This window comes from Adiantum capillus-veneris, chromosome 12, assembly GCF_014529385.1.
Source record: "Adiantum capillus-veneris isolate H3 chromosome 12, ASM1452938v2, whole genome shotgun sequence".
Classification (NCBI taxonomy): domain Eukaryota; kingdom Viridiplantae; phylum Streptophyta; class Polypodiopsida; order Polypodiales; family Pteridaceae; genus Adiantum; species Adiantum capillus-veneris.
In genome coordinates this window covers 40,268,951-40,341,039 of record NC_140942.1, presented here as the reverse complement: position 1 = coordinate 40,341,039, position 72,089 = coordinate 40,268,951, and positions in this window count along the sequence as shown.

Genomic DNA, 72,089 nt, shown 5'->3' with positions numbered 1-72,089 from the left:
CCTCGAAGCTGTGCGGTTTCCTCTACTGCTTTGTCTTATTGAGGCTTCATGGATGCCTCTATCGTTTCCTGCTAGTTGGTGGTAGATGGTGTGGCCTCTGTTTCTTGCACCTTTGATTGCTCAAAACTTGTTGCTTCCTTTGGTTCAGGTCTTGCTGCTCTTTCTGGTTCTTGCTCTTTTGCTTTGCCTTGCTCGGAAGTAGTTGCTGCTTGTTGTTCATATCCTACTGCCTCTTGCGGTTCAGGCTCCTTTATCTTGGTTTGCTTGCCCTTTGTGGGTTTATCTATCGATGATGGTGGAGTCTTGGCATGGGGTGGTCGTGGTTCCGTAGCAGGTGACGATGGTCTGGGAGACATCTCACTTTGTTCGTGTTGAGCCTCACTTTGTTGTGTCGCTTCAGCTTTTTTTTCTTGCTCGGATGCATCTTCTCTAGCTTTTCTCTCAGCTTCTTGAGCTTCTTTTAGATTTAATGCTTCCGCTTCCGCGTACATTCTTTCCAAAAAATCCTTTGGGTCTTCATCTTCTTTCCATGCAGGTTTCTTTGTTCTCGGCCCCTTTAACTCTTTTGGTACCCACTTTCTAGGGTCCTCACCTGCAGCTTGGCGGCTTCTTTCGTAGGTTTTTTTTTCCCTTTCAAACCTCGCCTTTTTTTGCTGAGACTCTTCTTGATGTGCGGCCACTGCTTTTCTTTTCATCTCTTGAATGTGGGCTCTTCTTTCCTCATTGTCTGAGCTTTCATTGCTATGTGCTTCAGGAGAGCTCTCTGTGATTTCTTCATCAGATTTGTAAGCTCTTTTTGTGGACCTTGTGGCTCGAGGGGATGGCTGTGTAGACACATTCCATGTGTTCTGATTTGGGGCTGGCGGAAAATTTTCTACCATGCCGATAGCATGGTATGCTATTCTTTTGAGTACCTCTGGTGCTCCCAGATAGGTTATTTTTCCCTATTTCTTTGTACCCTTCAATGTGGATAACACATACTGTGCGTGATCAATGGGTTGCCCGGTTGTCGACTTCAACACTTGTGTGAAGGTAGTTACAACTGCATGATTGGGTGCCGTATATCTTGGTGGTCTCTTTGCTATAAGAAAGTGGAAGTGCTGGTTCTTCCACTTATTTCTGGATGAGATCAGCAAAATGTTGCCGCAACAGTCTCCTTGGTGAAGGTACCTGCTATTTTTTTGTCTCTAGCTCTCGTGGTCATCTCTTCTGTCGGCAACTTGAGAGCTTCAGCCACTATTTCTTTCGTAATTACCACTTCTAACTTGCACCCTTGCTGGTCAGTAATCTGGGTTGTTCCATCTTCCTTTATTGTGGACAAAATCTCATAGGCTTTCTGAAAATCTACACCACATGGCTCTTGTTTGTAAAATTCTCTGAGTCCAAGCCTTCTGTTAGCTTCTTTTGTTTCGGTCTTTGCCACGACATCATAGACCTCTTTTTGTAGAAGTTGTAGTTGTATATGATGGTCTTCTTCACTTTTAAATCTACCTGTGAAAACAATTGTGTTCTCCTCCAACTGTTCTTTAGATAGATAGCAGCTCTTGTAGCTTCTCTTTTTGAGTGACCCTCTTCTTGGCGTTCTCTGCAGCTTGCATGGCTCCTGTTAAGTGCACAGAGTGCCAAAGTTAGAAAATTTGGTAGATTTTGCTCTATGCCCTTCAGTCTGAATTGCTGACAAATTGAGTCCAATGTGCTTCAAATCAGTTTCTAAACATGCAGAGATGCATAAAAACATGTAAAGATCAAAATCATCAGCAAGGCAAAAATTTGCAACAAAAGTAAATAATCGCGATTATTTACAGCTGATGATTTTTTTCAACTTTTTGCAATTTTGGCATCATAGGCTTGAAATACATATCAATTAGATACTCTGAGTGAAGTGTGGGATCATTTGAGTGCACATGGTGAGAATGGTGCTAGTGTTAGGCTTTCAGTCTCTGAAATAATAGATAAAGGAATTTTGACATTTTGAGCTCCAAATTTGTTCAAACTTGGTTAATGGGCTTAGGACATCATGTGCTTTGATCCCATGAAAACAAAGTTGCAATTTCCCCCATCTTGGCAAAAAAGTAAATAATTGCAAGATTATTAACTTTTTCATCAAAATGAACTTTTTTTTGTGCAAATTGGTTCTAGGCAAGATGTAGACCCTGTGTATGTGATATGAGGTGATTTGGATCAAAAAATGTTATAACTCAGAAATTGGTTTGAAAGGACTTCTTTGCGTTTTTTGACAATTTTCCAAGTTATCATTGATCAATTTGGCTCATACTTGAAATGTGACATGTAATAGGTGTGCACAAATGATAGGTGAGGTGATGGTATCATTCTCAAGCCAAAATATTGCAAAAGTAAATAATCGCGATTATTTACTTCAGTCAACTTTTTCTTGCAAAACTTGAGAATTTTGACCTAAACATATTCTATACACCTAAAACAAGTCCTAAATTGAATTTGGTAAATTTTTGTGTTACCGGCATCACTTCTTGCTTTGTCAACTCTGAAATCACGGATTTTTTGTGACTATATGGCCTGTGGAGTTGGTTAGTCACTTTTGAGGCTACGGACTTGTCCGCTACATAGTCCTAAAGCAACTCATCCAATTTTGGCCCCTTTGGAGTCAGTTTGACCTCGTATTTCAAATTTGACCCTTTGTAGCCTTCGAGCTGCTCTCTACTTTTTGAGGGTTTGGCTTGATTGATTTTAAGAAACCAACTATATACATTGTGTATAGACCCAGTCTATTATCTGTCTGTGGAGTCATAATCCAATTCTGTCATCTTCCAAAAACCTAGCTTCTCTACTTGGGACCCCCCTCGACCCCCGTCGAATGGTCAACTGTTGATCTAGAAGTGTTCTATCATCTAGGGGCATGCTACAGTTCAAGTCTTGTTTGATTTGGTTGAGCTGACAGGCCGCTATGGTCAATTTTTGGTCGTAGGTCTTCGTGCACTGCTCGAACTCTAGGGTTTTTTCCTGGGGTTTAGACTAGCTATTGGCCATACAAAATGGATCATTGATAAGTATAGAACTTACCCCTCATGTCTTGTGTGAGCCGTCGCTGTAAACAGGCGACTGTGGACTCCAGAAAATGCATGCGAAGAAGGTCAAAAATCTCCCTCTCCAAAGGCCACAAGTGGAAATGAGGTGATTTTACCTTACCTTGCGTATCTATACTCGGACTTCTCGAACCATTTTTTCCCAAATTCCCCTATTAGTCCTACTAGGCCGTGAAATTTATGTTAGACTCAAAAAATTTCCCAATCTGATTCTTGTAGCTCATTCTGCAAGAATTTTACAAAAGTAGGTATGACCACTTAATTTAGGCTTCCCGCTTCCATCTACCAATTTGATTGAAATTTTTTGTGTCTGTCTGCCTTGTCCTTCTAATCATCAACGTGTCTTCAGTTTGTCCTATTATTAATTTTTGACCTGTTTATTGAAAAACTAAAAAAAAAGCACAGAAAAAGCAAAGTGAAAATTCAATAATTAAGAAAATCCATTTAGAAACACAGGTTTATCGTTTTTCGTTGGATTCCTCCATTTTTAAGTCCCAATATCAAGAAAAATGATGAAAAATACCAAAATGGACTAATTTTTGATGATTTTCTCATAGTATATACACTATTTACACTCATCAGGGAGATGTTATCAGTTAAATTTCCCTTGTTAGGGCAGTTAGCCCAAAGACTATTTTTTAAAAGCTGAAAGGAGATCTATGCCACGTAAACCAAAAGGCGCAAATAGGATCGCGACATTTCATCCTCTTTCTTTCTCTCTCACCCGACGCTCAATTTCATTGATGATTTATAAGGGCATTATTAGGTAATTCTGTAAAAAATCACATGTTGATATCAAACTTTTTCCTCCCTCTTCAACATTGCCCCTAATTACTTAGTTCCCTTCCACCCCTCCTAGATGGCGTACTCTGGGATGACTGTGTGTATGGGTTCAAGAATCGTGTCTATGCATGGCCTTGGTTGGCTCTACCATTCTTTGAAGATCAATGCAATTAAAACCATTATGATGTGCAAGAGTTGGGTCTTGAGTAGTTAACTCAAGGGTTTCTGATGTCGAGGTTTTCTGATGATGTCTTCCAAAGAGCAAATCTTGTAGCTTGTGTGTTGTTTGCTTGATTGTACCATCATGATGCTTTGTCATGCTGATTCCCTGAGCTATTGGTGTCAATAATGACTATTGTCGAGCTTTTACCCGCCATTGATATTTTGGTTTGCTTTGTGCAGAATGGTGTGGTTGAGTCTTTTGAGACTTAACTCTCCATTGCTTGATCGGTTTTACAGTTTGCGAAGAAGATAAATGCTCATTTTTCTTCCAAATCCATTTTGTGTTAGGTTCCTTGCTCAGAGATGCTCTTCTTTGTGTTTTGAACCTTGGAACCGTCTTTGGTACAGTAGGTGATGCTTTGGACACCCAAATTTGAATCGGCTTATCCTTAAGCTGTGCTTTTGGTACCCAAATTTGTCTGAGTCCTTGCATGCTACTTGTAGCATTTGCTTGTCAAAAGGATGGAGAAGATTGATTGCTTCGTGGTTTGCTCTGCTGGTAACCTCCTTTCCATTCCTCTTTGCTTGGTCCAATTGGAACGATGAGTTGTCCACCTTTAGGTGATAGCTTGAGCTGATTGGTATCCCAATCTGGTACTGCTTTGTAAGTCAGCATCCATGGGATTCCAAGAATCATTGTCTCATTCATGTGTTCATCTGGTACGCATACAAACTAATGAGGACAGGAACATCCGTGTACTATCACATTTAAGCTGACTACTCCCAATGTTGGTGTTGGGTTCTTGTTGCATCCTTTGATAATTGCTATTCCTGCTGTTAAAACTTGACTCGTGGCTTTCTTGTAGGTGGAATAACTGACTGTATTTACTCAAGCTCCTGTGTCAAACAATGCATTTGTGCTATGATTGTTCAGTTGTACTTTGATCCGAAGGTCCATTCCATCTAACCATTCATCATCTGTTGACACTGCATCTTTTTGCAATTCCCATTGTCGATCATCTAGTTCCATAGTGTTGATGGGAATAGGTATTTGTTGATTCTTAAGAGCAGCTTTCCTTTTGAGTACTCAAATCCGAGCTTCCTCTTGGGCTTTATCAATAACTTGCTATCATTTTATCTTTCTTTGCTTAGTTGCATGCATCCTTGCTAGCAATTCATTGGTTAGTGGCAAATTGTACTTCTTTAAACGACATCCACTAATTCAATTGGCAATTGCTTCACCATCTAGGGTGGACAACTTAACTACTCCACTTGGAGATACATCTTCAATGATAAACGATCCGTTTCCCTTTTTCTTAAACTTGGGAATGTGTTGTTTAAGAGAATATATTAAAACTAAGTCCCCCTTTTTGAAGATTTTTGTAATTATATGGGAATCAAAAAACTTTTTTTTTCGCTTTTGTGCATAGATGTGGGCTACAATAGTTAGCCTTTGCTCATCTAGCTTTTCTAAATCTTCAAGTCTCTCTGACAATTCATGTCCAGTCCACTCAAGATCCTTAGCTACCTCTAGTGTTGGCAATAGAAATTATACTGGCAGTATGGCATCAAGACCATAAACAAGGTTAAAGGGTGTAGCGTTTAAAGCTGTTTTGAATGAAACTCGATAAGACCATAGATCAACATAGATATTCATTTCCCAGCTGTCCTTCCTGAACTAACCACTTTTGTCAATACCGAGCTAAGAATTTTATTCCTATGCTCAGCTTGTCCCCTTGCTTATGGGTGATAGGGAGCTAATTTGTATTGGATGACCATAAATTCATTAAGGAGATACTCAATTACCTTATTGAGGAAATGAGTTCCCCTATCACTAACAATTTCTATTGGTAGTCCATATCTTGTAAACACATACTCATATAAAAATGCGGCAATGGTTATGGCATCATTCTTTTGAGTTGCTTTAGCCTCGGTCCACTTTGTCAAATAGTCCGTAGCTACAATGATATATGGATCTTGGGTTCTATAAGCAGGTGGCTGTATTGGCCCCATAAAATCTATACCTCATTTTGCGAAAGCTTTAGCCCCCATCAGTGGTGTTAAGGGCATGCTATCTACACGGGTTGGCATTTTTGCTTGTTGACAAGCATCACACGTCCGTAACATATTCCTTGGCATCTGCAAAGAGTGTTGACCATCATATGCCTGCCATTAAGATTGCTCTCGCTGTGGTCTCACTAGAAAAGTGACCTCCAGCTAATCCAGCATGTGCTTGTGCTATAATGGGAATATATTCGTCTTCATTTGCATAAAGACGTAGATGTTGATCCTTATCTCTCTGATACAATTGGTTCCAATAAGATCATAATCTCTTGCTTCAGTTTCAATTGCTCTTTGACGGTGTTTACTCATATCCTCAGGAAATGTTTGGCTCGACAAAAAAGTAACTAGATAGTTACTCTACTTAAGAACAGGTGACATTTGGAACAATGTTACATGAGGTATGGGTGTTTGTTTTTGACATTGAGGACAATCTTTCACAAAAGAATGAACATCCCTCCTCATAGTTGGCCAAAATACCCCAAGTCTCAAGATCCGCCGCATAGTTTGATCTTCCACAAAGTGAAGTCCTACTATAATAACATGTGCTTGACTTAGGTATTGGGTTTTCTCCTCAAGATTAATGCACAACAGCAATATTCCATCTCGATTTCTTTTGTATAGCCTACCAGCTAGTAATTGATACATAACCGATTGCTCAATTAATTTGATTGTAATAGGAAGTGGTGTTTGCGAATCCACTTGAGCTATGGTCATCAATGATACCATTTTTTGTGACCATCGAGGTATCATTTCAACGGAGAATAGATAGGCATCTGGTAGATCATGATCTACTCCTTTCGGTGGTTCTCCTGAAACAACCCTCGACAAATGATCTGCTCTTTGATGAGTAGTGCCCTTTTTTACAACTACAATGTAATCAAATTCCATAAGAATGATGAACCATCTCACTATTCTTTCTGTGTTGCATGGCTTGTTAACCAAGTACAATAAGGCTTGGTGGTCCACAAAGAATACAAATTTGTTTGCTAATAGGTAATGTCTATACTTTTTTACGGCATAGATCATTCCTAATCCTTCCCTTTCGACGGTGGTATAATTCTTTTCTGCCATGTTCAATTGTCGGCTAGCATAAGAAATAGGAAAATCAATTTTCTCATCTTTTGGTTGAGCTAGTATACACCCGATGGCAAAATTGGAAGCATCTACATGTATTTGGAATATCTTATTCCAAGATGGTGCTTTCAATATTGGACCTGAAGTGAGAGCTTGCTTAAGCTTCATAAATGATTCTTCACACTCATCAGTCCATTCAAAGTGTGTAATCAAGCTATACATGGGTTTTTCAATTATAGAGTACATGCAAATGAATCGTCTGTAATATCCACAATGTCCCATGAAGGTTTGAACCCCCTTAACTGTTGTTGGTCTAGGCAAATCAGAAATAACATGAATTTTATCCATATCAGTAGCTATGCAATTTTTAGACACTATATGTCCAAGAATTTTTTCTTGTCTACCCATGAATGTGCACTTTTTAGCATTTAAGCAAATCCTATAAATTCTACATTTTTCGAATACCTTTTGAGGTGTTCAAAATGATAAGCTCGCATTGATGAATGTATGCACAGATCATCCATATAGACTTCCAAAAAATTCCTAAGATATTATTTAAAAGCATGGCTCATCAATCTTTGAAAGGTGGCAGGAGCATTAGTTAATCCAAAAGGCATAACCCGATAGGCAAAAATACCCCATTCTGTTGCAAAGGCAGTTTTATGCTGATCTTTTGGGTCAACCAAAAGTTGATTGTATCCCGAAAAGCTATCCAAAAAGCTATAAGCTTCTTTACCTGCAGCTCGTTCTAGAACATGCTCAGTGATTGAAAGAGGAAAGTTGTCTCTAATGCTAGCTTCATTCACTTTCTTGAGGTTGACACACACTCATAATTTTTCATTTTTCTTGGGTACTACCACAATTGGAGACACCCAATCTGTGTGTTCAATTTCATAAATGAGTTCGGCCTCGTTTAGCTTTTCAATCTTTTCTTTGATCTTCCTGGAAAATGTCTTATGTCACGTCATTTGCAATGTAGGTTGGTCTAGGCTCTTCTCCTGGTTCCGCCAGATCTATCTTTCTTGCATTTCTAGGCCCCTCGTAGGACTCACCTTGTTTTTGTAGTTCTCTGACAGGTTGTTCGGCTATGATTTTCCAATCTTGGAGAGTATATTTCTTGTAATGGGATGGAACGCTCATTACATCTGTATCATCCTCTTTTGTGGTTTCTATTTCAATCGTATATACATATATCTTTTAGAGCTTTTTTCAACTCTTGATATTTCTTTTTTTTGTTCAACTCATGTCATGGTTGAATCCTTGTACTGGTTTTTAGGTTTTACTTGAGTTTCCTTTCTTGTGTTTCTCACTGTTTTCGTCATTTCATGTTCTTCATTTAAAGAATATCTACTAGTGATTTTGTCCTTGACACAATCATGTGCATCTATCTGCATCAGGAACTGTGTTCTACTGGAGACTACTGGCATAGGTCTAGCTTTCAAGTTTCTTGTGTCTCTTTTTCATCCATACCATTTCTGTCTTTTTGGTTTCTCGTTTGGAAAGTCAAAAAACTTTTCCTCCCCTCCTTTCATGAGCAGTTTAGCTCTCACATGTTCTTTTTCTAACCCCGAATCATCTGAGGTAGCTGAATGTTCTTCTAACCCGTTTGCTGCATCATAGTAAAGGTCTGAAAAGACTTTTTGGGCTTTCATCAAGTCCTTGGATTCCGAAATTTTGTCTTCAATGTAAAAGGTTGAGATCCTTTGGATGGAAATTATGTCATAGCCATCCTCATTACAAAATTAATTAGTCATAGACGTGTTTACACATACATCCATTGTTGCTAAGATTTAAGTCCAGTCAAATGGCTCAAAAAAATGCTCTGGAAAGGGTTCAGGTACATAGGCTTCGTCTGTGCAATCCCTTTTTAAGATACATTCTTCTTGTCTTAAGCTTCCATTTTCTAAAGCTCCACACATCCAAATAGGAGTGTCTTTGTTCAACCAAGATGGAGGCTTAGTTTCATCCGAAGAGACTGAATCGAATTCTTGTATGGGAGTTTTCATGAAATCTCTATAAGTGTGATCTTTAAGATCAACCCTTGTTATTGATCCCACTTGCTTCAAGTACAGATAATTGTTCCCCCAATCTTGGATGAGTTGTACTTGTTGCATGAAAGGTCGTCCCAATATGATTTCGTAATTGAGTTTCTTTCCAAAGTCTACTATGGCAAAAGTGTGTTGATATTCAATCCCACAGGAATTAACTATCACTTTTTCAAGCAGTCCTAAAGGTCTTTCGATATGTCCATCAACCAATTGCAATTTCATTCGAGTTTGTCTAATGGCTGGTTGTCCCTAAGATTCCCACACTGCTTTCGTGGCTATGGCTATGCCTGCCCCACTATCCAGTATTTCCATGGTTTCTATATCATTATATCTCACTGGAAGGGTAGTGTTTCCTTCTTCCCTTTCATAGTATTCTCCAACTTTGTTCATTGGAATAGATCTAATCTCTTTGTTATCCATTTCATTTTTCAAAATTTCCAATTTTTTTGCGATTAGTCCTATTATTCCCACCTTCTCTAAAGTTTTCTGTACATCATTCCATAAATATGGTCTGATTTTTAACAGTTCTTCTAAAGTAAGAGTGCATTGGATGTGTGTAGACATGATTGAATGGATGTTGTCTACCTCTAGAGTTTGTTTCGCTCTTTTTACTTGAGTGGTTTTACACACCGTGGATTCATCTTCATTGTCTCCCAAGTAAGAGGGTAATGTTTTCAAGGTCAATGGTTTATACATTCCTGAAGCTTCAGATCCGCAATCCCCATACAAGGATTGTACATCCATGTCCATATCAGGAGGTAAGTTGTCTAACCAAAATTCCTCTATTGGAGTTGACTTCAGAGTTAAGCTACCATCATTAATCTCTCTATATTTTTCCCATAAGTGTTCTGGCCAGTCTTCTTCCACGAATGGAATTACGTCTAAGGCATCTTCGATGTCCGGCACTATAAGTTCTGGATCTTTTGTTTCAAGGTGGGGTTCTACCACCACTTTGAATTTTTCTTTATTGTTTCTACCACAAGCTTTTGCCATAGTCTCGAGCTTGGGTTTTTGTTCTTTCAGCATCTCTTGCATGATTCTTACCAAATTTTGATAAGCTTCAAGCTTGTCTGCTTCCATGTCCGGAGAAGAATACTTTTTCCATTTGTTTTCCATGTTTTGGCTTGCTTTAAGTCCCGCTTGGTAAGCTTCCAAGGCTGCATTAATAGGCTAAAAAATTTTGTCTACCAAAATTGATCCTCCAGATTTCACGGTGGTTTCTTTGATTTTGCTTTCAGTTTCTTTCACTTTTTCTTGGAATAACTTTTTTGCTTTCTCCTCGATTTCAACCCTTTGTTTCTGTTTTCTCATCTCATACCTTTTGTTTCTGCTTCTCTTGGTCTTTTGAGAGAAATTTTTTGTGTTTTCTAAATTATCAGAGGAATTATTTTTCTTTTTCTTAGCCTGGGATCTGATGATTACCTTGATTGGAACAATCGATCTACTCTCAGATGAGCTACTAGGTATCACTTGGACTACGTTCACTACTGTTTTACCCTTGTTTAAAGGATTTTTTGGACAACCTTCAGGGAAGTGTCCCTCCTTTTTGCAACATTGTATGCAATAAGCTTCAACTGGCTTGAGGTTCTTGTCAAGCTCTGGGCATTAATTCTTCCAATGATCATTTTCACCACAGTTATGATAGTTTCCAATTCTTGGCTTAATCACGGGTCTTACCATAGGAGGTCCAACACCTTGATTAGTTACATAATACATTGGTGCAAGCCTGGTGTAGCATAAGTCACAGGTTCTTCCAATAGTGGTGGATGTGAATTATACCAATCTCCTTCTACCATTAATGTAGATGGGCTAGGCTCAGCATAGGGTGGAACAGGCACTAGTGTTTGTTCATCTATGACGCCCTCTGGATACATGTACTTTATAGGCTCTGCATTATGTCCCAGATATGGAGGTTGTTGACCCAACACGGGTTGAGGTCTTTCCATACCCATCGGTGGTCTCTGAGTTGGGGCCATATTAGGCTGATATCTATACATGGATTGTCCTTGTGGACTCATAGGCACGTATTGAACATTCCCATCATACTTTGGTCGATAATAGCACTCATTGGTCTCATGGTTGGTACCCTCGATTGCACACCATTTTTGCGGCCTAATTGGTTGTCCATGTTGAGGTATCCCTTGTCCTGGTCCCCTCACAGGTGATTTTTGCATGTTATTCATCATGTCATTCATCCTCTTGAGCATGTCTTCTATGGCTGAAAGCAGTGCAGCAGCAACCGTTCCACTTGTACTGGTTTGGTGTGTTAGCAGCAAGCTAACACGAACACATTTTTCGGAGTTCTCTTTGTAAAACATTTATTATTTTGATAAATCGGGATTATTATAACTCTTAATTTCTCGGATAAACTCTGTAATTAATGAGCCGGGGCTACAAGCTTTTAGATTGTATCAGCCAGTCATTACCCAGCTTTGGTAGAACTCTAGATTATTAGTTTTGACCACCCAAAAACCTTGGCTAAGTTAAAACCAATTTTTGTAAGTTTTGGATAAGAAATACACAACATGAGCTAACGACACTCACTCCTCTCCTTCTCGTGCTTCCTACTCCCTCTTCGGTTGTCACATTGCAATTGCGTTTGTTGCATTGCAACCTCATGTAAGAGCTCAACGCATTGACGTAAGCAGTTTACAGTATTTCGTAGCTTTTGGCGTCGCTGACCCGCGGCCTAATTTCATCATAGCTAGGAATTTATACTTTTAAATCAAAAACTAAGCGTAGGCGGGGTATTGGGACATCATTGCTAAGCATTTAGATGCATTCTGGGTCGAAAACGACTAGGTAAAAAATGCACTGCTGTTAATAATCGCGATTTTGGAACTTGACCTAAAATGGGGTTTGAGACCATAAGCATGTGTGCTTAGGTATTATAAACTTGTCCTAGAAGTTTTGCTACATTTGGATGTCATTTGATGCTATAAAGGATGTGATTTGTTTATCGATAAGCAATTGGCTTTTAGTGATTTCAATCACTTGACTGTAGCTTGAGTTAGATGCGAGTTGATAATTGTTTTCCGAGAGATTGACAACCACTTGTAGCCTCTATGCACTAGTCGAGTCAGCTTCGTCCCATGGTTGGACAAATTAATAGTGGTTCTCGCTAATACTGCAATAAGATAGGATGGTGAGGTTAGACATGCGTCCCACATTTGGCACCGCTATCGGGGTTCGAAGAGGCCTAAACTAGGAAAAACACGAGCGTCTTGTGTAGTTGTCCTTTAAGTTCCTCTAGGTTTGCCTAGAGTTCAAAACTTTCTTTTAGAAATCGCATAGCTTAAGATTGTCGTCTTTTGCTGTGTAGAGGTAGCTTGGAAGTAATTGTACTTGCTGAGTGCCTTTAGGATTGTAGGATTGTAGAATTAGAGTAGGATTTTGAGAATGATTGGTAGACGAGACAAGTCTTAAGATCACTGCTCAGAAAAACATAAAACACAAGAAAACGAGTGTTTGTGGACACTTTCCACAACCCCATTGCATGAGAATCTAGGAGTAGGGTAAGTAGGATCCGAGGTGGATTTCAAAACATTGCTCTCTCTGAAAGAATCAAGTGTGAGTTGTTATTGGAAGTTGCAGAATTTTAGCTCTATGGCTAGAAATAGCTCGAAAAGACTCAAAACGACTCAGTCTAACTGGAGAGTAAGCTTGAGAGTTGTCTGAACCAGTTGGTAAGCTCAAAGACACTTCAAGGTAAAAAAATTTAAAAGTTGGTCAAAACTCAGATTATTTACTTTTTCTTGACATTTTAGGCCAAATTAAGTTTTGACTCGATTCATAGGCTTAAAATAGCTCATATAAGGACTGTCTTTGAAAAAATTGCAAAGAAGTGTTCATTTCAAGCCTAAAGTTAATAATCGTGATTATTAACTTTCTGCTTTAAATTGACCAAGGTTCATACCATTGACTCATTGCATGTGTACAAACAACTTTTGTAAAGGCCCAAGAGATTTGGATCACTAAACTGACAAAAAATTGGGTAGAAACTAAAGTTTGTACTGACTTTTTGAATCTTGAGTGTGAATTGGGGAAAAATTTCTCCAAACTTGTTGAAAATTGATTCATAGGCTTATATTGATGTGATAAACATGTGTACATGCTTAGTTGACCAAAAGGATGCAAAAATTTATCAGTAGTAAATAATCGCGATTATTTACATCTGTTCCATTTTTCAACTTTTTTGATCAAGTCATCATACCACTAGTTTTAACATGTTATAATAAGTCCACAAACCAAATTTGGTTATATTTGGATTACTGGATTGAAAATTGTGAGTAAAATTGCAAAGTTAGTCTGCTGTCAGATAATTGATGACCATTTGACCAAAAATTGTCCAAACTTGATCGAACTTGGCTAGTAACCTTAACTAAAGGTGCTTAATAGATCTGTGTCAAAGTTGGGGCAAAAACTTGCAAAAATATAGCTGAAGTAAATAACCGCGATTATTTACATTTGCTTCAAAACTTGATGATTTTGCAAATTTGAGTATACCACAAGGTCAAGCATATCAAGTAGACCTCACAAATCAATTTTGGTGAAATTTGGATCCCAAAAGTGAAACTTAAGCCAAATTCTCAAAATCAGAGTCTACGAACACAAAACAGTTGATAAACTTGATCAGAATTTGTCCAAACTTGTTGAAACTTGTCCAGGGACTCTAACAAGTTGTATACTTGCCAAACCAATCCAAAAAATGTAAAAAACTGACAAAAGTAAATAATTGCGTAATTTACTTCTGCTATCCAGAGACATCAATTTTGACTTTTGAGCTTATGCAGTGTTAGACCAACATAATATAAAGCCACAGGGCAATTTTGGTTTCAATCGGATCAAAATTGGTACATGTTCACTCAATTTTTTCCAGGTTGCAGATCAAACCTTTGATTTTTGCTAAGTCGAATTTGAAAGTCAAATTTTGACTCCCATAGCTCGATTTGAAGTAATACACAGAGACCAATCACGAGAGTAGCAAAAATTCTACTGTCCTTATAGAAGAATAGCTCACTTGATCAAATTTGTACAGGAATCAGGTTGCAAACGAGGAATCAGTGGCTTGACAGAAAGTTACAATCTAATCAAGTGGAAATTGACGACAAGTCAATCCAAAGGTGAGTACTCTATCCAAGGCTTCATAAGTCTATATGAACCTTAGATCTGGTCATGTACTAGGAAATCAGGGCATGCTCGGAGAAACCTTCAGTAGAGTATCCACCGAAGAAAGCGTAAAGCAAGGCAATTTCTTGCACACAATTCCTGAAGAAGTCTTTCAGATTCAACATCCGAAATGTCTTCTTACTCAACTCACTCGAAAACTGAACCAATAGTGCGCTATAAGCATATACTATCTTTTTACAAGACTAGCCATCATGGAGCCCAGGTTTACTTGGACCCTAATGAGGAGTATGCTATTCGCATTGATGACCATGGTATTGAGTTTGAAGAAGAGATTAGGGCAAACAAACAAGGAAAAATGTACATGGATCGAAACGGAACTCAGTATTTACAAGTCAAAAACCCTGACGTGATAGACAAATGGGGTTTAGAAGTAAACACCATAATCCCAGATATGTCAGCAAAAGAAGGTCCACCAACTTTACAATTCAAGGGATACGATCAAGTAGACCTGAAGACTTTGAAACGGCTTAGTACGGATAATCCTAGGATTGGAGTCTATTGTTGGGAAGATAGAAACATAAAAGATCTTTTGTGGACTTCTCATGCCAAACCAGGACAGCTAACGTCCATGAAGATCATCTATATCTTCAAGATCAAAGATAAGGGATCAACGGACCTACCAACCTACCTGTTTAGGGATTGTTATAACAACAACTTTGTTATGATGACTCCTGAGGAGGTAGAACAAACCAAATACCAAGGGTATTCCATACGAGAGTGGACATTAGGACAAGGACCAAAAACAATTCCAAGAGATGAACACCATGAGAGATCATTTGAGAGTAATGTGAAGAAACCAGAAACCACCTCATCACGTAGAAAACCGGGTGACACTAAGGCCAGTCCAGGGCTACATGAGTCACTATTTCCAACAGACTGGTTTGAAGCACTCGGAACATGACCAACTACCAGGATACCTGGAGTTGAACCAAACAGACGCGTCAGACCAGCTGATTTTCAGAAATGGGTCAGAAAATACAGTGGATCAAAGGATCCATATGACCTCTTAGCAAGCTTTAAGTAAGTGCTAAGATCAGAGCGTATATTCGACTTCCGTACTCAATTCGAAGGGTTTGGAATGACATTAGAAGGAAAAGCATTGATATGGTTCCAAAACATTCCACCAAGGTCAATCATGGACTTGAACACATTAGCTCAAGGATTTGTAGCTGCTTGTTCCAAAACAGGGATCAAACATAATACGGTAGCTCAAATCTACAACTTTAAACAGAAACATGGTGAGTCTGTTAGGGATTGTGCATCTCGAATGAAACAATACATTGCCAGATGCCCAGAGCTGGAGATACCTACAGAAGAACAACTTGTATCTTTGTTTCTAGAGGAACTGCTAAACAAAGAACTTCATGCTATACTCTATAGTAAAAAGCATACAACCCTAGAAGTGTCTGTGTCAAATGCTATTGACTTAGGAGACAATTGCAAAATTTTCAACGAAGAAGATGTCCCTAAGGATAACCAAAGTGAGAAAACAACATCCACTAAACCAGCACAAGTGGGAACGGCTACTACATCACCACTCTCAGCCATAGAAGGTGTTGAGCCAGCAGAGGATCACACCCGCATTTTTTCTCACACCCATCATTTTGTAACCATTGATTGTAATAAATGTCTTTCCGACATTAATTTTGATTTGAGCCATTCATTAAGTAACGGGACTCAATTGAGTTTCCAGCCTGTAATCCCGACTTAATTTCACCTGCTGATGTAAATAATTAGAGATGTTCTCACCTCCAAGGCTCAGGTATATAAGCCAAAGTTTTGTAACCTAAGAGGGGGGAATTATTAATCAAAGTGAGTTTTGAGCGCCGTGACTGTGTTTGAGAGAGAGAGAGAGAGAGAGAGAGAGAGAGAGAGAGAGAGAGTCTTATCTCCTTGCTACGCGAGCTACGGGGCCGCCATTGGAGAAGCGACACCGCCATTGCGTTAGCAACGGTGAGAGCTACGCACAAATACCAAGAGTGCGCGCTATCGGCTTCTACGTGTGGTAAGATTCTACGAGCTTCGGTGTGAGTTTTCTTCCAGCTCGTGTGTCGGAATAGAGCGTGCAGCATATCTATAGAACCACAACGAGTAGAGCTACACATTAGTACCATCGGGGTCAAGTTTCGGTCACCTGTATTTTTTGGCCTGTCTTCATACGCGTTTACCGCACGGAGTGGTTATAGGTTGATTTTGCAGTTCAAGTCTTTAGGGTGTTGTTCTTACCTAGTGCATAGACTTCCCCTTGAGTTTGAGATCGATTCAATGATTCTAGATCCTGTTTCGTATAGCATTCGTTCGTAGTACGGATTTCAGTCACTTGCGTGTTTTAGAACTTAGATTTGATTTCCTTAGTAGTGATTGTCATTAGAAGGTCGAGTAGGTGATTTGACACCCACCTAGTTGTTTCCATGCGCCTGCGGGTCAAGCTTCGTCCTCGTCTGACAAATTCTGTTGTTGGTTGAGTTCTCGCTATTTAGCTTCCGCTAGCGGCGTAACCGCCTTAACATTTGGCGCCGTTGCCGGGGACGAGAGCCCTAAGTAGGTGACCTTAGACTAATCCTACGAGGTGAGTCGTATAAACTACTTTGTATACTTTAGTTAGAAAAGATCTAGGAGTGGTGGACTCCGAAGGTCTCGAGAGATACTAGGAAGTGGGGTATTCCTGGGTCTTCCGTGTTGACAGTATTTTTAGTCTAGCTTATATTAGATTGTTTTTGATGGTGTTTAAGTGGTTGTTGACATAAAAAGCATTTGCTACTCCTTGTGCGGTAGTAAATCTCTTTATATTTTCAATTGCAAAAAAATCCATTTTATGATTAGAAGTAGCTTAGGTAGGGCCTGATTTGATCCTGATCTAGAGCTATCAATTGGTGTTCTATTCGCTTGATGTGTTTGATTGCATGTTAGATCACTGAAAAAGTCTCTTTGGTAGTGAAATATGCAATAAACAAAGTTTAGAAAAATTTTCTGTGTAACTGATTGTTGCTGAGCACTTAAAAGAGCTATTGGAAGAGTTCTGTGCTGAAAAACTGGAAATCTGCAGCTTTAGACATCATACGCGTATGATGTCTTAGGACCTAAACAGAGACTAAAATTGAAAATTTGACATTGCCAGAGTGTTTAGAAGGGGGGTTTTACCCTAAGATCAACTTAAAACAAGAGCATTAACACTCAAAGAAACCCAAAAAGACAAGTCGGAGTCCAAGAAACGCAAAGAATAGGAAATTTTGGATTCAAATCTTGTTTTTACATTCAAACCTGACAAAAACACTTGAAACTCAATTATAAACATTGGAGAAGGCTTAAAACCAAAAATAGTCAAAATCTGGGACAAAAGACATCATACGCGTATAATGTCTTTTGTCACATCCACTGCTTATTTTTGAAATCTGACCTGACAAGATTGTTACAAACACTGTAGAAAGCATAAATATCAAGTTTGGACCCAAATTGATGAAAAAGACATCATACGCGTATGATGTCTTTGACCTAATTTTGGACATATTTTGATACTTTGCTAACACAGATCCATTGTAATAGCTGTCTAGAGGTTATATTTCAAGTTTCATACCATTTGGATCACAATTGACCCAAAAAACAAGTCAAAAACGGAAAATTGCCAAGAAAAGCCTGAACTAGCCATAACTTGCTCAAACAGAGTTCAAACTGAATTTTGTGAGTGAACAGAGCATAAAGGGGCCACTGAGAGTGAGCATAACCAAAATAGTCAAAATCTGTGAAAAAAGACATCATACGCGTATAATGTCTTTTTCAGCATAACAGTAACAAAATTCTCACTTGATGAAACAGAAGTTGTCCAACTGACAAGATTAAACAATTGACCAAGTATCAGTCAGTTTGGATCAATTCTGACCACAAAAACCTGGGAAAACAAATTGCCGAGACGAAAAAGTTAAAGTCCTTTCAGGGGAATTGATGAATTTGAGATCGGGCAGGAATCTCCGGAATAATCAACCAAAACAAGGGGAACCAGCAAGTGTCATATCAACCGAGGAAGTGTAAACCAAAGTTGGGTGCAACCATTAGAGCCGATCTTTGAAGGAAGTGTCTCTGATACTTCTTCGGAGAGATCTTACGAGATTTTCACCGAAAACTTGGAACACTCGAACAGGAACAACATAGAAAATATGGCAGCAGGATCATCAAACCCTTCCGCCACCATGAAGCTATTGTTCATAAAATACCAGTACGACAATGAGCAAGGTGCCAAGATCTACAAAGATGGAATGGACCGCTATTGTGTAAAGATAGAAGATAGACCTAGTGAGTTCAAGGACTTAGTGCCTGTGAGCTATAGCGGAGATAGATATCTAGATGACGAGGGTACCATGTACTTGGTAGTCCTAAATCCTAACATTGTGGACAAGTGGGGATTGATGGGCACCAAAGCCAAAATAGATGAAGAACTCGAGGAGAAAGCACCAATAATGAACTTCCCTAATGCGAGGTTAAGAAGAGAGAATGAAACTACAAGGATCAACACTGATAACATCTATGTGGGGCTATACAAATATAATAATGGGGAGCAAGATCTCTATTATAGATGTGAAGAACCCTACACCGGAGAGTTGACAGACCAAAAAAGACTTTATGTCTTTACCTACACAGAGGGATCGGAAGTGAAAATTGCCGCTTACGATAAGTATGGCAGGCAATACTCAACAATGGGCAAGAAAGAATTAGAAGGATATACATACTTTGGGGGACCACTACATCAGTATTATGTTACTTCTAGCTCACATAGACCAGCACCAACAAATGGAGTGCAAAACTCAATGACAACAGGAGGACAAAGAACTCAGGTTGCTGACTCTTTCAGTCAACCTTGGGACTCGAAGCTCGGACCAATGGGATCATTACATTCCAGAGAGTCAATGAAGACGAATCGAGGTAGTGCAGTTCCAATCCCCACCTATACCACGCCAGGTCCAAGGTTTGAAGCGGAACCATCACATTTACCTCCTAGTAGTAGATTCAGGGCAGGGGAACCGACAAGGGTAACCCATGAAGTCCATGATGCTAGAGAAAGCTTTAGCCGGGACACAGGAGCAATGAGATTGGTAGCAGATCATAGACGTATGAGACCATCTCAAGTAGCCAAGTGTATGCCAAAGAAGTATGGTGGTTCAGGAGATCCGTATGCACATGTGTCACTCTTTAAGCAAGTCTTAAGAGCTGAGCAGATAACAGATTTCCATACACAATACGAGGGATTTGGTCTTACTCTAGAAGGTACCGCATTGACATGGTTTCAACCAATGAACATTGGGGGATTCCATGACATTGACCATTTGCTAAGAGAGTTTGCTGAGGAATTCTCAAAACGAGGGATTAAGCACAATACGGTCTCACAAATATATGCTTTTAAACAGAGAGAACACGAAAAAGTGAAGGAAGCTTCACTTCGCTTCAAACAATACATTGAGAGATGTCCAGTACGTGAACGACCACAAGATGACAGACTATCTGTTCTCTTTATTGAGGGACTGAGGAACGACACTCTCAAGAAGGACTTGCACTTGAAAGCTTGTACAAGTTTCGAGCAAGTAACGAGAGAGGCATTGTACTTAGTGGATAACTGTACGGTTTATGGAGAGGTGTCAGCGGATACAGATTTTGCATCCAGTAGCTCCTCCTCCGTAGCGAGCGAGACTACCACTAAAAAGAATGTTCAAACAACAACCATGCCAAATGTAGAGCAAATGATAGAAGATGCTCTAAAAAGGATGGCACCATACCAAAAACCATTGCCAAAACCACTGAAATGGTGTGCTATTGAACAAAAATGGACAAATCATCCAACAGAGGAGTGTTATTACAACAAAGGGTATGTAAGGGAGCGCCAGTATGCACCTCCTGCTCAATTAGCACCACCTCAGATACATCCAGTACCTCGATACCCAACGGGAAATGTACCAGGACCTATGGGGATAGAAAGACCGCAACCGGTATTGGGACAACAACCACCTTTACCAGGAGCAAGACCAGTGGGCATTAGATATGCACCAACCTTAGAGAATCAGGAAGAACAAGCCTTAGTGCCTGTTCAAGCCTATTATGAAGAATCGGGTGCACACATGTCTCCAACAGTGTATTACCCACCAGAAGAACCAAAACAACCAGAACCATGGGGCATGATGGGGAATGTTGGAACACCAACAGTTACAAGTGCTTCTGATGAAGAGAGATACAATTTGGACGCAAGAACCTTGATGTTCATAGCTCATGGAGGGTTAACAGGACAGAGACCATCCTATCCACAAAGGACGAATCAAATGGGACCAAGACCAGCACTAGGACCTGTTACAAGTGTGGAGGTGACCATCTGATGAATGTTTGCCCACATACGGAAATCATTAGAATTAACGCTTATTGCACTGAGTGTGGGGTTACTCACTTCATTGAGGATTGTTCAAAGAATCCAAACAAAGTGCAAAAGACGACATTGAATATGCTAGAAACTATTCCTACCAGCAGTGGGTCTGAAAATGAAACTCTGATACCAACGCAAGTTGTTACTAGAGCTCAAGCTAAGAAAACCACTAGAGAACCTGAGAATGGAAAGTTAGCGACTGAAGTGGTTAGTCAAGGACCGCGGAGTCAGAAAAACACATGGAAAGCTAGAAAAGCACGCATGAAGTTGAGAAAAGAACGTGAAGACGCTATTCTAGCTGAGGAACTAAAGCAAACTAAAGCTAGATTAGAAAAACTTGAGAGTCAAAACGGGAAACGAGAGATGAGCCCGGAAAGAACGAAACAAAAGAGTATCAAAGAAACAACGAGCTTAAGCTCAGGGGGATCAGTGCTAGTCGACAAGGTACACGAACCATTGGACGCACTGATGAGAGCTTACGAAGCTAGGTTAAAGAACAACCAAACACAAGAACAGAGGTGGATGACATACCCAAACGCGGAATTGGAAAAGCAGAGACTTGAAATGTGCCAGAGAATGATCGAGACTGCACAAGCCTTATTAGAACCACCAAAAGAAACAATGAATTGTGGAAAGGAAAACCCAATTCAGCAAGAGACTATCGTTTCACGGGTAGCTGAAAAGACTCCCAGTGCACAAAAGCCTGAAAATACACAAAAGGATGACCGCATAGTATTGAACACAACCGATCAGGAGATAGAGAGTTTTCATCCAGTCATACAGAGGATTTACGGAAAAGATGAGGATTACAATGAATTTTGGAAACAAGTGAGAGAGGCAAACTTTGCAAACGAGCTAAGTTGCCAAGCTAATCAGACAAATTGGGAAAAGGACATCAGGAATCCTCCCATAGTGGAATTTGAGGCAGGATCTCAAGTGGACTTGGATCTGCAATCTTACTGGGGAGATGGGGGCTCTGTTAGAACAATGGAGAGCAAACCTCATTCACTGAAAACCTTACCTTCATACTTAGGAGAGTATGAAGCAAAATCCGAGATTAGAGCACTTCCCTCACGAAAAATCTCATCAGAAAAAGTCATGGACTCGCAAGGATTGATAGAGATTTTGTCAACACCAGTGACATGCACTATCACTCTAGCTGAGCTTTTGAGGCTAAGACCACATATGTGGACCACTGTAGGAAAATGCTTGGAGAAATTCGGGATAAAAGATCCAACATCGAGATTGCAAGAGAGCATTGAGGAGCTGAGCAAGCCACAAAAGAACGCTAAGCCTGTACCCTTAAACAAGGTCGGAGAGTATTGCGAAGGTGAAGAGGGGAATACAACCTTACCAGTTGAATTCCAAGGAGTGAACACAATGGCAATACTAGACAGCGGAGCTGGGGTAGCCATTGCTACAAAAGAAATCTGGAAAAAATGGGGGAAACCAGCAATAAGGAAGACTAGGTTGAAACTCCAATTAGCAGATGGACACATGGAGAAACCTATGGGGTTATTAGAGAAAGTTGTAGTGACTTCTTGCGGCATTGAATACGAACATACTTTTGCTATTGTCGATTTTGGCAAGGAGAATAACTATGATATCATACTGGGAAGACCATTCATGAGACAGTTGAAAATGGTCCAGGATTGGGGCTACGATCACATATACCTGAGAAATATGGAAACCACTACACGTGTGAACCTGAAAGACCATAGCTACAAAGATGTGAACCGAACACCGGTAGAGGAGTTTGATTCAGCTACTTTGGCGGGATCCGAATTTCCAGCTTGGTTAGGTAAACCCAAGGAGTTATGGATGTGTGGAGCTTCGAAATGTGGAAGTCTGAAACGAGAAGAATGTGTTTTAGAAAGGGCTATCGAAGACGAAACTTATGTAGGAGAACCCTTTCCAGAGGACACGTTTGAACCATTAGAATGGACACACATTCTAGCAACCCTAGATGTTTGTGCAATTCCGGATGGTCCCACAACGAAATTTTGCGACAAGGACGGGTACGACGTGGTTCCGTATTTCATGTTGAGAACTGTACTCGAAAAAGAAACTGAAAAGAACGATACACTGGAAAAGGAAGATGAAGAAGAGGTGTTTCACGACATTCCCAATCATCCAGAGTGGGAAATGAAGCAGACAACGAGTCAACGGACAATTCAAGCGGAAACGAAGAAACTATAACGGATGTCCGATTTTATGATTTTCCGAACCAAACTAAACAACGCCAGAAACACTATAGAGCAAAGAAAAAAACAAAAGGGGTTAGAACCAATCCGATGCCTAGAATAAGAGGAAAAAATCAATTCCTAATGCTAGTAAAGGCTGAAGATTGTGTTAAGGATAAGATTTCTGGAAGAATGAGAGGCAGTGATCAAAAGAGCTTACGAAAAGACAAAAGAGGCTCAAGAAATCAAGTTCAAAATAATGGAACGAAAACTGAAACAGAAAAATCAGAAAAGAACAAGCGCAACAGAGAACACACGGAGTCCAAGTTAGAACGTAGAAACAAGTACAGAGAGCTCAAGAAAACTCTGAAAGAAGTTTGGACGACAGAAATTGAGAGTGGAGAGGACGAAAACGCCAAAATCAAGGAAAACATGGATGTTCCCTCTCACTATAGGAAATTCACAATAGAGGATAGGAAGGTGATATTAACCCCACCTATTCGAGAGAGGAAGGAGAACGAATCTTATGACGGACCGGAGGATGCAAAAAAAGTTGATTTAGCAGCTCCAGGTGAGACACCTAGACCGGTGTACATAGCCACAGATTTGTCTCCAAGCGAGGAAGAGAGACTTTTGAGTCTTCTCAGAGAGTATAGGGATGTGTTTGCATGGTCTTATAAGGACTTAAAGGGAGTTGACCCATCGATATGCCAACACTCAATCCCACTGAAACAAGACGCAAAGCCTAGCAGACAGAGACCATACACATATAATGATACTTTTGCTAAGCGAATCAAAGAAGAGATAGATAAGCTAATGGAAGCTGAATTCATATACGAGATTGAACACACTGATTGGGTATCTCCGATTGTGGTAGTACCTAAGAAGAACGGAAAACTCCGAGTGTGTGTCAACTTAAAGAAAGTGAATGCTGCAACAATCAGGGACAATTATCCCCTGCCGATAACTGATCATGTTCTAGAGCGTGTATCAGGGAAAACAGCATACTCCTTTCTTGATGGTTTTTCAGGATATAACCAGCTAGCCATAGCACTGGAAGATCAACATAAAACAGCTTTTGCAACGGAGTGGGGAATTTATGCTTATCGGGTTATGCCTTTTGGTCTAACCAATGCTCCCGCAACCTTCCAGAGGCTGATGACGCATGCTTTCAAAGAATACTTAAGGCTGTTTCTCGAAATATACATGGATGACTTATGTGTACATTCTCTACTGAGAGATGAGCATCTAGAACACCTAAGAAAAGTATTTGAGAAATGTAGGACATATCGCATTTGTCTCAATCCTGAGAAATGTGTGTTTATGGTCCGACAGGGCAGAATTCTGGGACATATTGTCTCACAAAACGGAATATCCACGGATTTAGAGAAGATAAAAGTTATAGTGGATATGCCTAGACCAACCAATGCGAAACAAGTACAGAGCTTTATGGGACATTGCGGATATTATAGACGATTCATTTACATGTACGCTATAATAGGCCAACCACTTTACAGGCTAATAGTGAACTTTGAATGGACAGAGGAGTGTGAGGAATCATTCAAGAAATTGAAAGAGGCACTCATTACTGCTCCAGTCTTGAAATCACCAGATTGGGAGAAGATATTCCATGTGCACATAGATGCTTCTGCATATGCAATAGGATGCATTCTGGCTCAGCCAGAAGAAGGAAACATGGATTTTCCTATCTGTTACGCCAGTCGACAGCTCAACCATGCAGAGAAGAATTACACCACAACAGAGCGAGAGGGATTAGGAATGATATATGCTGTGAAGAAATTTCGGCATTATCTTCTAGCCAACAAGTTTGTGTTTTTTACGGATCACCAAGCCTTGCTCTACCTAGTGAATAAACCATGCAATACCGGGAGAATAGTGAGATGGTTCATTATCTTACTGGAATTCGACTTCACGGTAGTAGTAAAGAAAGGAAAAACACATCTTAGAGCTGATCATCTTTCGCGATTGACGAATGGAGAAGACCCTATAGGAGTAGATGACGACATGCCAGACGCGTACTTGTTCAACATAGAAATGATACCTAAGTGGTCTCAAAATGTCGTTGACCTATTAACCTATGGAGGAGAGTTCGATAGAAGAGAATACAACCTGAAACATATTGCTATTCAGCAATCCAAGAATCTTCAATTGGTTGCAGGAAGGTTGTATCAATTGGGAAATGATCATGTTTTACGACTATGCATCAATCCTGAGGAATATAGTATATATCTGCGCGAAGCACATGTTCAGGAATGTGCATTTCATTGTTCAAGAAGGAACACATATAGGAATTTGTTACAATTGGGAGTCTATTGGCCAGGAATGAAAGAAAGCGTACATGAATATGTCACTGTATGTATTGTATGTTCATCAAAACCGCCAGCCGAGTATTCAACATTATATCAGATAATGATCGCTCCAGAATGGAGTCAGTATATTGTTGAATATCTCACAAATAGAACTTTCCCAGAAGGAACGTCAAAAGCTCGTCAGAAATCTGTAGAGACAGAAGCTAGAGATTACGCTTTAATAGGAGATCAACTCTATAAGAGAGGTAAAGACAACCAGCTTAGGATTTGCGCATCAGAGTCTGAGTATGTGATAATCCTAGAGCAAGCTCATGGAGGAGTAGGTGGAGGCCATTTCTCAGGTGATAAGACAGCAAAACTTGTCTTAGCCGCAGGAATATGGTGGCCAACATTACATATGGACGCTGAGGAATACGTTAAACGGTGTGATGACTGTCAGCGGACCAAAGTACCACTTAAAAGAGATGATATGCCGCTTAGACCAATGATGGGGGCAAGAGCTTTTGCAAAATGGGGGATTGATTATGTTCGGACCCATTTCACCTCCTGCATATAAGACTCATGCACAATACATCATTGTGGCTACAGACTATCTAACAAAGTGGGTCGAAGCAAAGGCAACTCAAAAAGCAGATGCCAGGACCACGGCACAATTTCTATATGAATACGTCTTTGTACGATATGGATTGCCAATAGAAATTGTGAGTGATCGAGGCACACATTTCATAAATGAAGTGATAGAGATCCTTCTAGATGAATTCATGGTAATCCATAGGAAATCAGCCCCGTATCATCCACAAGCAAACGGACAAGCTGAAGCAACAAACAAAACCATATGCACGGTCCTTACGAAGATTGTATCTGAGTCGAGAACTGACTGGGACCAGAAGTTGCATTCAACATTATGGGCATATAGGGTAGCATATAAAACATCAATAGGAACGACCCCATATAACATGGTTTTTGGGCTAAATGCTATCTTACCAATAGAATTCTTGATTTCAACCTTAAGGGTGGCTAAGGATCTAGAGTGGACAGGGCACGAGCTCTCTGATAGAATAGATGACCTGGAAAAGCTAGATGAGCTTCGCCTAAAAGCAGTAGCTTCCATCTACGCTCAAAAAAGGCGACAAAAGGAATTTTTTGATAAGCATGTGCGGACTAAAGAGTTTAAAGTTGGGGACTATGTCCTAGTTTACACTCTGAAACAGCATGCTAAGAAGCTTAAAAAGCGAGGGATGGGACCTCTGGTGATTAAAGATCTATCACCAAGTGGAGCCGTCAAGCTTGCTACATTAGACGGAGAAGAAATGCCCAATTGGATTAGTGGATGCAGAGTGAAAAAGTATCTTTTGCCGCTAACCCAAGACATGCTTCTCAAAATACATCAAGAAAAGCTGCGTGTCCAGAAAAAGAAAAAGATTGAGAGGAAGCGCAAGCCGAGGCGAAGGAAAGAATGGAGAAAAGAAGACTACTGCGTCAGAAACAGCGCAATGAAGGAGCAATACGAATAAACGCAGTTAGTATAACAGAAATGGGGAATGACAAAGAAGAACCCATCATTGAATGCAAAGTAGGAACCAACCAAATCAAAGCCAGAGCACTATTGGATTCAGGAGCTCAAGCTAACCTACTTTCACTCAGTTTGTATAGACAATTGACAAATGACACTAAACTACAAACTGCCAAGCAAGAGTTAAAGAGTTACTCTGAGAATTCAATCAAAACTGTCGGATGCACAGTTTTACATATACAGATTAACCAATATGTGTATCCTCATATGTTTTACGTGGTTGAAGACCAAGCTACACAACATCCATTATTGCTAGGACAACCATGGCAGAAGCAATACAATGCAATGATTGACTGGAGTTCTAAATCAGTGCTTATCAAATACGAAGGTGAAAGTCAATCAGTTAAGTTCACCAAAGGAGCAGAGCCAACTCCAAAGGAAGAATCCACGGACAAGGTCAAACAACAAACAGAGAAAAGAAGAAGCAATGGCAACCAAAAGTTTCTACACAACTGGATTGCTCGTCGACGAGGAACTCTCAACATTGGATAAGGAAGACAAGCAATAATATAACAGCTCAACCTTGGGAAAAACGGAGTCAACATTGGTATGGAGACCAAAAAAGGCTGTGCCAGAAAACACAAACAGAGTCTTCAATACCAGACAACAGAGTGATCCCCGACAATCAAGGACAGTGAAACAGATCTGGATTCCAAAGAAGTTCATGACGGCACAAAGCTATAGCAAGCAAATTTGGATCCCAAAGATTTGTAAAAAGGAACTCCCTTCAATACAATCAACGGAAACTCCTAGGTATTTCAAGCAAGGAAATCAACACACAGAACAAAGCAGGTTTGGGTCGCAAAGAGTTTGTGGCAAGCACAAGCAAAGCGGAAGCAGATTTGGATTGTGAAAAAAGACAACAAGGTAACGAAGAATCCATCTACTGATTCTACTACCAAATTGCCAAAACCAACCCAAAACCCGACCACCAATCTTTCAATCAAACAAAGAGCAGCTTTATTGGAAAGACTGTTGTATCATCGCTCTACAATTGCATTGGGAACTGATGACCAAAACAACTACAATGCTTCACCCACAGACACTTCATAGTCGTCCGGGAGGACTCAGACTAGGAGGGGGGGAGGTATACAGGAGCTACAAAGCAGCTACAAGCGGAAAAAACAAAGAAAAACAAAAATTATATTACAAAGGCAGTGTCTTACATGATTTTGCAATTTTTTATGTTTGATTGCGGATATTGATAATATTTATGCCCTTATATACCTTGTTTTGCAACAAAGAAGAGATCAGATGATGAATTTGGGTCTCTAGATGTGTAAATATCACTAAATAAGAGTGTTTTTGGAGCTAAAAAGTGGAAAAAAGTGGTAATCTAAGTCCAAAAAATCACAAAGAAGTGTATATTCATATACACAGGGTTACCAGCTATTTATCGTGTATGTTTGGAATTTTTTGGCTTCAATTTGCTATTTTCCTTTATTTTTTACGATTTTCTTAATAAAAATAAAAGAAAAATAAAAAAGCAGGTGAAATGAGATCGGAAAAAAGAAAAGAATAGACGGTGATGATCCTAATGACAAGGGCAACCCATGGTAAAAATGGGGTACAATTCTGAAAAAGTTGCGGAAAGCCCGAAATGACAAAATTGTGGCAAAGTGGACAGATTTCTCAGAAACAGGTCAAATGGAGTCCAAATTGAGAAATTTCAAATCCTAAAGTGCATTTCACGACGAGATAGGAGCACATGTCAAATTTGGTAACAAGTGATCCGAGAAGCCCGAAGTTAAGTATTTTTCACTTCACTATCAAGCTCATTTCCACTATTACCTTCTTGGAGAGAGCAAAGAGCACACAGGAGCATCCGACCTTCTACCGCCTTCTACGACTGCTACGAGAGCTCAGAGGACACCAGACATGAGAGGTAGACTCGTTGCCATAAGCTTTTGATGCTTATCGTTAACTTTTGTCGCGAAAACTCACCAAAACCAAGAAACAAGAGCAGACGGGGAATGGGGAAGAACGCTAGGTAGGGGCACAACCGCCTAACCAAACCTTGCAAGAACTGAGAGGTGGGTTACCCTAACATAGAAGATGAGTTTCTAGCACTCAAAGCTTGAGAAAGAACGACTGGAAAAACCCTAGGTCAACAGAGCCTGCAAGAGGCAAACAGAAAAAAGTTATCGGAACGACACAAAACTTCTCAGGAAGCTTAACAACATCAAGAGCAATGCAACCTTGGAGTATCTCCGGGTTTGAATCACCAAAAGTAGGTCGGAACAACCGATTCGGCGGCGGACACACAAAGCGTCATTTTGGCATAACGGCTAAAATTGACGACCAAATGACATGAAACTTCACGAGCAGTTTCAACTATACATGGATGACTTATGTTTGCAAGCAAAACCCAAAAGAAAGCTGATTCACTTACCGATGGTGAAAAAGACGCTTTCGGGCAACCAAATGGAGAAAGATTGAGAACGGGGAGCCAAAGTCAAGTCCAACCAACTGGATGGCTTCACAACATATCCAATGAGCTGGAAATGTAACTCTCAAGAAGAAAAGTTGAAGAAATTCAACTCCAAGGCAAAAAGACGACTTCGGAGACTGAAATGCCTATAAGGGGGCTTTTTAGCTAAACTGATGACTTTTTAAGTTGAAAACTAGTTAGCAGGGCTTAGGGCACTAGCACAAAGCATTCTGTGCACAAAAAGACCAACATTTCAAGAAAAGACATCATACGCGTATGATGTCTCACAGCATGATTTTCACATTCATTTCAACATTTGAGTGCATAGCCTCATTCCACATGTTAATCACATCCTATGAACCAAGTATCATGAGAATTGGAGTTAGAAAACCCAAGGAAAACCAAAAAGACGCAAAGTAGGCCATAAAATTGATTTTTGGTCCTAATTTTGTCAAAATAACTCCAAACTCATTGAAACTTTGTAGGATTGTTGATTAACACATCTACAAGCTATCTGGAACCAAAAAGCACCATTTTGACACAAAAGACATCATACGCGTATGATGTCTATTTGCACTTACAGAGCCAAAAATGCTCATTTGTCATCATACATCCATTATATATATCTAATACATGCTACATATGAGGTTTGGAACCATTTGGTCAAGTGGATCACCCCATTAGCCCAATTAAGAGAAAATCCTTCATACAAAGCCTATTTTTGTCCCAAATCCAACATATTCAAGTCCAAACCAAGATTTGAGTATAAACAGTCCTTCACTAGCACATGGAGAGTCCACAGAACCAATCCCATGAAAAATTGATGAAAAAGACATCATACGCGTATGATGTCTCCAGAGCCATTTTTAGTCCAAATTCTATCCAAACTTGATAAATCCACTGAATAAGCCTATCTAAAGCCAAAACCAAGCTTATAGAGGAAATTGGTCAAAAAATGCACTAAAAGACATCATACGCGTATGATGTCTCACTATGTGATTTTGGCACCTCAGGGCTTCACCCACCAAACAGAAGTGTTCTACATGCCATTTGAAAGTAATCCACCAAGTTTTACCCAATTTGGATCATAAAATCCATTTCCCTTTCAAAATTTTGCCAAGAGCCTGAACTGGACTGGACTGGCCAAAACTTGACCAAATGGGATCCAAACTCAAATCCAAGCATATGATACTCATGTATACACTATCAGCTACAAGCACAACCAATATGAAGTCATTCTGACACAAAAGACATCATACGCGTATGATGTCTCAAGCATGTTTTTGAGCCCTGTTTGCATATTTTTTCACCTACATTGCATCCTTAGGCCCTGAATAGCTCATGTTTCAATTTTCAAGTCATTTGAATAGTTAAAAGCTTCATTTCGGCTTTCAGTACTAAAAAGACTCTAACTTCTGAAATTGGAGTTACAGGATCCATGGATTCCGCTAAGTCATCGGCAACTAAGAGAAAAAGACCAACCATCAAGGATGCTCTTGCAGAAGCAGAACCTTTTGATATTCCAACAGAAACCCTCAAGCCAACCAAGACTTGGATGGAGGAAGCAGTACTAGAAAAAGAGGGAATAAAGATCTACCAGGGGACTTTCAGAGATCCTCAAGGGCAATCGGTCGATGTACCTATGATCCCACGAGAATTAGTGGACTATAGCAGAACAGAGAACATAAGCAGATACTTGGAAAAGGCTGACTTACACAGGTTCTTCACCTCGAGACCATCAGGTGTAGACACAAGAAGAGTGTATGAGTTGGCAACATCCATTCAGAAGGATGGGAAAGCCACGTTGACAGCCATGGATGGAGAAACAGTTGAAGTACAGATCACTCCACAGCTCATTGCAGATGCACTGAAGCTGCACAACAAAGGGAGTTCTGTCAGAGAAAGAAGGGAGGCCATAGAGGTCTATGGATCAAAGAAACAAAATACAACCTACGCAGATATGGCAGATCAACGAGCGGCAACCCTTTGCCGGTTATACAACCAGTTTTTCCATGTGTGCAGTAAAAGACTGCAGAAGTATACTACACCACCCCATGCCATTGCGACAACCATCACATGGGCACTGAAGAGCAACGTGCCAAAAGAGGTGAATTATGCTCAATACATCCACGAGCAAGTAATCGCCATGCACAACCAGAAACCAAAGTACATAGGAGGAGGAGAAATCCTAACAAGAATAGCTTATGAAGCTATTGGAGCTAGAGATCAAGGGCCACGGATTCCCTCCCAGAATGAGTGGCTTAGAGAAGCCGATGAGGAGGAAGAACAGCAAGAAGTATCCAAGAGGGCGTCCACAAAGAGCACGCCGAAAACTAGAAATAGTTTCAGAACCTGAAGAGGCCGTGGACGAGCCGCTCAAGAAGAAAGTGAAGAAGAAGGCCGATCCCAAGCAAACCAAAAGTCAAAAAGCCGCAAGAATGGAAAGGCTGGTGGAGCAGTTTAGAGCGGAAAGAGCTCTAAAGGGGGACTTTGAAGAAATGTGGGTGGCGGACCCCAGTAAAGTCGGAACCAGCTCAGCCAGGCCACATGTTGATCAATATGATCAATATATTAGAGCTTATGAGGAGTCGGAGGCCATACTGGAGCAGCAACCTGTCGAGCCTTATACTGAAGAGGAAGTACAGCTTTTAAAAGCTGAGCTGCAAAAGGACGACAAGGGGAAGAAGAAAGTGGATGAGTCTACTGAACCTCAAGAGAAAGACGAGCAAGCAAACAAAGGGAAAGCCAAGATGACTGAGGAAAATCAGCCCTCTTTTACTGTTGTACCAAGCCCGAAGAAGATGGAAATTATTGTGGAGGAGACCACAATAGAAATAGAAACAGAAGTTATGGAAAAGCCGGAGGCCGGGACCAAGGAAAAGGAGATAGATCCAGTTCAGCAAAAGAAAGATGATTACGAGGATCTGGTAGCGATCGGATACAGTGAAGAAGAGGCCCTGGAGGCAGTTTATGGGATATCCCTACGGAAACAAGATGATCGCAAAAGGGACGAAGGAAAAGACGAAGGGTACAATGGAGAGTAAAGAGAAAATGGACGAGCCGAAGCCATTGGAGGTGGTGGCAGAAAGAGCTATCAAGTTGACAGATGAAGATGAAAAAGACATGCACATGGTGCATGAACTGCTCAACAAGATTAAAGAAATATCCAGAGCAAAGGAAGTAGCACTTGAGACAGCAAAACAAAAGGAAGCAGAGTTGCAGAAGAAGTTAGAGAATGCTATGACTGAATCTGAAAGTCATAAAGCATCACTCTACGACGCCGAAAACGAGAGAGACGGCTTGATACTCCAACTAGCCGAAGCTTCAAGAGAGGTAACAAGTTCACAGGAAGCAAAGGAGAGAATAGAAGATGAGCTGGAGGCAGCCAAGGATGAGCTCATTGAGCTAAGGGAAAGAGTCGAACTTCAAGAAAGGACAATCATGAGACTCAGGACCACCCCTAGAGCTAGCAGAGCAGGAATAGAACAAGAGGGAGCCCTCGTACCAGCTCTGGAAGAGCAGGTCAGAAGTTTGCAAAGAGAGCTGAGGTTAGAGCAAGTACAAAGATTGCACATGGCGGAGGGATCATTGGTTGCAGAGGAGAGGCTCACATCAGAAAACCAAACACTAAGGACAGAAAATGAGGCCCTCCGCAAACAGCTCCAAGACATCCAAGAGCAACAAAGAAGAGAAACAGAGACACCACAAGAAGAAGCAGGGGGAGCAGCCATAGAGCTACCTGAAACTGGAGAGGCAACCACAATTGAAGATCCAGCCCCAGTTCAAGAAGTGGCCTCGACTTCAGGAATCTCTGAAGAAGAAGAACAAAGGCTCCAGGACCAAATAGAAAAGTCAACAGAGGAAAGTGCCAAGGCGGAAATGGAATGGGAAAGGAGACTCCTCATCTCCATTAGACTTCAAGGTTTAGACACAAAAGTGCTCCATGAAGAGTGGATGCAACCCAGCCTGCCTTTCCCTCTGATGAAATTTGAAGTGATAAAGACGAAAAAGAGAATAGAGGAGGAGCAGTATGTCGCTCTTTACGAAGGCGACATCACAAAGGATGAACAATCAGAGAAGATTGTAGATTCTCAACCTAGATGGAGGAAAGGTTGGTTGAACAAATACCCAGCCTACCTCATCTACTTGGTAGAGGCTCCAAAGGAGATTCGGGAGGATGCAACCTTTTGCCCGGTGCCAAGAGTCAGAAGCTGGAAAGAGCATGGCAGGATTGCAGAAAAGAAGCCAAATTGGCTTAATTACCCAAGGATGCCAGGACCAAAGGAAGGAGAGAGAATAGGTAAAGCCTACATGGTGAAAACCCTAACGGGCACCATCAAACTCTTTACTGGCTCTCCTGACCTTTCGTGTCAGATGCTAAAGAAAATCTGCAGGACTCTCTTAGCATGCATTGAAGTGTTCGCGCCAGATAAAGCCACGACCTCGAGTCTACTATCGACGGCCGACACAGTGACAGATATGATGTATGATCTTTCTTTGCAGCCATCACCAAAGGTATTACATCTCTTATACCAAAGAATTATGTTTTTGCCTAGCTTCCACATGCAAACATTCGAAGAAGCTTTCTACATCGGCTTTTTCACTCACGAAAGCAAAATATTCGGCCCAACCTTGACCATCGGCAACCTACGCTACGAATCACATTTGCAGATGCTCAAGACGACAGGACTCTATTGATCAAGCCTAAAAGTCATGTCAGGGACGACATGAACGCGGAGGGGGGGAGTGTTGAGCCAGCAGAGGATTACACCCGCATTTTTGCTCACACCCATCATTTTGTAACCATTGATTGTAATAAATGTCTTTCCGACATTAATTTTGATTTGAGCCATTCATTAAGTAACGGGACTCAATTGAGTTTCCAGCCTGTAATCCCGACTTAATTTCACCTGCTGATGTAAATAATTAGAGATGTTCTCACCTCCAAGGCTCAGGTATATAAGCCAAAGTTTTGTAACCTAAGAGGGAGGAATTATTAATCAAAGTGAGTTTTGAGCGCCGTGACTGTGTTTGAGAGAGAGAGAGAGAGAGAGAGAGAGAGAGAGAGAGAGAGAGAGAGAGAGTCTTATCTCCTTGCTACGCGAGCTACGGGGCCGCCATTGGAGAAGCGACACCGCCATTGCGTTAGCAACGGTGAGAGCTACGCACAAATACCAAGAGTGCGCGCTATCGGCTTCTACGTGTGGTAAGATCCTACGAGCTTCGGTGTGAGTTTTCTTCCAACTCGTGTGTCGGAATAGAGCGTGCAGCATATCTATAGAACCACAACGAGTAGAGCTACACATTAGTACCATCGGGGTCAAGTTTCGGTCACCTGTATTTTTCGGCCTGTCTTCATACGCGTTTACCGCACGGAGTGGTTATAGGTTGATTTTGCAGTTCAAGTCTTTAGGGTGTTGTTCTTAGTGCATAGACTTCCCCTTGAGTTTGAGATCGATTCAATGATTCTAGATCCTGTTTCGTATAGCATTCGTTCGTAGTACGGATTTCAGTCACTTGCGTGTTTTAGAACTTAGATTTGATTTCCTTAGTAGTGATTGTCATTCGAAGGTCGAGTAGGTGATTTGACACCCACCTAGTTGTTTCCATGCGCCTGCGGGTCAAGCTTCGTCCTCGTCTGACAAATTCTGTTGTTGGTTGAGTTCTCGCTATTTAGCTTCCGCTAGCGGCGTAACCGCCTTAACAGAAGGTGTGCTTAAAAGGATGAATGACATGATGAACAACATGCAAAAAGCACCTATAAGGGGACCAAGACAGGGATACCTCCATAGGGACAACCAATTAAGCCACAAAAGTGGTGTGCAATCGAGGGTAAATGGACCAACCATGAGACCCACGAGTGCCACTTTAGACCAAAGTATTATGGGAATGTTCAGTACATGCCCATGCGGCCACAAGGAAAACCCATGTACAGATATCAGTCTAATATGGCCCAAGCTCAAAGACCACCAATGGGTATGGGAAGACCTCAACCTGTGTTGGGACAACAACCTCCGTATCCAGGACATAATGTAGTGCCTATAAAGTATATGCACTCTGAAGGAGTCACAAATGAACATGCATTAGTGCCTGTTACACCCTATGCAGAGCCTAATCCATCTACGATAATGGTAGAAGGAGATTGGTATAATTCACACCCAACACCAATGGAAGAAACCGTGACTTATACTCCACAAGAGCTCGCACCAATGTATTATGTAGCTAATCAAGGTGTTAGAACTTCCATGGTAAGACCCATGATGAAGACAAGAACAAGAAACTATCATAACTACCGTGCTGATGATCATTGGAAAAATGAATGTCCAGTGTAATATACCCAACATTTTTCAATAAAGGTATTTCATTTACTTTGCAAATATTTGAGGTTTGCATTTTATTAATTCAAAGAGCATTCTAATGGAACGATCGGATAAAAAATCGGACATAAGAACTATTAATTATGAACCTTATTCACTTGAAAACAATAAGATTGATGGGAAACTTAAGCCTCAAGATTGCATCTAAAGATAAGAGTTGACTCTTTTGGAAAGAGAGAGTAATTTTAGGAAAGGGAGAGCAATTGTAGGAAAGGAGGAGTAATTTTAGAGGAGAAGGAGTAGGAGGAGTACTTTTAGGAAAGAAAGAGAGGATGAGCTTAGTTTAGAGCTCTTTTCTTGGGAGCCAAGTTTCATCCAAGAGGTTCGAAATTGCGCATCGAAATCTATGTCCGCAAAAAAAAAAAAAATAATACAGCCGTGAATGTGCGCGAACTTATCTCTGCTTCCTCCCTCTATTCTTAGCTGGCCTTGAGAGCCTATATAAAGACCCCTCTCCCTTCACTTTGGGGACACACACTCTCAGAAGCGGAAGCTCTCTTGCCTTGACGTCGGAGTTATCTTCTCTCTCTCAAGCTCTTACCCTCAAGCCATCTCCATCTCCAACTTCTTTCTCTACCATCATCGTGTTACCTTTCAAATTCTTGAGTTCTCTTTCTCACTTTCTCTCTTCTCTTTCACAATACAATGGCCCCGAAGCGAGTGACTCGAAGCTCAAAGGACGCTCATGTCGCTCCACCTCCAAGAAAGATGAAGAGGAAGGCATCAACTACTCCAAACGTTGCTCAAGCGGAGGCATTGGTTGCGAAAGAAGTCAAAGCCATCCAACCTCAACCACGAGAGGTAGGTGAACGTGTTGTTAATCCATTGAGATGAATTTATAATTCTGCATCGTTATACATAATGACCGGTAAGTCAAGCCTAAAATTCCCTTAAACTGTCTAGAAAATGTGATTATATCACAAGAAACAAGCATATGATTTCATAGAGTAGAGAAGAAATTTTTTGATTTATGATTTGTGTTTGATAAACTATCTCTGTTTGATATTAGAAGTTAGTTAATCTTGTTTGAGAAATCACATAAAGAAAAAAATTGATGAAAGAATATCTTGTTTCCATATGGAACTCATGGTTAGCGAGGTGATTTCGTGGTAAGCAGAGATTAAGCTGAGGTTATCAACTCTCTTTTTGTCTCTTGCAGTTAGCAAGATACCTTGTGGTTAGCAGGATGCCTTGTGGTTAGCGAGATGCTCGCTTGCGCTTAGCAACTAGAAAAGTGTGCGTATTTCGCGGTTAGTGAATAAGTAAATCCTTTGCAAACGCTCTGTTGGTTAGACTGAGAAAGTCCACGGGTAGCGACAACTCTTAAGAATAATTGAAAGATTCATTTTTGTTGAATTATAGGACTGTCTTCATTAGAACATGTTTGAGAAAGAAATATTTTGGTGATGTTTGAAGGACTGGATAAAAGAATCTATGTCTGGAATTAATTAAAGAACATTGTTTGTATATGTAAAACAATGTGGTAGTAATTAGTAAACAAGAAGAAAAGTGTGAGTGTGGGGTGGAAAGTGGGGGTTGGCTCAGGTTGCCAGTCAAGGATGGGTGGTCTCAATTAGTCGAGAAACTCTCCACTCCCTCTTATTAAGAGAAGTGAAATTAGAGACTCATTGTGCCAAGAGTCTAGATGGCCCAAATCTACGTGACATAAAATTAATATTTAGTTTAGACTAAGTTTCATATCATATTTATGGTTTATGGATGGCGGCTGTGCCTCTTAAACGTGGGGAAAAAGGCGTTGTTTATAGATTCTAAATATGTCAATGGAATTTCATCCTTATGTTAGGAAACAACTTCATTAGAATCCTAGATTTATGGACCTGGCTTGTGGCATATGACCCTTATAACCACGTAAACGATGGATAGAGGACTTCCTTTCTTCTGTTGCTCATATCTCTACTTTGTGGAAACGGAGTAGGGTGTCGTCAATGAATAAGGAGAATAAAGGAAGGCCATCTATCAAGTCGCCCCAATCTTCTCGGGGTTGGGGACCTCACAATTGGTATTAGAGCCTTAGGTTTAAAGTTTGGCTTTTTAACCATCTGTACTATTCTTGGTCTTGATTGCATGAATACTTGCTTGACATTGTTACCGTGTCTGTTTTGTAGCATGAGTTTATGGACATTGACTGTTTAACTATCTTTAAGGCAATATATCACACTGCTTGCCAATCAGCAATATTCGAATTTTGTGAGAATGTGTTCCGCATCCTTGACAAGGTTTTTGCACCTCACATCAACTTTGATCCACCAAATACATGGTTATATACAAGTCGTTGGGTTCGTGGAATAACCTTTGCTATCCAAGCACGTCACATTGAACACTTGGAGATTGACCTACATCAAATCAAGTGGGTTGAAGGATTGAAGTTGGTTTCATACTTTCAATTTTACGAAGCACCACTGACTGTCATGGCCCCTGATGGAGTCACAAATTGTAATCAATGGGTTTATGATAAAGTGATATCAGTTATCCCTGCCAATCGAGTTGTTATTAACAATCACACTCTACCGACCTTCAAGGAGAGAGTTTTCATTGGCTATTCCGAGCTTCCTCTTGTGTTTCGCTTCTTACATCCACATTACCAACCACCAATCTTTTACGACATGTCAGCTACAGTGTATTACAACTATAGTTGAAACCTCTATTATATATTCTCATGGAGAGATCTCTTGTAGACCCCTATATGGCTTTTTGATGAGTTATGAATAGTAATGTTTTGCTTCAAAAGAATTTTTTGACTGGTTAAGTCATTTGATTGAGTTGTTTTTCTTCAAAGAAATTGTATGACTGGTTAAGTTGTGTCATTGACAAGAGTCATGACTGGTTAAGTCATGTGATTGAGTTTTGATGGACTAAATAAGTCAGAATTGGTTGTCATATAGTTAAGTTTTAATAGACTGGGTAAGTCAAAATTGGTAAAGTTATGAGGTTGAACCTTAGTGGACTGGATAAGTCTAAGTCTAGAAAATATCTTAATGTTTTGGATTGTTACGAATATTAATATTAATATATGCGTATACTCAGGAGAACCCTCAAATCACTCCTATAATGGAAAACCCTTAGAACGATGCTATCTATACAAAGATTTAGGAGAAGAAGTTATTGCTGAAACAAATGCAACCACCTTCTTTTAAAGGAGAGGGTATTGAAATTGAGAAGGATGCAGAAGTATGGATTGAAGCTATGGATGATTACTTCTTGGCTGCAAAGACTGCACCAGCAAATCAAGCGATGCTAGGGATGTTTCGCCTCTCTGGTGAAGCGAAATTATGGTGGAAACAACATTGTCGTGACATGGGAGTATTGGAGAACTCCCAGAGTTGGAGGGAAATTAAGCAGGCAGTGAAGTAAAGATACCTCCTGCACATGAAGCATTGAGGATGAATGAGGTCTTTAGCTTGAAGCAATACAATTTAACCTTGGAAGAGTACTACTCAAAGTTTGTAAGGCTTAGGCGTTATGCTCCGCCAATGACCATAGAGTAGCAGGTAGCCCGTTTTTGTCAAGGTTTAAGAGAACCAATTTGCTCGCGACTAGAAGCCATGAAACCTACTACTGTGCAAGATGCTTTACTACGAGCTAAGCCCTTAATGAAGGAGCAAGGGATTAGAAGGAGACTTGAACAAAATAAAAGTTTTAACGGTGCCAGACGTCCAATAAGGCTTCCCAATAATAATGGACAACCACAAAGAGCTTATGCTCAAAATCCTTCACGCTTGGATGTTCAATGCTTTGAATGTGGGGATTTGGGACATTATCAAAATAGATGTACACGTCTGACTAATAGAGTAGCAACAACAACTGAACTAGATCAAAGACACCGTCCTTTTGGACTTAACAATGGACAAGGTGGTGGACGAGGTAGAGGACGAGGAAGAGCAGCAAGAGCCTTTGGAAGAGGTCAAGGTAGGAATGCACATGCACATGCAGTCATAGGAGAGCCTACCCTTGGTGAAGAAGAAGAGAGAGCAAGAATTTATGTAGTTATTGACAACCCTGGAGCCCAAAAAAAAATTTCTGTTATTCAAATACCAACAACCCATCAAGGTAAACCTTTTAACCTCCTCATCGATTGTGGCAGTACTCATTCTTTTCTATCCCCAAAATGCTTGCAAAAGTTGAACCTGAATAAAAAACAAGCTAAACCCATGACATTAGAATTGGCTAATGGGAAAACTGTGGTATCACGATATTTTGTGGGAACCCTTGACTTTGAACTAGGAAGACATGCTACTTCAGCTTTCTTTAGAACCTTACCAGTTGGGATGTATGATGGAATTCTTGGGACGGATTGGTTATCTAAGAATCACGCTAGCATCCACTGTGGCCTTGGTAGTATGAGCTTTAGAGATAGTCAAGCAATGCAAGTCGAAGTACTGGGAAAGAATGGGATTCGAAAGATTCAATTAGTTAAAGCCAATCATCTACTCAAAGGTATGAAGGCCGGACAACAAATATTTTTTGTCAAGCTCAACAAGATGGATTCAAAATCAAGCGTTGCAAAACCCTCTTGGCTTCATGAATATTCAGATGTCTTCCCTGAAGATCTCACATATCTTCCTTCAAATCGATAGATTGATCATGAGATACAGATTCTTCCAGGAAGTGAGCCAGTGTTAAAGAGACCTTATAAAATGGCGCTACCAGAGGCCATTGAATTGAAAGAACAGCTTCGTCAACTTATAGAACAGGGATTTATTAGACAGAGTAAATCAATTTTGGGAGCACCAATACTCTTTTAGAAGAAGAAAGATGGGACTTTACAACTCTGCATTGATTACAAAGGACTAATCCAGGTAACAGTTAAGAACAACTATCCTATCCCACGAATTGATGAACTGCTGGACATACTACATGGTTCCAAGGTCTTCTCAAAGATAGATCTAAGATCTAGTTATTAGCAAATCATAATAAAAGAATCAAATATTCCAAAGACAGCTTTTAACACCCGATATGGACATTTTGAGTTCATAGTAATGTCATTTGGTCTCACTAATGCTCCGGCTACATTCAATAGATTGATGTAGGATATTTTTAGGCCGTTCCTAGATGAATTTATTCTTGTTTTCTTTGATGATATTCTAATCTACTCAAAGGATGAAGAAGAACATGAAGACCACCTGAGAAAGGTGTTGGATATTGTTCGAGAACACAAGCTATATGCAAAGATGAGCAAGTGTCATTTTTCACTCCAAGGATTGAGTATTTGGGATTTATTGTTTTGCATGAAGGAATCTCAGTGGACCCTGCTAAAGTTCAAGACATTGTTGAATGGCCTCAGCCATCAAATGCAAGTGAGCTTAGAGGATTCTTGGGAATCACAAGATGGTATAGAATCTTTATAAAGGATTATGTAGTGATTGCTTCACCCTTGACCGATCTTTTGAAGAAAGGAGTGAAGATAAGCTGGGGACCACTACACCAACAAAGATTGATCAACTTAAGCAGTATGTGACTACAACACCGTGCCTAAAGCTACCAGATTTCAACCAAACCTTTGAAGTCGTCACTAATGCTAGTGGAATATGTAAAGAAAGAGGATGCAAGAGAGCTACACAAGACAAGCACAAAGCACACAGAGATGGAAAGCTTCTTCTTCTTCGCACAGAAAAGAGAGTACAAAATGACTAAGTGCTAAAGCTGAAAAGTAGCACATATGTACATGCGGTCACTAAGTGTGAACACGCTAGAAGCGTACTAGGCTGGCACTATAAGTGTAGTCCAGCTGTAGAATCACTGGCAGAGATCCTCCGTGTCGGTCACCTAACGCGCTAGTAAGTAAATGCTGTAAGCAGCCAAGACCCGCAGTGGATGCCAGCTCAAGATGTAGAGCTCGACATCTCAACACTCCTCCTCGAGCTCTGGATGTTGCAGAGTCCAAGCATAGTCCGGAAACGTTGAAGCTTCTCAGCTCCGAGGGCCTTGTTAAAGATATCCGCTATCGGCTCCTCTGTGCTGACGTAGACCAAGTCGATGTCACCCGCCAACACTCGCTCTCAAACGTAGTGGTAATGGACCTCTATGTGCTTGGTCCTGGCATGGAACACTGGGTTCCTAGCCAACTGCATGCTACTGAGGTTGTCACAATGGATGACAATCTGTTGGTCCACCTGCACTCCCAAGTCCTCAAGTAATGTGCGTAGCCAAGCTACCTTGCACGCCGCAACTGCTGCACCTCTGTACTCGGCTTCTGTGCTCGATAAAGCAACCGTAGGCTACTTTTTGTTGCTCCAAGTAACAACAGCACTCCCAAAAGAGAACATGAAGCCACTCGTAGATCTCTTATCAACAATGCTACCTGCCCAATCTGCATCTGTATACCCATACAATGCTAATGGCACATCTGCTACATAGAACAATGCGTAGTCAAGAGTCCCTTGCACATACCGAAGTTTGCGTCGTACTCCATCCAAATGTGGCTTCCTCGGACGCTGCATGAACTGACTCTCCAAGCCTATTGTGTAGCTCAAGTCTGGCCTCGTGATAGTCAAGTAGATTAGACTACCCACAATCTTCCTGTACATCTTGACATCCTCAACAACATCACCCTTCTTTGCACTCAGCTTTGCATCCACATCCAAGGGAATAGAAATTGGCTTACAATCAGCCATACCATACTTTGACAACATGTCCAAAGCATACTGTCTCTGTGACAGCCATACACCCTCTGGAGTCCTGATCACCTCAATGCCAAGAAAGTAGCGCAACTTGCCCAAATCTTTCATTTCAAACTCCTGTTTGAGAAGACCCTTCACATGGTCAATCTCCATAGCATTGTCACCCACAATAATAAGCTCATCTACATATATGGTAATGACCACAATCCCCACATCACTCTCACGTACATAGAGTGAATGATCAGCATGAGCTCTCCTAAACCCAATACTAACAAGATACTTGGCAATCCTGTCATACCATGCTCTAGAGCCCTGCTTCAAACCATACAAAGCTTTGAGAAGTCTGCATACTTAATCTGGGTAGCCTGGATCGACATAACCAGGTGGCTGATCCATATACACTTCCTCTTGCAACTCACCATTCAAGAAGGCATTCTTTACATCCATTTTATGCATAATCCATCCTCTAGATGCAGCCACTGCTATGACAGCTCTCACAGTCTCGTCATCTTTGCCACTGGAGCAAAGGTCTCCTCATAGTCTATGCCATACGTCTATGCATAACCCTTTGCAACCAGCCTTGCCTTGTGACGCTCAATGTTACCATCAGCCTTACGCTTGGTTTTATACACCCATTTACAGCCAATAGCTTTCTTGCCACTTGGCAATGGCACCAACTCCCATGTGTCATTTGCTTCCAATGCAGCCATCTCTTCATTCATTGCATCATCCTAATGCACATTTCCAACTGCATCCTCAAAACATGTGGGCTCCACATCCTGTATCACCTTAGCCATGTAGGCTTGGTGATGCGCTAGATACCCATCATAAGTCAATTTCTGAACTGGATTTCTGACTCTGTTAGATCTGCGCGAACCTGAGTCAATTCTTTGCCCTCTAGCATCTTCTTGTACTTTCCTTACACCAGGTGTCCTGATAGCCGGAATTCCAAATTCCTCATCAAGACTTTGTTCAGAACCATCTGAATCCATGTCTATATGTGAAAAGCCTGATGATGCATCATCCATAAAGGGAGGTTCATCAACCTTTTACTTTCCTTTTCGTGATACATTCCCTGTACCTGTTGGTGGAGTAACCTGCATACGTAGTCTACCATTCCATGGCTTCTCAACAGAGCCACGAGAAGAGGACTCTTGTGGTCCACTCAAAACCTGTGACTGTGGCCTCACATTTTGTACAACCACATCATCTTTTACATCAGCCCCAGTAGTGCCATGTGCATTACTGTACCAGCTGCTCATCTCATCAAAGACTACATCTCTGCTCACTCGTAATTCTCGTGTAGTAGGATTGTGGCACCTGTATCCCTTTTGTTCAAGGGAATATCCCAAAAGAATACATTTCTCTGCTTTAGGATCCAATTTCCTACGCAACTCATCTGGTACATGCACGTAAGCTATGCAGCCAAACACTTTCAAGTGTGCCAAATCAGGCTTTGTACCTGTAAACTTTTCCTCAGGTGTTACATTATGCACCGCAGCTGTAGGTGTCCTGTTCATAATGTACACAACTGTAATTACAGCTTCATCCCAAAAATGATGAGGCATGTTCTTCTCATTCATCAATGCATGTGCAACCTCTGCAATGTGCCTGTTTTTCCTTTCTGCGACCCCATTCTGCTGTGGAGTATATCTACATGTAAACTGCCTGCGTATACCATGCATTCGCAGAAAATCTAAAAAATCATTGGAGAAGTACTCTCCCCCTCCATCTGACCTCAATGTCTTGATTTGCATATCTATCTCATTCTCAATCATGACTTTGAAGTCTTGAAAGTGACCAAACACTTCACTTTTGTTACGCATGAAGTAGACCCATACTTTCCTTGTATGGTCATCAATGAAAGAGACATAATACCTGCAACCATGTATACTTGCAGTATCGGTTGGACCCCAAACATCTGTGTACACCACCTCAAGTGGCTTTTTACATACATTGCGCTCATGTGGAAATGAGCCCTTTGACTGTTTTCCAAACTGGCATGCTGCACACACTTTATGCATACCATCCACCTTGAATTTGGGCAAACCTTTTACAATCTGTTTTGATTGCATGCTGCACAATCTCTGCTCATTGACATGGCCAATGCGTTTGTGCCAAATGTCAACATTAGCCACAACACCTGTGCCCTGTGCAAATAATGCAGCTTTTACCTCAGGCATGTCTACATTCAGCGTAAACATTCTGCCTACACATTTTCCCTCTGTGATCACCTTACAACCATTTTGGAAATCTTCTATATAACAGCCATTTGGATTGAAGCGAACCTGCAAACCCTGCTCAACCATTTGTCCACTTAGCCTCTCTTGCCTGCACCAGGCTCTGATACCATGTAAAGAAAGAGGATGCAAGAGAGCTACACAAGACAAGCACAAAGCACACAGAGATGGAAAGCTTCTTCTTCTTCGCACAAAAAAGAGAGTAGAAAATGACTAAGTGCTAAAGCTGAAAAGTAGCACATATGTACATGCGGTCACTAAGTGTGAACACGCTAGAAGTGTACTAGGCTGGCACTATAAGTGTAGTCCAGTTGTAGAATCATTGGCAGAGATCCTCCGTGTCGGTCACCTAACATGCCAGTAAGCAAATGCCGTAAGTGGCCAAGACCCGTAGTGGATGCCAGATCAAGATGTAGAGCTCGACATCTCAACAGAATAGTAGTTGGAGGAGTAATAGATCAAGAAGGCAGACCAATAGCTTTCACCTCATGTAAACTTAAGGTTCATGAAAAGAACTATCCCACCTAAGATCTCGAACTATTGGCAGTCATTCACGCTCTGAAGCTGTGGAGACACTACTTATTGGGAAGGAAGTTTCAACTTATAACCGACCATAAGAGCTTAGAGTGGATTTTCACCCAAGCAACCCTGACTATGTGACAAAGACGATGGGTAGAACGTTTGCAAGAATTTGACTTTAACATTATCTATTGTCCCGGAAAAGAAAACATAGTTGCAGATTCACTTAGTCAAAAACCTTTTTTGAGCCTCATATCTATACCCAACAACCCAATCGTTGAAAAGATTAAGAAGTTGCGTAATCTGACCCAGAGTATCAAAGGCAGCTTAACCTTGTTCGATCTGGGGATTCAAAGAATATACCTTCAATGATACACTTCTCACATGATGGACCTTGTGTCTACTATAGAGATAGTTTATGTGTACCAAAGGACCCTAACTTAAAGAAGTCTATCTTATTTTAGGCCCATGATAGCCCTACTTTAGGACACCCAGGATATGCGAAGAGTCTCAATTCCGTACAAAAAAGTTTCTATTGGACTGGGCAAAAGGTAGATGTTCTAAGCTATGTTCGTCAATGCTTGACATGCCAAAGGATTAGAGCTGAGAGAGTTAAACTTCCCGGTAAACTTCAACCATTGGATATTCCCCAAATGAAATGGAAATGCATAAGTATGGACTTCGTCATTAGATTACCTACGGTACAAGGAGGTTATAATTCACTCATGGTAGTTGTTGACCTACTCACGAAGGTTGAACATCTCATACCAGTCAAGACAACCTTTACTGCCTCTGACATTGCACGACTATGCGTTAAAGATATTTTCAGATTGCATGGATTGCCCAACGGATTGTAAGCAATCGAGATGTGAAGTTCACTTCAAACTTTTGGACCTCACTCTTCAAGGAAATTGGAACAGAGTTAAACTTTAGTACCACATACCATCCTCAATCAGATAGTCAAACAGAATGATTTAACTGAGTCATTGAAGACATTCTTAGAGCTTATTGTAGTAGAGAACCTAAGCGATGGATTCAATTTTTACCTCTAGTGGAGTATGCTTACAATGCTTCTCATCATCAAAGCATTGGTATGACCCCATTTTGTGCCTTGTATGGTCAAGAATGTGTCTCTCCACTCAAATTTTCTGACCCTACCATCAGAGTTGAAGCGTCTAAGAAGATGCTGAAAGAAATGGAAAATCAAACAAAAGCCATCCAAAAGAATATTTAGGCAGCTTAGGATTGTCAAAAGCAGTATGCGGATAGTAAGAGATCCGAAAGAAGATTTAAACAAGGTGATAAGGTTTTTCTTTGGATTCATCCAAAGAGAAGTACCCTATCACTTGGAAAGTATAAGAAGCTTAGTCCATGTTATTGTGGCCCTTATGAAGTGACCAAGTGTATAGGAACCCAAGCTTACAAGTTGAAGTTGCCAACTCATACAAAGTCCACGATGTATTTCATGTAAGCTTATTGAAACCCTATATTCCCAGAGATGATCAACTCCTCAATGATGAACAAATTGTCATGCCTACTCAGAACATCTTGGAACTCCAACCTTCTAGAATTCTAGAGTCTTGAGAGAAGATCCTTCGAAATAGAGTTCTCAGAGAACACCTTGTTCAGTGGCAAGAATATCCTGAAGAAGATGCAACATGGGAAGATGAAGCCACCCTAAAGAAGGACTATCCTCAAATTTTCTCAAGATGAGGACATCTCGAATCCCTAAGTTGGGGAGATTGTAATGTACCCAACACTTTTCAATAAAGGTATTTCATTTACTTTGCAAATGTTTGAGGTTTGCATTTTATTTATTCAAAGAGCATTCTAATGGAACGATCGGATCAAAAATCGGACTTTAGAACTATTAATTATGAACCTTATTCACTTGAAACAATAAGGTTGATGGGAAACTTAAGCCTCAAGATTGTATCTAAAGATAAGAGTTGACTCTTTTGGAAAGAGAGAGTAATTTTAGGAAAGGGAGAGCAATTTTAGGAAAAGAGGAGTAATTTTAGAGGAGAAGGAGTAGGAGGAGTACTTTTAGGAAAGAAAGAGAGGAGGAGCTTAGTTTAGAGCTCTTTTCTTGGGAGCCAAGTTTCATCCAAGAGGTTCAAAATCGTGCATCGAAATCCATGTCCGCAAAAAAATAAATAAAAAAATTGCAGTTGTGAACGTGCGCGAACTTATCTCTCCTTCCTCCCTCTATTCTTAGCTGGCCTTGAGAGCCTATATAAAGACCCCTCTCCCTTCACTTTGAGTACACACACTCTCAAAAGCGGAAGCTCTCTTGCCTTGACGTAGGAGTTATCTCCTCTCCCTCAAGCTCTTACCCTCAAGCCATCTCCATCTCCAACTTCTTTCTCTACCAGCATCGTGTTACCTTTCAAATTCTTGAGTTCTCTTTTTCACTTTCTCTCTCCTCTTTCGCGATATGATGGTCCCGAAGCGAGTGACTCAAAGCTCAAAGGACGCTCATGTCGCTCCACCTCCAAGAAAGATGAAGAGGAAGGCACCAACTACTCCAAACGTGGCTCAAGCGGAGGTATTGGTTGCAGAAGAAGTCGAAGCCGTCCAACCTCAACCACAAGAGGTAGTCAAACATGTTGCTAATCCGGTAAGATGAATTCTAATTCTGCATCGTTATACATGATGACCGGTAAGTCAAGCCTAGAATTTCCTTAAACTGTCCAAAAAATGTGATTATATCACAAGAAATAAACATATGATTTCATAGAGTAGAGAAGGAATTGTTTGATTTATGATTTGTGTTTGATAAACTATCTCTGTTTGATATTAGAAGTTAGTCAATCTTGTTTGAGAAATCACATAAAGAAAACAATTGCTGAAAGAATATCTTGTTTCCAGATGGAACTCGTGGTTAGCAAGGTGATTCCGCGGTTAGCGAAGATTAAGCTGAGGTTATCAGCTCTCTTTTTGTCTCTTCCGGTTAGCAAGATACCTTCTAGTTAGCAGGATGCCTTGCGGTTAGCGAGATGCTCCCTTGCGGTTAGCAACTGGGAAAGTGTGCGCATTTCGCGGTTAGCGAATAAGTAAAATCTTTGCAAATGCTCTGTTGGTTAGACTGAGAAAGTCCGCGGGTAGCGGCAACTCTTAAGAATAATTGAAAGATTCATTTTTGTTGAATTATAGGACTGTCTTCATTAGAACATTTTTGAGAAAGAAATGTTTTGGTGATGTTTGAAGGGCTAGATGAAAGAATCTGTGTCTGGAATTAGTTAAAGAACATTGTTTGTATATGTAAAACAGTGTGGTAGTAATTAGTAAACAAGAAGAAAAGTGTGAGTGTGGGGTGGAAAATGGGGGCTGGCTCAGATTTCTAGTCAAGGATGGGTGGTCTCGATTAGTCAAGAAACTCTCCACTCCCTCTTATTAAGATAAGTGAAATTAGAGACTCATTGTGCCAAGAATCGAGATTGCCCAAATCTACGTGACATAAAATTACTAATTAGTTTAGACTAAGTTTCATATCATATTTATGGTTTATGGATGGCGGCCGTGCCTCTTAAATGTGGGGAAAAAGGCTTTGCTTATGGATTCTAAATATGTCAATGGAATTTCATCCTTATGTTAGGAAACAACTCATTAGAATCCTAGATTTATCGACCTGGCTTGTGGCGTATGACCCTTATAACCACGTAAATGATGGATAGAGGACTTTCTCTCTTCTGTTGCTCGTATCTTTACTTTGTGGAAATGGAGTAGGGTGTCGTCAACGGAAAAGAAGAATAAAGGAAGGCCATCTATCAAGTCGCCCCAATCTTCTTGGGGTTGGGGACCTCAAATCCAGAGCCTGACAAAAACCTCAAACCAATTGAAACCTATTGCTTACAATGTTGCAACAAGGGAGGACACTTTCAAAAGATTATCCTAAAAACAGAATTAAAGCTGGAGCAATCACAGCGCAGGGACCTGGCACTGATTTGGGTTCAGAGAGAAGAAGAGCTCCTAAAGGAAATAGCAGAGCTCAAGAGATTTAACCAACTCCTTAGAGATGGAAAACCAGATACGTAGGAAGAGGCAGGTGCTTCAAAGCCTCCGCGCAGATAGACATACCCTCGGTCTCATTTGCTGAGTTTGAGACACAGTCCACAGCAGAGCCGAGTGGTGATGAGGATTTTCATATTAGCATTATAGATGCAGACACAGTGCCAATGGTCCAGTTGTCAAAAGCTGAAGAAGACGCACTGAAAGAGAAGATCACTTAAGAGGTGGATGAGCAGTGGAAAGCCGCAATGGATTGGGAGTTGAGAGTTTTACACTCTGACAACATCACTCAACTCACTCCCAATCAGATCAATGCACAATGGCATCAACAATCCCTGCCATACCCTCTCATCAAAGTGGAATTATTACAGGTAAAAGAGAGGCAGTACAAAGACATGCAAGAAGATGGCGCAGATAAAGACCACCCAAAGTGGAGGTTAAGCTGGTCGAACAAGAATCTGAGATACCTGATTCTGTTCACAAGAGCACCTGCAGCCCTGCAAAGAGATCCCACATTTTGTCATGTATCTAGAGTAAGGACATGGCAAGATCATGAAGCACTGATAAAGAAGAGGCCAACTTGGCTTAACTACCCCAGACTGAGCTCTAGAGAGAGGACAAGCGATAGAGGAATACATGGTAAAAGTCCTAACGGGTGCCATGTCTTTCTTCAAGAGTCTATCTGATCTCTCCTGCGCCATGTTATATAAGATCTAAAAAATGTTGCTCACATGCATCCAAGTCTTTAATGAGGTTGAGCAAGCAGGAGCCCCATGGATGTCATTTTTAGAAGGTAACAAAGGCTGATGCTTTGATCTAAGTAGTCAGCTTTCTGAAGAAGTACTTTACGGCTTCTATGCCAGATGTATTTTCTTGCCATTGAATAATATGTTGGCATTTGAAGAAGCTTTCTACACTGGATTCTTCACTTGGCGAACGAAGATATTTGCAACAGTGATGAGCAATCTTACATCCAGGTTTGTAGGCTACTCAACGGTGGAGCTAAAGAATAAAGTGACCATGCAATTTTTGCAAGTGCCCGACAAAGAAAGAAGAACCAGATACCAGAAAGCATTGGATGCGCTTAAAGACCGCCTCGCCAGCCGTCAACCTAAAGACTATTTCAGTCCATAAAGTTATGTCAAGGGATGACACAGGCGAGGAGGGGAGATGTTAGCAGCAAGCTAACACAGACACCATTTTTCGGAGTTCTCTTTGTAAAACATTTATTATATTGATAAATCGAGAATATTGTAACTTCTAATTTCTCGGATAAACTCTATAACTAATGAGTCTGGGCTACAATCTTCCAGATTGTATGAGCCAGTCATTATCCAGCTTTGGTAGAACTCCAGATTTGTAGTTTTGACCACCCAAAAACCTTGGCTAAGGTATAAAAGCCAGTTTTTATTAAGTTTTGGATAATAAATACACAGTGAGCTAATGGTGCTCACTCCTCTCCTTCTCGCGCTTCGTACTCCCTCCCCGGTTGTCACATTGCGATCGCGTTTGTTGCATTGCAACCGCAGGTAAGAGCTCTATACATTGACGTAAGCAGTTCACAGTATTTCATAGATTTTGGCGTCGCCGACCCACGGCCTAATTTCATCATAACTGGGAATTTACACTTTTAAATCAAAACCTAAGCATAGGCGGCGTATTGGGGCATCATTGCTAAGAATTTAGATGCATTCTGGGTCGAAAACAACTAGGTCAAAAATCCAATGCTGTTTAATAATCGTGATTTTGGAACTTGACCTAAAGTGGGTTTTGAGACCATAAGCATGTGTGCTTAGGTCTTATAAACGTTTCCTAGAAGTTTCGTTACATTTGGATGTCATTTGATGCTGTAACGGATGTGATTTGTTTGCCGATGAGCGATTGGCTTTTGGTGATTTTAGTCACTTGAGTGTAGCTTGAGTTAGATGCGAGTTGTAGTTGTTTTTCGAGAGATTTACCACCTCTTGTAGCCTCTATGCACTAGTCGAGCCAACTTCGTCCCATGGTTTGACAAATTAATCGTAGTTCTCGCTAATACTGCAATAAGATAGGATGGTAAGGTTAGACATGCGTCTCACATGGTGGATGTTGTTTTCTCGCTTTGGTTAGCTTTAGGGATACCTTCTTCGTTGAAAATATCACAATTGTCTCCTAAGTCAATAGCATCTGAGACACACTCTTCTAGGGTCGTATGCTTCTTGCTATATAGTATAGCATGAAGTTCTTTGTTTAGCAGTCCCTCTAGAAACAATGATACTAGTATTTCTTTTGTAGGTATCTCGAGGTCTCTTGCAATGTATTGCTTCATTTGAGTTGCACAATCCCTAACAGATTCACCTTGTTTCTGTGTAAAGCTATAGATTTGAGCTACCATATTGTGATTAATCTCTGTTTTGGAACAAGCAGCTACAAATCCTTGAGCTAACGTATTCAAGTCCATGGTTGACCTTGGTGGGATATTTTGAAACCATGTCAATGCTTTTTTTTCTAATGTCATTTCAAACCCTTTGAATTGAGTATGAAAATCAAATATGTATTTTGATTTTAGCACTTGTTTAAAGCTTGCTAAGTGGTCATATGGATCCCTAGATCCACTGTATTTTCTAATCCATTTCTAAAAATCAGTTGGTTTGACACATCTATTTGGTTCAACTCCCGGTCTCCTAGGAATTGGTCCTGCTCTGAGTCCTTCAAACCAGTCGGTTGGAAATAGTGACTCATGTAGCCCTGGACTGGCCTTAGTGTCACCCGGTTTTCTTCGTGATGAGGTGGTTTCTAGTTTTTTAACATTACTCTCAGAATATCTCTCTCGGTGTTCTTCTCTTGGAATATTTTTTGGTCCTTGGCCCAATATCCAATCCCTTATGAAATACCCTTGGTATTTGGTTTGTTCCACCTCCTCAAGAATCATCATGACATAGTTATTGTTATAGCAATCCCTAAACAGAACCCAAAATTGCCCGATGGCCTTGTATTATGTTGGTCTAACACTATACAAGTTCAAAACTCAAAATTGGTGTCTCTGTGTGTAGCAGTCAATAATCGTGATTATTTACTTTTCTCAGTTTTTTACACTTTTTGGCTTGATTTGCCAAGTACACATCCTATTAAGGTCCCTGGACAATTTTCACTAAGTTTGAACAAAATTTGTTCAAGTTTAGCATCTGTTTCGTGTCTGCAGACTCGTTTTTCAAGAATCTGGCTTAAATCTCACTTTTGTGATCCAAAATTGATTGTGGGGTCTACTTGATGTGCTTGACTTGTTGGTATACTCAAATGTGCAAGATTATTAATTTTTGTAGCGTATGTAAATAATCGCGATTATTTACTCCATCTATTTTTTTGCAAGTTTTTGTTCCAATCTTGACACAGGTCTATTAAGTATCTCAACTTAAGCTCTCTAACCAAGTTTCATCAAGTTTGGACAATTTTGTTCAAAATGGTCATTTGTTTTGTATCTGCAGACTAACTTTGCAAATTTGGCCACAATTTTCAATCCAATGATCCAAATCTTACCAAATTTGATTTGTGCGATTATTTACTTCTGGTAAATTTTTGCATCTTTTTGATCAATTGAGCATGTATACATGTCTATCACATTAATATAAGCCTATGAATCAAGTTTCATTGAGTTTGAACAAAATTTTTCCCAATTTACACTCAAGTTCTCGAAAGTCAGTAAAGACTTTAGTTTTTATCCAGTTTTTGGTCAATTTGATGATCCAAATCCTATGTGCCTTTACAGAAGTTGTTTGTACACATGCATAGAGTCACTGGTATCAACCTTGGTCAGTTTTGAGCTAGAAGTAAATAATCATGATTATTTACTTTAGGCCTAAAATGAACATTTTTTGAACTTTTCACTGGACAGTCTTTCATGAGCTATTTTAAGCCTCTGAGTTAAGTCAAAACTTAGTTTGCCTAAAATTTTCAAGAAATAGTAAATAATCTAAGTCTTTGCAAACTCTTGAAATTTTTACCTCAATGTGTCCTTGAGCTTACCCACTGGTTCATACAACTTTTAAAGCATACTCTACAGTCGGATTGCCTTGTTGACAGTCTTTTCGTGCTATCTTTAGCCGTAGACTTGAAATTTTGCAACTTCATATAACAACTCATAAGTGATTATTTTGGAGAGATCAATGTTCTAAAACCCACCTTGGATTCTAGTTACCCTACTCTTAGGTTCTACTGCAATGGGGTTGTGGAAAGTGTCCACAAACACTCGTTTTCTTGTTTTTTATGGTTTCTTGAGCATTGATCTTAAGACTTGTCTTGTCCATCAATCATTCTCAAAACCCTAATCTAATTCTACAATCCTTCAATCCTAAAGGCACTCAGTAAGTATGATTACTTCCAAGCTACCTCTACACAGTAAGAGACGACAATCTCAAGCTATGCAGAAAGTTTTTACTCTAGGAGATCCTAGAGGAATCTAAAGGATAACTTCAAAAGATGCTCATATTTTTTCTTAGTTTAGGTCTCTTTGATCCCCGGCAACGGTGCCAAATGTGGGACGGGTGTCTAACCTCACTCCTATCTTATTGCAGAAATAGCGAGAACCATGAATATAATTGTCAATCCATGGGACGAAGCTGACTCTACTAGTGCATAGAGGCTACAAGAGGTTGTCAATCTCTTGGAAAACAACAAACAACTCGCATCTAACTCAAGATACACTTAAGTGATAGAAATCACCAAAAGCTAATTGCCCATTGGCAAACAAATCACATTTGCTACAGCATCAACAACATCCAAACGTTATGAAACTTCTAGGATAGGTTTATAAGACCTAAACACACATGCTTATGGTCTCATATCCCACTTTAGGTCAAGTGCAAAAATCACGATTATTAATAGCAATGGATTTTTGACCTAGTCGTTTTCGACCCAGAATGCATCTAAATGTTTAGCAATGATGCCCCAATACCCTGCCTATACTTAGTTTTTGATTTTGAAGTGTAAATTTCTACTTATGATGAGATTAGGCCACGGGTCGGCGATGCCAAAAGCTACAAAATACTGTGAAATGCTTATGTCAATGCGTAGAGCTCTTACCTGCGGTTGCAATGCAACATACGCGACTACAATGTGACAACCGAGAAGGGAGTAGGAAGCACGAGAAGAAGAGAAGTGAGCACCGTTAGCTCACGTTGTGATATCCAAAACTTAATAATAACTTACAAAAATTGGCTTTTATACCTTAGCCAAGGTTTCTAGTGGTCAAAACTAATAATCTGAGAGCTCTAACTAAAGACAAGCTGATACAATCTGAAAGCTTGTAGCCCCGGCTCATCGATTACAAAGTTACACCGGAAAAGAGGAGTTACAATATTCCCGATTCATCAAAATAATAATTGTTTTTACAATGAGAGCTCCAAAAATGGTATCCAGGTTAGCTTGCTGCTAACACGTTTTGAGCTAGTTTTCTCTCTATTTGCGTATATAGGTTATGCGCTTTACAATTGGTTGAGAAGTTTGTTCCAGTTTATGCTTGCAGATAGCACATTATGGAGCTGTTTTATTAATATGTGAGCATTGATTTTGATGCGATTGGTCATGGTTTTCATGATTGTGTAGTGGTCGAGTGATCTCCCACTTTGTTGTCGTTTTGGCGTTCACTTATGGTAGAAAACATGTGTGATACAGAGAGACAGCGGACTCGTTCTTGTCGATACTTGCGTTGTTGGCATTGTGGTTACACAGGGCACATAAGGCACCGTTGTTTCAGGCATATGAGACATCAACAGAGATCTATGCATGGTGCACATGAGGTTTTGACACGTGCCAGAGCAGTGGCTTCATATGCCAATGACACTAATGTCACATTTGCGTTTAGTGTTCCTCCTCATTACATGTCACTTTCAGCACTAACACTTCTCCATGCTGGTTTCTATATGAGGATGCAATTTTCCATGTCAACCACATCGTGACTAGTTTAGCACCTTCTCTAGTGGGAGTTTGGTTGTCTACACTTGGCCGATGGTTCGGTGTTTGACATAGAGGGTGCATGAGACGTTTGTTTGTCTTTGCCCACTGGTGCAGCAGACACGCTACAACATGTACACTACGTTCAACAGTTGAGATAGAGGTTGAACTCAATGAGATAGTTAGCGAACTTTGGTTGTCAGATACTGCTTAGAGAGTAGTCTTTCCAGATGGATTGTGGTTCACTAGAGGAGCCAACAGCGGCCTAGTATTTGCATTTGTCTGAGGTTTGAGATGGCATAGTCTTGATTTTGTTGCTGGCATACTTTGAGCGAGAGACGAGACATGTCTCTTTTGCAGGTGAGCTCCACCATGCTCACAAGATAGAGCATTTAGTTGTGCATGACATGCTAGTAGACTTTGTAAAGATAGAGATAGAGCGGCACTGCTCTAGTGAGACACAACAGACATTGTCAGACTTTGTGCAGGTAGAGGTAGAGAAAGTCTTCTCCCTAGAGACATAGAAAGAGCTGACAGATATGGAGTTCTTTGATATGCTCATGTTAGAGGCTGATGAGTTGGTGCCAGGACGCACAGTCTGGCCTAGGGTGAGAGGGGCTTAGGTTTCCCCGTGTCGGCGTTGACACATCCATACACAATGGGTAGCCTTGATGATGCAGTGATTGTAAATAGTGTTGGGGAGGTGAGTACAACCTGGTTTGTGTAGATTTCATTAGCGTTTGGTCGTCTCATATTCGACTTGTTAATGTCGAGGCTCGATCTAGCAGCTGCAGTGGGAGCATTTGCAGTAGCGGTTGTCAGTCGTGCGATTGGTGACACTAGCATGATGCATAGTGAAGTTTTTTAGACCATACAGAGTTGTCTGCAGGATTAACATGCAGGTTCTAGCGTGGTACGCACACTCGCCTACCACCAGATCCATATGATTGTGTGTAGATTAGAGTGAGCCAGTGGGCATAGGTTGAGAGAGACTCTCACCTGGTTTAGATAGTAGGTCTCACTTATCGGCACATCACCTTTAGTTTGTTGGGGTAAAGGCACTGCATCTTTGCCTGTGGCTGAACGTTCAGTGTCCGATTGCCGGCCCACCGTGTGTACATGCCCTTGTTCATTATATACATATAAATAAGGAGCACCTCACTCTCACTTGCTAGAGGTTGCTCCACCCACACCGTCTCGTGCTCCTCCCCTTCCCTGCACGCATTGCACCCTACACGCAAATATCCGTTCACATGAGCACTCACACTTTGTCGATATTAGCTTTGGCATGATAGTGACCAATTTAGAGATGCTAGACAAGTTGTGGAGTGGTGCTCACAACACATAGCATGTGACTCATCTACAATGAATGGATTCTTAGTGAGGAGATTCTTTTGGTGTGTGGATAGCCAAGATATTGATCTCACTAGTTGGGATTGTGACATTGTAGCAGGTGCGCACCAATTGCACAACATCTAAAGCACTATAAGACAAGGATCCCACCATCTTTATTCGGCGCTACTCATGCTTTTGCAACGTTTGCATATATGGCGAGTTGGAAGATTGCATGATGAGAGAGTGGGCTGATAGGTGGACACTATAGCCTCTTTCACTATCACATGTATGATCTATTAACCCTCACGAACACCCTATCACCTTTGACGGATGCATATTATTTATTTGATTGAGTCATGGACCGGGCTTGTCAATCCAATAGGTGTGTAGGTGATTGCCGATGAGGGGCACAAATTGCGATGCGCGATTTTGAACCTCTTGGATGAAACTTGGCTCCCAAGAAAAGAGATCTAAATTAAGCTCCTCCTCTCTTTCTTTCCTAAAAGTACTCCTCCTACTCCTTTTTCTCTAAAATTACTCCTCCTTTCCTAAAATTGCTCTTCCTTTCCTAGAATTACTCTCTCTTTCCAAAAGAGTCAACTCTTATCTTTAGATACAATCTTGAGGCTTAAGTTTTCCATCAACCTTATTGTTTTCAAGTGAATAAGGCTCATAATTAATAGTTCTAAAGTCCGATTTTTGATCCGATCGTTCCATTAAAATGCTCTTTGACTTAATAAAATGCAACCCTCAAATATTTGCAAAGTAAATAAAATACCTTTATTGAAAAATGTTGGGTACATTACAATCTCCCCAACTTAGGGATCTGAGATGTACTTATCTCGAGAAAAAGTGAGGATAGTCCTTCTTTAGGGTGGCTTCATATTCCCATGTTGCATCTTCTTCAGGATAGTCTTGCCACTGAACAAGCTATTGTCTGAGAACTCTATTTCAAAGGATCTTCTCTCGAGACTCTAAAATTCTAGAAGGTTGGAGTTCCAAGATGTTCTGAGTAGGCATGACAATTTGTTCATCATTGAGGAGTTGATCATCACTTGGAATATAGGGTTTTAATAAGATTACATGAAATACTTGATGATGAGAAGCATTGTAAGCATACTCCACTAGAGGTAAAAATTGAATCCATCACTTAGGTTTTCTACTGCAATAAGCTCTAACAATATCTTCGATGACTTGGTTAACTCATTTTGTTTGACCATCTGATTGAGGATGGTATGTGGTACTAAAGTTTAACTCTGTTCTAATTGCCTTGAAGAGTGAGGTTTAAAAGTTTGAAGTGAACTTCACATCTCGATTGCTTACAATCCATTTGGGCAATCCATGCAATCTGAAAATCTCTTTAGTAAATAGTCGTGCAATGCTAGAGGCGATAAATGTTGTCTTGACTAGTATGACATGTGCAACCTTCGTGAGTAGGTCAACTACCATGAGTGAATTATAACCCACTTGTACCGTAGGTAATCCAATGACGAAGTCCATACTTATGTATTCCCATTTCATTTGGAAAGTGTCCAATGGTTGATGTTTACCAGGAAGTTTAACTCTCTCAGCTTTAATCCTTTGGCATGTCAAGCATTGACAAACATAGAGTAGAACATCTGCCTTTTGCCCTGCCTTTTGCCCAGTCCAATAAAAACTTTTTCGTATAGCATTGAGAGTCTTCGCATATCCTGGGTGTCCTGAAGTAGGGCTATCATGGGCCTCAAATAGGATAGCCTTCTTTAAGTTAGGGTCCTTTGGTACACATAACCTATCTCTATAGTAGAGACAAGGTCCATCATGTGAGAAGTGTATCATTGAAGGTATATTCTTTGAATCCCTAGATCGAACAAGGTTAAGCTGCCTTTGGTACTCTAGGTCAAATGACACAACTTCCTTAATCTTTCAATGATTGGGTTGTTGGGTATAGATATGAGGCTCAAAAAAGGTTCTCGAGACTGAGTGAATCTACAACCGTGTTTTATTTTCTAGGACTATAGATAATGTCAAAGTCAAATTCTTGCAAAAGTTCTACCCATCATCATTGTCGCATATTCAAGGTTTCTTGGGTGAAAATCCACTTTAAGCTCTTATGGTCGGTTATAAGTTGAAACTTCCTTCCAAATAAGTAGTGTCTCCATAGCTTCAGAGTGTGAATGACTACCAATAGTTTGAGGTCATGGGAGGGGTAGTTCCTTTTATGAACCTTCAGCTTACGTGAGGTGAAAGCTATTGGTCTGCCTTCTTGAGCTGATACTCCTCCAACTGCTATTCCACTAGCATCAGTGACGACTTCAAAGTCTTGGTTAAAATCTGGTAGCTTTAGGCACGGTGTTGTAGTCACATACTGCTTAAGGTGATCAAATCTTTCTTGGTGTAGTGGTCCCTAGATAATCTTCACTCCTTTCTTCAAAAGATCGGTCAAGGGTGAAGCAATCACTACATAATACTTTATAAAGATTCTATACCATCCTGTGATTCCCAAGAATCCTCTAAGCTCACTTGCATTTGCTGGCTGAGGCCACTCAACAATGTCTTGAACTTTAGTAGGGTCTACTCAGATTCCTTCATGCAAAACAATAAATCCCAAATACTCAATCCTTGGAGTGAAAAATGAACACTTTCTCATCTTTGCATATAGCTTGTGTTCTCAAAGAATATCCAACACCTTTCTCATGTGGTCTTCATGTTCTTCTTCATCCTTTGAGTAGATTAGAATATCATCAAAGAAGATAAGAACAAAGTCATCTAGGAACGGCCTGAAAATATCCTGCATCAATCTATTGAATGTAGCCAGAGCATTAGTGAGACCAAATGACATTACTATGAACTCAAAATGTCCATATCGGGTGTTAAAAGTTGTCTTTAGAATATTTTATTCCTTTATTCTGATTTGATAATAACAAGATCTTAAATCTATCTTTGAGAAGACCTTGGAACCATGTATCTGTCCAAAAATTCATCGATTCGTGGGATAGGGTAGTTTTTTTTAACTGTTACCTGGTTTAGTCCTCTGTAATCAATGTAGAGTCGTAAAGTCCCATCTTTCTTCTTCTGAAAGAGTATTGGAGCTCCCCAACTTGATTTACTCGGTCTAATAAATCCTTGTTCTATAAGTTGACGAAGCTGTTCTTTCAATTCAATGGCCTCTGGTAGCGCCATTTTATAAGGTCTCCTTGACACTAGCTCACTTTCTGGAAGAATCTCTATCTCATGATCAATCTCCCGATTTGGAGGAAGAGATGTGAGATCTTGAGGGAAGACATCTGAATATTCATGAAGCCAAGAGGGTTTTGTAACGCTTGATTTTGAATCCATTTTGTTCAGCATGACCACAAATATTTTTTGTCCGGCCTTCATACCTTTGAGTAGATGGTTGGCTTTAACTAATTGAATCTTTGGAATCCCATTCTTTTCTTGTGCTTTGACTTGCTTTGCTTGACTATCTCTAAAGCTCATACTACCTAGGCCATAGTGGATGCTAGCGTGATTCTTAGATAACCAATCCATCCCAAGAATTCCATCATACATCCCAACTGGTGTTAGGTTTAATGGCCATGTGGCCGACTGCCCATCACTAACTGCCGCGAACCCTAAGTGTACAACTATACACTTGTGTGAGCCACTAACACTAAGTACAATGTGTATTGTGCCTTAGTGCATAAGATAAGAGAAGAAAGAAAGGGGGCATACAATTCGTTGGCTCTCCCCCTTCAACCTGTATGTGTCTTTGGTGGCGTGTGCGTGAGTGTGTGCGTGTGTATTATTCTTCCGTTGTGCTCCCAGCTCCTCCCCATCATCTGGTATCAGAGAGGTTTCATTCCCGAAATCGTTTCCACGCACGTGCGCACTTTCAAGAGTGCAAACAGGATTCTGATTCCGCCATTGGCAAGTTCAGCTTCCCGAGAGCGTTTCCAGCAGGTGTCCTGTAGTCTTACCCCCCTTTCGGAGCCATTCAAGCCATCAGAAACCCCATTCGAGCTACGGTTCAAGAGCTGAAATTTTCAGCCCTCTTGTGGTAGTTTGTGCTGCAGTGCTTCCATAGCCAGTTACAGGTACCATTGTTGCAGTCTCTTCCATCTACAAGAGCCCACGGCTCATTCAGGAGTGTGTAGCCTCTTTCGGAGTGGCCTCATACACACACATAGAGTGGGAGCTTGACAACATTGTCTTCTTCGACTACAGGTACATGTACATGTACTGGTACAGGCTACAGGTTTTAGTGCTTGCGATATTATGGTTCCAGTGGGAGCAGTTGTTTATGCGTACATGCATATGTTAACACTTTTGACAGTGTTTGAGCTCTTTTGAGAGCAGATTGACTCCCCGCAGGGATGTTTAGTTGCAGGCACATGCTTTTGACGCCTGTTTGAGCATCTTGATAGACTTGCATGTCTTTGTAGATACTGCCATTGTACGCTTTTATGGAGCCATCTTTTGGCTAGTATGGCAGTCCTGGCCATTTCTGAGACTTGGTCCAGAAGATAGCCATTTCTGGGACTTGGCTATACGTATTTTGCTACATAACCTATGTTGTTGAGGGTCGATAGCATGAGGTTTTTATTGAGCTGGGGTATTCTCAAATGTGGAGATACCTTCGGTGATACAGGTAGCTGGAGCATCCCTTACGAGGCCTCGCCATAGGACATGTATAGAGTGGTATAGGTGCTTTTGACGCCGAGTTGGCGGTCTATGGTCAGTTTGACTGTTTATGCGCCTCAGTTGGTCTCTATACAGTGTGCTTTTGAGAGGCATTTCTCTCTTTTATGCTTTGTGAGTGACATACTTGGTCATTTTGTCTCATATTTTGGTTGACATAGTCCCAAATACAAAGGAGACTCTGCCAAAATTTTCCCATAATCTTTTGGTAGTTTAGTCACCATGTCTACTAGCAAAGACCGTGACATTTATGACATAAAGAAGTTTGATGGCACTAGTTTTCAGCTTTGGAAGAATCAGATGCAAGATGTGCTTGTCCAAAAGAAACAAAAATTGCCTATTATTTATGTGACACGGACTGAAGAGATGAATTTGACTCAGTTTCTGTGGGAGGAGCTTGATGAGCTATGCAGATCTACTATTATATTGCACCTTGCTGAGTCAGTGTACTTTTCAGTGCTAGAATGTGAATCTCCCTAGCTTTATGGCAAAAGTTATGCAATACTTATGAAAAGGTTTTCATGATGCGAAAACTGTTTAACCTTCGCATGAAGGAGTCAGCCAGTGTTTCCAGTCATATTAATGATTTTGATTCTCTATTTGCTCAGATTCTTGCACAACGGATCAATATTGATGACGAGATGAAAGCAATCTTCTTAATTTGTTCGTTGCCACCCTCATGGGATATCTTTTGCACAGTTGTCAGTAACTCTGCTCCTAATGGTACACTAGTGTACATTGATGTCACTAGTTCTCTTTTGTTAGAGGAAATGCGCCGCAAGGCTATGGATAGCTCGCATCATGGCAAAGCTCATTATGTGCAAAAGGATGGAAAACAGCGTAAAGGTCGTTCTTGGAATCGTGAATCCAAGAAAGAGGGCAATAGAGATGCTTCAAAGGGTAGATCAAAGTCTGCTGGTCGTCGCAATGTTCAATGCCATTATTGTGATAATTTTGGTCACATAAAGTAGGATTGTTATGCTTGGAAGCGTGACAAAGGCAAAGGCAAAGGGAAAGACAATGATGATAAAGAGGAGAAACCAAAGAGTTCGGTTAAGATTGAAGAACTGAACATAGTGCAAGATGATTGTGATGCACAAGACATCAATATGTTGACTGAAAATAATGATGTATTTTATGATGCACAAGAAACTCTATCTTTGCAGAGTTCTATGCCAGTAGAGCTACTTGTTAGTGGTGAAGTGTCCCATACATGGATTCTTGATTCGGGTGCTTCGTTGCATGTTACACCTCATAGGCATTGGTTTACTACATATGAGGATACCATTGGCATTGTTACGCTAGGTGATAGCTACTCTTGTGACATTGTGGGCATATGTGATATTGCTATGGTTATGGAAAATGGGGTGAGGTTTACCATACATAATGTGTGTCATGTTCCAGCTTTGACACGAAATTTGATTTTAGTTGGACGTCTTGATGACTTGGGTTACAAAGTCACTTTTCATCAGCAATCTTGGCGTATTGCAAAAGGTCATCTTATTTTAGCCCATGGTTCTAAAGTTGGTACACTTTATCCTCTTTATGTATCTGACAAGAACAGTGTTCTTTCTGTAACCGAGCTGCCAACTGTTGCTTTGTGGCATAGCCGGTTAGGTCATATGTCAAACAAGGGAATGGAAACTCTTTCTCGTTTGGGCTACTTACCGTCTTTATCATTTTTTGATTTTCCCTTTCGTGAACACTATCACTATGGTAAGCAAACACGAGCACATCGTACACAGTCTTTTGAAAAAGAAAGAAAGCCCTTAGAGCTTGTGCATAGTGATTTATGTGGGCCTATTCCTTCTAAATCCCATGGTGGTGCGTCTTATTATGTTACATTCATTGACGATGCAACACGACATGTTTGGGTTTATGCCATGAAGTCTTAACATGAGACTTTTTCTTGTTTCAAAAAGTTCTTATCTAGTGTGGAAACTCAGTCTGAACATAAATTGAAAGCTTTACGCTTAGACAATTGTGGAGAATATGTCTCCAAAGAGTTTGCAGACTTCTGTTCAAGTAAGGGAATTAATCGTGAGTTTACAGCTCCTTATACCCCTGCACAAAATGGTGTTTCCAAACGAATGAATAGGACCATCCAAGAGAGGATTATGTCTATGCTATTACAGGCTAATTTACCGCAAGTGTTTTGGGCTGAAGCATTATACATTGCTGTGTATTTGATCAATAGATCACCACATGCTTCATTACAGTTTCGTGTACCTTTGGAGTTATGGTCAGGACATAAGTTGTCTTATGAAAAACTCCGTACATTTGACTGCGAAGCTTATGCACATGTACCCAAGGAGTTGCGTACTAAGCTTGACCCTAAGTCCAGGAAATGCATCTTTATTGGCTATGGTGTAGATGGTCAATTTGGCTATCGTTTATGGGATCCAGAAAGTCGATGAGTAATCCGTAGCAGTGATGTTGTCTTCAATGAGACCAAGATGCATAGGCAGCCAACGAAAGAGGTTGAATTCCGGAAAGTGACGTTTTTCGATGTATCACCTCCTGTACAGATAGCTCCAGAGCCAATTACTACACAGGCTAGTACAAGCTCTAATCAGCCGAGGAGATCTCAAAGAGTCTCACATCCACCAGAACGGTTTGTTCCAGGCGTGGACTTTGTGTTGCTGACAGATAGTGGTGAGCCTTCTTGTTACAAAGAGGCTATGCTAGCCAATGATAAGGTTCAATGGGAACATGCTATGAAGAGGGATCTATCCAGTATTGGAAAGAACAAAACATGGGAACTTGTTCCATTGCCAAAAGGTAGGAAAGCTTTGCCTTGTAAATGGGTTTACAAGAAGAAGATTGCATCCAATGTTGAGAATTACAAAGCTCGTTTAGTGGCCAAAGGTTTTAAGCAAGAATATGGTGTAGATTTCCATGAAATCTTTTCTGAAGTGGTCAAGATGATGACACTAAGAATGTTGCCTGCTTTGGTTGCCACTGAAGATATGGAGCTTGATCAAATGGATGTCATTACAGCTTTCTTACATGGTGATCTTGAGGAAGAGATTTATATGCAGCAACCTGAAGGGCTTGTGCTCAAGGGCAAGAAAACTTTGGTCTGTAAGCTTCTGAAAAATCTCTATGGCTTGAAACAATAGTCCAGACAATGGCATCAAAAGTTTGATGCATTTATGTGTTCCCTAGGCTATAAGCGCAGTAATGAGGATCCATGTCTTTACATGAAAAGACAACCAAATGGACAGCTTATTATGCTTATCCTTTATGTAGATGACATGCTTATTGCTGGTCATTCTAAGAAGGACATTGCTGACTTGAAAACCAAGCTAAAAAGTCAATTCAAAATGAAAGATTTGGGTGAAGCCAATCACATGTTGGGTATGCACATTACTCGCGATCGTAAGAAGAGGTTGTTGTACCTTTCTCAAAAAGAGTATGTGCACAAGGTTCTTGATCGTTTCAACATGCAGAAGGGCAAGGCCTTGAGTACTCCATTGCCTGCATATTTGAAACTTAGCAAGAACAATTGTCCCAAATCTGCTGAGGAAAAAGCTGTGATGGCTAAAATTCCTTATGCTTCAGCTTGTGGTAGTCTCATGTATGCCATGGTGGCTACAAGACCTGACATTGCACATGCAGTGGGAGTTCTTAGCAGATTTATGTCTAACCCTGGTAAAAAGAATTGGGATGCTGTCAAGTCGATTCTCAGATACTTGAGTGGCACTGCAGATAGACAATTATGCTATGGCCGTGGAGAGTAATCCATTCAGGGATTTGTAGACAGTGACTATGTAGGCTATGTTGACAATCGTAAATCAACAACAGGTTGGATTTACACATTTGCTGGTTCTGCTATTTCTTGGAGATCTGTTCTTCAAGATTGTACATCCATTTCTACCAGAGAGGCAGAGTATGTTGCATTGAGTGAAGCATGCAAAGAAGCTATTTGGCTTGCTCGCCTAGTGAAAGATGTTGGATTGGAGCAGTGTACACCAGTTCTTCATTGTGACAGTCAAAGTGCTATTGCATTGGCTAACAATCCAATTTTTCATTCCAGAATGAAACACATTGATGTGTGCTATCACTTCAATCGTGAATGCCTGGCAAACAAGAGCCTTGATTTAGTAAAGATTACTACATCAGAGAACACACCAGATGCACTCACTAAGAATCTCTCCAGCCATCAGTTTCAACATTGTCCTAAGTTGATGGGAATTGGGTGAAGAGTGGTGCTCTTCCATTTTTTATAGTCTCCCACATTGGCCATCAAGTGGGAGAATATTAGGTTTAATGGCCATGTGGCCGACCGCCCATCACTAACTGCTGCTAACCCTAAGTGTACAGCTATACACTTGTGTGAGCCACTAACACTAAGTACAATGTGTATTGTGCCTTAGTGCATAAGATAAGAGAAGAAAGAAAGGGGGCATACAATACGTTGGCTCTCCCCCTTCAACCTATGTGTGGCTATGGTGGTGTGTGCGTGAGTGTGTGCGTGCGTATTCTTCTTCCGTTGTGCTCCCAGCTCCTCCCCATGAGTTTTACCAGACACCGAGCGAGTTTTTCCGAGCAAAGTAAATGTCGAGCAGATCCACCAAAGGAAATAATGGCAAGCAAGTAGATTTCAAGAAATGTTTTTAGTAAAATAATTAATTCTCAAATGCATATAAAGTCGCAAGTGCACAAAAGAAAATTTCAATGATATTTGAGGCATCGGCGTTAGAATGGTTACTAATATGAAGATATCACTAGCACTAGTAGGTGATCATAGAGGTCTTTCCAAAATCCATCGGGATTAGAATGGGTTGCCAATTGACTAATATGAAGATATCACTAGCACTAGTAGGTGATCATAGAGGTCTTTCCAAAAGCCATTTATTCTCAACTAGCCTAATCTTTATGTTTGGGAGAGTGAGACATCTATGTAAAAAAAAAGGGATCCAGGTGGACACTAAAAGGCATTTTGAAATTCAATGTTATAACTCAAAAGTACTGGACATATTTAGCAGCTTTATCATGGCATTACCCAAAAAAAAATGAGACAAAAAAGTTTTGTGACGTGAAGGAACTCAAAGAAAATGATTTTGGCAATATAAGATGCAAGAATGATGAGCTTGGTAAGGCTTTGTCCATGCATGAGGTACTCATAGTGTGTTTGCTATGAATCTCCCAAAATAATGGGCACTTGTGTGGGTGGCTTTGAGTATATACATGTTCTTGATACCCACATAGGTGTACAGACAAATGCATGAGAAACCTAAAAAGTGTTAAATGTGCTTCTATAAAAGATGAAACAAGAGTACCCCTTGCACATGTGCTTTTGATCATCATTTTTCAATCACGAGTGTGGATGCAATAGGTGGATGCTCGTTAAAAATATCTCAAGTGCTTGGCAATGTGATTCATTGTAGGGCTACTTGGAGGGGTGGAAGAAGTGCTTGAGCGAGGTGCGAGGGGTTAAAAGACTTTAGGCAGGGGGGGACAAAGCTTGTTGCTTCTATGACGTGGTTAATTCCAAATCCTCTTGTGAAGAGCCAAGTCCAAATGGCTCCAGGAGATTGGATACTCAGGATTTGCATGAGTTCCACAGCCTCTTGTGAGCCCAGTTTAATATTGAGAAGCTGACACCCATTTTCTTCAAGAATTTCAATTTGGGGGTACCGACAAGAATTATTTCAAAAAAGAGAAATAAATAGGAGATGCTCTCAAATATTATAGGGAGTCCAAATTAGCCCTTCAGATGCTCTCTTTTGGATGCCCAAAACATAGCTTGGCTTCATGGCATCCTTCTGTGAGTGTGTGTGTGTGTGTGTGTGTGTGTGTGTGTGTGTGTGTGTGTAAGGAGGCCCTTCAAAAGAAGAGGTGCATTTACTCTCTCTCTCTCTCTCTCTCTCTCTCTCTCTCTCTCTCTCTCTCTCTCTCTCTCTCTCTCTCTTTGTGTGTGTGTGTGTGTGTGTGTGTGTGCAAGGAGGCCCTTCAAAAGAAGAGGCTCATTTACTCTCTCTCTCTCTCTCTCTCTCTCTCTCTCTCTCTCTCTCTCTCTCTCTCTCTCTCTCTCTCTCTCTCTCTCTCTCTCTCTCTCTCTCTCTCTCTGCCTGTGAGGCCCTAGCTTTGGCTGCGTTCTTGCCCAAGTCCAGAGCATTGCTAGTACTACCATGGAAGAAAGATCATTTTAGCAATTGCAAAGGGTTGCACAAGACAAAGCTCTTTGCTACCTCCATCAGATGCAAAGGGATGGTGGCATGTGGCCTTGCCCAAGGCTTTGACATGGGTGGAGAGAGGAGAGTTAGTCGACATGAAGGCCCTACAAAGAAGGGAAGAGGGCTTTCTCGTGTGCACATCTACGTGAGGTCTGCATGTTTGCTTTGCCATCTGTCCTACCTGTCTCTTTGAGAAGATTCGAGAGAATCTTTTGAACAAATCAAGTATTATTATTAACGTAGAGCCACAGGTGTCACAAATCATTTTGATATTGTGGTTAATTAAGGGAGTCTACCGAGATGCTCTCATGGGTTTGAGGAGAGAGGTGGCACATGGAAGGGGAAGAGATGGGTTTGAGGAGAGAGGTGGCACATGGAAGGGGAAGAGATGACGAAATATAGATGCCATGTGTCCACATGCACACACACACACACACACACACACAGAGAGAGAGAGAGAGAGAGAGAGAGAGAGAGAGAGAGAGAGGAGTCTCTTGGACACAAGACTCCTCTCTCTCTCTCTCTCTCTCTCTCTCTCTCTCTCTCTCTGCTCAGATGAAAACCAACTGTAGTTGCCCGAAGTACCTCCACGTGGTGGTGAGGCAAGGTAAGTATCTTGCACGTGACCACGACGATCACCGTAGGTGCTTGGTTAAAATTGAGCGCAGAAGGTGTAATTACCAATTATTGATAATTGTGCCTCCTATGACCATGCTCTTATATTGTGCATCATTTTGTAGAATAGGGGAGGCATTGCTATTTTTCCAACAGTGAGGGTGCATAGTAGGGCAAGAGATGAGATTGCAGACCGGCTCCAAGCACCCCAGGATGGCATGGTCTTTTTCTTGAAATTTGCAGCTTTGCAAGAAATCGATCAAAATAAACACCTCCAAATCAACACGCGGAGCCGCGTCTTGATTTGGGAGTTTTTTATATCCTGACTTGGTGGACCTCACAAAGAGAGAGAGAGAGAGAGAGAGAGAGAGAGAGAGAGAGAGAGAGAGAGAGAGAGAGAGAGAGAGAGAGAGAGAGAGAGAGCTATAGCATACTACCGACATTGCTTACAGAGAAGCTGAGGATGGAAGTCTTCAAGAAGTACTTGGTTCTTGAACTCTTGCTCTTGGCCCTTCTCGCCGTTGTGCGCGCCATCTACCAAGGAGATCATTCGCCTTCATTGATATATCGTCATCGAGGAATGCAAACGCACCTGCTGTTTCCTGAAAGCGTGTTGGGGGTTGAGAGAGAGAGAGAGAGAGAGAGAGAGAGAGAGAGAGAGAGAGAGAGAGAGAGAGAGACGAACTCATGCTCTTGGCCATTCTGGCTGCGATGTGCATGCCATCTGCTATCGGCGACCATGGACTGGGTGTTGTGGAGCTTGGAGACCTTTCCTGGGATGTCCAACAAGAGGTTATGCGACTTCAAGAGGACATGGAAGCTGTTAAGCACCACCTTCTCTGGGCTATGATGTACCAAAATTCACCAAATATTTTGAGATTCCATGTAGGCAACACCATCTACCACCTTTCCTTTCACCGCTTGTAGGTATGTACATGGGTATAATGTAAAGTGTGATGATGATGGTGTAACAAATTGCAACTACATGACCACTTACTCTCATATGGCGAGCTCTTGCTTGATTATGAGTTGGATTGAATAGCTCGAGTTTCACGAAGCATTTTTTCCCTTTATTTTTACAAAGAAGAGTGTCCCTATCCGTCCACCAGAAAGCCAATGACGGCAAGCAAACCAAACGGAGAGCCACGACTCCGCAATGGAATGATCCAAGCTATTGAACGTGCATTTCCCTTTGAGTGAGAGAGAGAGAGAGAGAGAGAGAGAGAGAGAGAGAGAGAGGAAGAAGAAGAGAAGAGAATTGTTCATCTGATAATGAATAGTTGACAGTCATGGATTTCTCTTTACTTGCAAGCTCAAAATCTTGCATTAATTTTTTATTTACTTGATGACCTTGCTTGCAAGCTTTTTTTTTTTGACAAAAAAAACTCTATGCTCAATTTAATACTCAATTGAAAAGAAGATTCAACTTAGATAACATAAAGATCTTCCTATCAACAGGTGCGGCCCTAAACAAAAACCTTAGATAACATAAAGATCTTTCTACCAAAACCATAACCATGTACATCTATTACCATGCTACGTCACTATCTTGTATAGTACACACATTTTTAGACTTTGGTATTGTCTATATTATATCAAAAAATCAATTGTGTTTCTTAATTTTTGGAAATCTTGAGCGACACTTAGTATTACATAAATGTATACAAAGTTAATAATAATGTTTTAGTTGTTCTCTTTGAAACGTTGGATTTGCTCGGTTTTTTATTCCCTCGAATAATCTTGCTCGATCTTTGGAAATCCTCCTTCCCATCAACTGGTAAGGTTCTAAAAAAAGCTGAAGTAGCATGCCCTCCTAGTTCAAAGTCTAGGGTTCCCACAAAATATCGTGATACCACGATTTTCCCATTAGCCGATTCTACTGTCATGGGTTTATCTTGTTTTTTATTTAGGTTCAACTTTTGCAAGCATTTCGGGGATAGAAAAGAATGAGTATCGCCACAATCGATGAGGAGGTTAAAAGGTTTACCCTGATGGGTTGCTGGTGTTTGAATAACAACAAATTGTTTTTGGGCTCCAGGGTTGTCAATGGCTGCATAAATTCTTGCTCTCTTTTCTTCTTCACCAAGGGTAGGCTCTCCTAAGACTGCAAGTATATGGGCATTCCTACCTTGACCTCTTCCAAAGGCTCTCGCTACTCTTCCTCGTCCTCTACCTCGTGTAAAGTGTGAGCTTTGTCCTAAGGTGTGAGTCAAGGAGAGGAGAGTGGATTTATCCCACATAATGTGGAGCAAGGCTGTAGAGCTACTTAAAGCTCATTTCTTGAATCAATAAACAACAACTTCATTTTGCACTACATGCTTGTCTATGGTGAGCTTGTGCTAAGTTAAGTCAATACTCAAGATTGTGTTTCTGAGTCCAAGCTAATTCTATCTTGGAACCTAATTCACTTGAGTGATAACCTTGCTTACACACACTCACACACTTGCACCATGTTTCTCTTTCGTCCACCATAGCTATCACGATCCAAATCCTAACATTTTGTATCAAAGCTATGGTGTCCTAGCTAGGATTTTCATTATGCATTAGTGTGTGTTAATCACTAGCATCTCCATTAGATCGATTTGCACTTCATTATCACGGCCCATTAACATTCTTCATTATTAGTTGCATCTCACTAATTAGGCCTTAATCTAGTTATGTGTGGGCATGTCCTTGGCACACCCAAGAGGCCACTACCCTCCATGGCTAGATAGGTTTGATTAGGGAGAAGATTAGCATCCAATTTTTTGCGTTCCTAAGCCACTTTTGTGTCAATTTTCTAGTGATTTGCACCTTCAATTAATCTTCCCGATCTTGCACTTATCAAGCTTCAATCATCCCATCTTGAAGCCTTCCTTGCAAGCTTGGCATAGAGCTTTCAAGCCCTGCAATCCGAGCTCAAAATCATCTCAAACTCCTTCTTCAAGATTGCCTATATTTAGGTGTGTGTGTGTGTGGAAAGCCTGCTGAGCTTTGCTTAATAATTAAACTTTCGGAGATCTTCACAAGGAAGAACCTTGGCTTGTCGGCTAGCCCAATTTGGGGAGTCTAAAATTGGCTTGAGGTCGTGGGGTCAATGCCCTTGGCCAAATTGGGGAGAGCGGGCGGATCTGTAAAGGCTTCAAATCCGATTTTTTAAGCGGGCGGGTCCGCTAGGGAGGACTCCCACGGCCACGACAGCGCGCTCCTTTTTGGCTCTCCCGTTGCACGGCGCCTGGCGCCCCTGCCCGTAGCCCGCCGCCTGTCTAGTGTCGCTGCTCGATTTCCCGAGCTGCCCGGACCACAAAAAGGCAATTGCCCGTATGCTCAACCGCACTTAAAAGAAGTTTCGGGTTTGCCCCTACGGGGCCCCCCTTCCCACGATGCTGCTTCAAAGGCTTCAAGCCCATTAACCTTCCAAGCGGGCAGTCCTGCCTCAAAGCCTCAAGGGCTCCCATCTTCCCACAAAGGGGTGCTCCTCATCCTAAGCACCGGGTCCCACTGCCTAGCATCCGGCCTCAAAAGCCTCCAAGGCCACTAGAGTCCGTTCTCACTGCAGCACCGAATGCTCGTCCAAGCATAAAGTCGAAGAATTCAAACTATTAAGGCTTCATCAAGATTCTCCAAGGCGCTCAAAAGAGCTTGAACACCCATTTCAACAGCTTCAAAGAGGAAGTTCTTTCAAGCATCAAAAGCAAAAAACAAAGGTTATCTTCCCTATGTGTGAAGAGGGGCTTCACTGACAGTGAAGAGGAGCTTCACATTGAAGGGAAAATCCAAAGTGCACATTAATCTTGCAGCCAAGCACAACAAAATTCTTGCAATGTATGTAATTATATTTGTCTACATGGATGACATTGTGTGCTTTTGTAATGGGATAGAAATTGGCATTGGAGAGTCTCCAAATTGCTAAAATCTCCCCATGTGTGAAGAATTTGTAACAAATTGTATGAGAAGTTCCGCATGCTTGGGCTCTCGGATTATAACCAAGATGGAAGAGAGAATTAATTTTTGCATCAACCTTTTCATAGGATATTTCAGCATATTGTTGCATGTCATTATGACGCATGTGAAGGAGTACGAGCAGAAGTGCGACGCGAGAGAGAGTGCGAGAGGAAGAGCACGACGATATGGTGAACTCGCTCTACTGTAATGTGTAGAGCATAGTGAGTTCTTATTAGGTTTTTACAAAAGAATATGTGTACATACCTGGCGGCCCGCCCACTTACCTGGGCGACCACATTGGGCTTTATACCCCAACAACCTCCCACTTAAAGTCCAATGTGGTACTTTAAGTGTGAGAGAAGCT